We start from the raw sequence: 71,315 nt of genomic DNA on the forward strand, positions 1-71,315 counted from the left end.
AGCTCTGTCTCAGTGGGAGCTCTGGCACACTGGGGCTGTCTGGAGTCAGGAGGGGGAAGTGCAGGTGACTGGGATGGTGGGTGGTAGAAGTCACCTCCCCTCTGCCTATGGGGCAGGGTGAAACCATGCGGATGGCTGTAATGAAGCCTCATTTTTTTCCTCCCCATAGTAACTCAAGGTATGACCCGGCTGCAGTACTGTTGGCGCCTCGTGGCAATGCCTCAGGTTGTCTATGCCAACCTATCTTGACAGTCTTCAGCCAGTGGTGACACTGACTCGTGTCTTCACTGACTCATCTTCACCAGCTTCAAGTGACATCATTTAGTCTTTTCCCAAGGGCTGGTAGCTGAGCAAGGTGACATTGGCATGGGTATTATTTGACATGACCACTGCTTTGCCCTGGAAAAGCAGCGCATGTGCATCAACGCCTCTCCGCAGCCCTTTTCAAAATGTTTGCTCAGGAACAGCCATAAACCTGGCTGTATTGACCCGAAGATGCAATCCAAGTCGTTTGAGTCTAGGCCTTATCTACATCATATTATCAGGACCGACAGAGCACAGATGCACCCCGGGAAGGGAGGGGATTGCACGCGAAAGAGGGAACGGCTCCATACCTTCTCTCCTGGCCTGGGGAGGGGACTGCAGGCAGAGCTGGGTAATGATTTGTCATTGCAAGGGCTGGGGTGTCTCTCTTTGCAGAGGAAACCTTGGCCGTGATTGACAGCAGGGCTGTTTTTTGCTGCTTCCCTTGCTGTTGACAAGTAATAATGAAGCTTTGTCAGTCCATCATGGACATGGATATGCCAGATTATGTCGACTCCTTGGACTCCTCTTATACCATGCTGGAATTTGACAACCTGCGGGTGCTCCCAAATAACACCGGTGAGATTTCTGTTTGCTTCTACTACCTTTGTTACAGACCTTTGTTGTAAAGCTGAACACCTAGGAAAGGCAAGTAGGAGGTGTGGGGCAAAGGGTGAAAGGAATAATATTTAAGCAGGTGACCGGTCCACTTGTGTTGCATCTGCAGTTATGTTTGGGCTGAAATGGGACCCCTTCATGTGCCGGTCCTATTTTGAGTTGTTCTTTTCGTTGGCGGGCTGAGCGTCATGTCCTGAAGAGCCCACAAGGTATTGGAAATGCTGGTAGAGCTCTTCATGGCAAGCCATAGATTTGTCCCCCTGTATGACTTATGAGAGGGGTTAGTACCAATATTTCTTCCTTAAAATATGTGTTTCATTCCCGTATATGACTTAGGTTTATATTTAATCCCTGGAAAAAAATGCCGTCTCAAATGACATTTATCTGTTACTCAGACAATACACCATGTGTCCAATTTAATTTGTTCCTAAGTACTTAGATTGAGAAGCAATATCCAAATCATTACTTGCCTTATTTTTTTTTTTTTTTCTGGCTACCAAGATGGTCTAAAAGCCTTTACAGCACACAAAGAACTTGGCTGCGAGGCGTGAGTATTTATATTCAAAGACTTCCGCTTTGTTCACAGAAATAAAGCGTATTGCATGATATTTAGGTTTTGAGCAGGCAAAAGTACTCTGACCTAAAGCAAACACTATTCTGTGAAATTAACTGTTCACTGTGTGAAAAAATAAAGGACATTTTAGTCATGTAGCATGAAACCAATCATGTAACCGAATGAGATTCCAACATTAGCAATGCCTTTGGAGAGTTTTGGCAGCTTTACTTTTAATTTGTTAAGAAGCTTAGTGAAATTAAGATGGGATTTTCAGGGTCTCACATTTGCTCATTAGCTGTCTTATCAAGAGAAATCAGTTTCAGTAGGGCTATCATCTATGATATAAAATGATTAGACTTATTACTGTGGAATATGGAGGGACGTCAGGGAAGAAGTAAAGTTAAAAGGCCCAAAGAAATTTTACTTTGAAGTTAACTTCAAGAAAACATCTGTCTGCCCCCAAATTAAGGTTTTTCATTTTTAATTTTTTTTTGCCAGCTCCATGTAGACTGGATGTTATTTCTTATTCTTGCAGAAAGGTTTCCGTCTGCCATCCTACTCCAGAAAAGTTATTTAACACAGATATTTCTCTTTGTCACTTGCTGCTGAACAACGAGATGAGATATTTTTTACTTTCTGGAGTAAATTTCCTCAAAATTCAATATAATCTTGCAAATTAACTACCAAAACCTGTTTGGGGCTCTCTGTTGTTTCATGCAGTGGAACTGACAGGTTGAGTTTTTTCTGAAGTTTATCTAGATCAGTATTGTGTTATTTGTCCAATTGTTAATGAGTAACCGGTTCCCTCAGGAACTAGCTGTTTTGAAATTAGCTTGTTTGTCTTGGGTAAGTGTCCTCTTCTACAGTTTGTAAAAATAACTTCAAAAAAAAGACCTGAAAAGTCCAGGCATGGAAATACATTGCTAACCAACTGAGTTCAGTTCCCATAGATAACTCAAAATAACAGTTTACATAGGTACTCTGTAGTTTCAGAAATATTTTTAAAATTGTTAGAATAAAGACATAACCTCATTTTAGTTATTTTTAAAAATATACTAGATTGTTTTAAGCTTTATCTTTCCCATTGTGCAAGATTCAACAGTATTATTTCCCCTACTAAATCTAATGGCAGTTTTGCCCTCTACAAACATGAACAAGCAGAGGTGCAATATTTATTTTAATGGACTCAGGACAGTTTCTTTCATTCTGAGCAACTTTAAAAGTGAAAATTAGAGTATTTTCAAATAAGGTCATGATTTCTTGAAAACAACTGTCTCCTTCTTTGGAATATTTTTTCATCAAACTTTTGGGTTGATTAATGATGTGGAGCACTTCCGGTGCTAAGTTTCTGCTTCAGGAAGCTGCTATCATTTTGAGATTTTCCTAGATATATATATTTTGCATTTTCTACCTTTATGTAGTCCATAATTTGCCAAATAGTTTGAGACTAATTCAAAATAAAGAATAGAATCCATTATGGGAGTGGAGGAGGAGTATAAAAAATTGTCTGTCTTAAATATAAAGAATGGCAAAAAGAACTGTACAGAAATCAATGCTAATCCTGTCTTTTCTTTATAAAATATGTGTTGTAACTGCAGAAATTTCCCATTCGGTACAAACTTGTTTCCTTTACCTTGGCTGGCATTATAAGCCATATTCTCACTTCATTTTTATGTGTTGTTAATTCCCATTTCCTCGCGCTCTTGTCAGAGTTGTCATTTTGCTTAAAATATGAACCACTATTGAAATATTGCACTAATTCTTTAGTCAAGTGTTGGTGCACGCTTTCTCTAACAGTGGTGCTCCTTTTCCTGTCTCAGCACTCAGACACCACGCTGATCCTTGGGACTTTGGCAGAAGGTTGGCGAAACACCTTTCCCAGCTCCGCTGCAGTCTGACCCAATTCAAACCATGAAAAAGCCATCAGAGATATTCTGACAGTGCTTGACCTTCCCTCAAGCTGCACGTGAGCTTGTGAGGAGCTCTGGCCTTTCTGGCTGGCCTCTTTGTCATTGTTACTACAGGATTTGGGAACACTAAATCAAAGCTATGTTTTATATCTCAAAAACTCCCCCTCTATTTGCTAAAAGCTGATGTAGAAAGTTGCTGACCTGCACGTGGCCAGGGCTCTGGTGCTAGCCCCCATCTGGCCCAACATTTGTATGCACAGGTTTCGCAATGCTGGCTTTGGCCACCAACTTTGACTGCATGCACGTGCCCAAAACTTGCATTTATGACCTCTTTACATTCTAGCCCAGCACATGTACATTGGAGATTTGTTAGCTGCAAATTATGTTCATCAAGACTGCCTTGGATTTCTGGTTAAATAAAAGCAAAGGCCATTCTGGAATGTATTGTAAGATAATTCTCCTATACAGTGTGCATCTAGAAGAGATGTAGCCAGTAGCATAACTGAAAGGAAAAGCGACAAAGACCTCTGCAGTGGTTAGGTATCGTGCAGTGCCCCAGCTCTGAATGGAAGCTAGAAGTAATTCCTCATCAGCTTCCTCACTGAGACCATCCTCACTGTCATTTCTTATGACTTTAAAACTTGGCATCTTCATTTCTGCCCTGGTTAGGTAATGACTTGCATACAGAGACAGTAGGTAACAAAAAACTGTATGCATTTCAGTTGCGATCTTGGTTGACCCCAAAGCTGGTGAAGCCACTGGGATACTCTTATCAGCCTTAGGTAGGCTGTAATTCCCAATCTACATGATGTTTCTATATAACTCACAAAAATGGTTTAAACTTCAGATTTTTCTGCCAGTGAATATCTGGGACATAGCTAGTGAGGAGTCTGGCCACAACCATGGGTCTTCAACTCAGCCTGGGACCCACGTGAGGTCAGGATGAGTTATGGTCTCTTCTTGGGGAGTGTCATCACTTGCATCGCTCCTGGACAAATTTCAGAGACACTGTGACACGGCTTAGAAACTGTTCTGTTGTACACCACAGTGATGAGTGTCTATAACCAATACACGTCTCTGAGCATCTCTCTCCAGGGTGGCGAGAAGAGTTGAGAGATTGTCCCAGTTGTTGTGAGCCAGGTGGACTCTGACCAGATCCATCCTAGCAGCCCTCAAGCCCATCTCCGTGCGGTGCTGAGCTCCAGGTAGCAACCCCTCTAGAGAGGCACAAGATGTTAAATGAAGCTCTGAGCAGGTTATTGCCTTGTGTCAGGCAGGGCTGAAGTAAATGGTCTATACAGTTTCTGGCTGATTTCACAGGCAGGCGACTGTGCTGGCAGGGATCCTGGCTTTCCTCTGCCTTTCCTAGCAGTGATCAGTCCAGGAAAAACCCAGACATTCCCCAAATACTGGGTAGGTTTGAAAGCCACATCGAAACAGTCTTCTGATGCACGCGATAGCGGTTGTGCCTTTGCTGTTCTCTGAGCTAGTTCTCATTTGGAACTCATTATTAGTTGGTGACAGGATTTTGTAATTAAAATTTATCATCATAGTTATCATGTGCATACTGGCTTAGGGTTTTCCTTTTCTTTAAATTGTAAAGATTTCTGTTCACGTTCAACCAAGCTGAAAAGGACATGTTACTATCTAACAGAATCTGAATTTTAAGCTATGTATTTGTCCTAACATAGAGCCATCCAACTCAGTTGTATCCCAGGGGCTTGTCTGTGTTTTCATGGGTATAACTGAAGGCAAAATTTCGTTTCCTGACTTCCATGGATCCTCACATGCTCAGTGCTGATGGTTCTTTCTCCAGCAATACTTGGTTTAAGGCCAGATTATTACTTTCTTCCTTATATCAGCAAGCAGCTCCTCACATGTCCTACTCACAGAAGGGAAAAAAGACTTCTCTGGTGAGGAAATGCTTTCCAGCACCAGGAACATTTTGCAATCTGGACCCAGCTGAAGGATGACGGGTCCATTGGAGACCCAAACTGTATGATCTCAGTTTGATTCCTCTGAAGTCAGCAGAGAAAGCACGAGTTGAGCATTGATAAAATTGGCCTTCTTATCGTTATTTTTGTTGTGCAATTTTAAAAATGGAATGCAGCACACTTGGCGCATGTGTTTATGGTCATATGCTTCTTCAAAAAAAATAGTTGGGGCAACAGATGCACAAATGCTTAATAGTACAGCTACCCTTGAAGGCATATTCTAGTACAGCTCATTTATTACTGAGTTATGAAGCAAAATTAAATGAAGAATCAATGTAAAAAACCCTAAAAATCAATGTAAATTATCATTAAGCACCTCTGACACAGGCAATGTTCCCGAAGGACCCAAGTGCCACTTACTGACAAATGTCAGAGCTGGGAGAATCTTACAAGGATTTTGAGAACAGGTAAATCTCAATTCCTGTCTTTATGACCTAAGAATAATTTTGATGGTGTCATTCTTTCTTGTCATGTTGCTCCCATCTTGCTACAACATATTTATTCATCCATACTTCAGAAGGTAAAATACAGATCAAAAGGGTTTTTGAGGGGATGAAGGGAAATCTGACCTTTGCATTTCTGAAGTCTTAGCTAAAAATTCTTAGTCTTAGCTAAAAAACTTTCCAATTTTTGAAAAACTGTTTTGTTGGCTTTTTTTTTTTTTTTTTTCTGGGGGAGGCTTTTGATTTAATTTTATTTTAATTTTCATTGCGTAGCAAATATTTTCACTATAAATTTTTGATGTGTATTCATATACAAAAATAGCTTTCTCTCTCTGTATATATACATGTTGTGTGTGGATTACCCAAAACTATTTTTATGCATTATGCATTAGAAAAATTCTCTACACTGTCCAGATCAGATGCCAATTCCTCCCCTTTCAGTAATTTTCTCTAAGACTTGTCATTGCTCAATACAACGGCGGCTGAGCTTTTCTCATCACTGCCCATCTCTTCTGGGAGGCGGGATGTGTCTTGTCCCAGAGACTTTGCCGAGGTCACTGTAGCACAAGGTCAGCTCCCCTGGAGCAAGGAACAAGCTCCCAGAGGTGCGATAAATTCATAAAACTGTCCTGCAGTGAATGCCCAGGTCAGGACAGACTCTGCAAACATTCCTCCTCTCAGCAAGATGTAAACAGTGTCATCTGCGTATTCTCAAGTGTCTCCTTTTTTTTTCTTTCCTCCTTTTTTTTTTTTTTTTTTTTTTTTTTTTTCTCTTCCCCAAGATGTGCCTCAAATTAGGAGGATTAAGAGGGCAGCGAGTCTGGTGGTTAAGGCCAAGGGAGAAGTTTAAAGGGGAGTTTTCAGCAGTGTATACACAGGCCAGGCAGGGGCAGAGCTATTCCTGCCCCAAATGAGTGGGTGCAAACAGAGGACATGACAGAGGGCATTCATATGACCTAATTTTAGGTCCCTAATTTAGAAGGTCAATCTTCCTGCACCCCTCTGTCTTTCCAGTGGAAAGTAATGAGCTTCTTCAGAGGGAAATTCAGAGCAGGAACCAGACTTAGAAGAACTAAAGTGGCTCCTGTGGGAGCTGCTGTCTCTGCCTTCTGGCTGCAGAGAAGGTCTGAAGAGCAGCCTTTTATCTCCAACACCTCTGTCACGTGCATGCAGTAGTTCATCCTTCTTGACTCCTTTGCCTCTTCACTGCTTTCTACTTATTCAAGTTAACGATGTTTTCCACTGCCTTCTGTGGACACCAGCTTTGAGCCATGTTCTCCAGGTGTCTAGCTGGGGAGGTGGCTCCCCATCCCTCAAAAGCATGTATCTCACATCCAGGTAAGGATCCTCTGCATCTGTCAAGAAAAGTCGTGGTAATTATTTAACCCTCACGAGCATGTTGAGTTATGCAGCTTGAAATCTCTCTGTTCATTGAAGGAAAGGAAAACACCAATACCAGAAGCAAGGTAACTGAATTACTCTCAGTTGAGGTTGATCAGAGTATAAGCATCAATCTGGAGGTTTTACCAGCAACACAAATCACCTGTGCTCCCGTGTGGGGGGGCTGGGTCAGTGCTTGCTTTGCTTAAAAAAAGCAGCTTGCTGTCAGCTGATTCTAGTTTCCATCACAGAAGGTTCTAATGGTCCCTGTTCTCTGCCCACAGAGGCCATCGCAGCCGAATCGGCAAACACCAACCTGCTCGCCAACGGCCTCGGCTCGCTCTGCTCCATCTGCGGGGACCGGGCGACCGGCAAACACTACGGGGCATCCAGCTGCGACGGCTGCAAGGGCTTCTTCAGGAGGAGTGTCCGCAAGAACCATGTCTATTCCTGCAGGTACCTGCCCCTTCTGCAATAAATAAATAGAATTTACTGATGCTGTATATAATTTGGGGTACAGATTAGGTTGTACAACAGGGCCCCTATCCCTAATGCTGAATTACTACATCACAAATGATAACAGTAATAGTGCAGTTTAGCTTCTGTCTGGAAGACAGGGAGCTAAGGAGTAAGCTAAGTCCTATGTCTTCTTGCACCCTGACACCTTTTGTGACACTGAGCAACCCATTTCATGGGTTCACCATCACTGCTTTCCCCACGGTGTAAATCCAGGGAAACTTATAGGTCTGAGGTATGACTGTATAATACATAAATCAGCTTCTGGGTATGGAGTGACACCATAACCTTATCACAGCCCAACAAGGGAAAGCCAAAGTGACAAAGGACCAAAGCTCTAGAGATTTAATCTCAAATGCAGTGTCCCTTGATTTTCCTAGTAAGAAGTAATAAGCGTCCAAGAACCTTCTACCTCCAAAGCCTCCACCTCCCTGCCACTGTTTCCATTTTTGTTTTGAAAGCATTAAACTATGCACGCTGACATATCACTGATGATTTTACAATCATTCTGAGAACCTAGTGTAGACCGGTGATGATTTACATCCACTTTGGCACATAGGTATACATTTGAGATATTTTTTTTTACCAGGAGGAGGCTATAAATTATACAGCAGATATCTTGGTTGACCTTAGAAAAATGTGTTTATTTTAGCACAGGAGGAAAGGGAAAAAAAACTGAATACACTCAAGCCCTTCATCTCTAATTAAAACCTGGAAGTTTTCCTTCTGTTCCAGAGTTGTTTCCCCTTTAAGGGCATTCCAAATTTTTGCAACACAAGTCACCCTGTTTGTTCAAAATGCTCCTGGGGTCCTTATCACTCCAGGACACACAAGTCATAAAAGACACCAGGGTGACAGTAGTGTCCACCCACACCATGCCAATCCCAGGATCTCTGCAGGAGGAGGCAACAGCTACTACTGATTTCTTTGAAATTTCAGCTATCAGTCTCCTGGGAGCAGAGTTGTCACCCCTCCCCAGCAATCCATGAACCTCTGTGATATTTGGCATCTCAGGGAAGAGCCACATCATCGAAGCCAAGCAAATGGTAAATGCTCGCTTGTCTGCAAATCCTTATTTGGTGAGCCATGCTGTATTTAGCCCAGCTCGGAGCTCTGTTTATCGCAGACATGAATTCCTTGGAAAGTCTTCAGGCCTTTGTACCTTTGGCTTTTTACCAGTCTGGGAAAGTGCCTCAGCTTTTACAACATGAGGATGGTTGCAGAGCAACCCACACTGCCTCCTCTCTCCATGGCAGATACCTCTTCCATCGCTTGACCCACCATGGCAAGAGCTGCCAAGTCTGTGTGGGCCACCCCTTGCACAGCACATACGTTCCTAAACCCCCCTATTGATATGAATAGGAATTAGGAGACCGTGTGCCTCAAAACTAGGCTGAAGACACAAAAGAACTTGCGGTCCATAATGTAATTATTCTACATAAAGCAGGACAGTGTTAACAACTGGGATCAAACAAGTCCCAAAGCCAAATACCCAATAACTGTCTGAAAGTGGGAGATGGAGTTCCTACACTGCCAGGCACCGGCACAACTTGAGTCACAGTCGGGCTTTCACAGCCAAAACCATCAGAGTCCTCGCAGGGTGGGTGGTCTGAAATCACTGCGCTCCCAGCTGGCAGGAATGGCGGTGGGGAAGATGAGGAACTGGGCCAACCCAACGTTGATTCAATCCATTTCTTCCAAACTTTTGGCTCCTCTCTGGGATCAGGCAATGTGTAGCTCAGTGAGGTCTGGGACTGAGGTATTTGGGGCTGCTCAGGGTGAGTGGGTTGCAGATGCCAGGCTGGTTGCTCCATGTTTTATTCCCCATCTCCCAGGTTCAGCCGACAGTGTGTGATAGACAAAGACAAGAGGAACCAGTGCAGGTACTGCAGGCTGAAGAAGTGCTTCAGAGCTGGCATGAAGAAAGAAGGTAGGTGCAAAGAGACATTTCAAAACTGTCTGCTGCTGGCTCTACTTTCACTGCAGAACATGATGAAGAGTGGAAGCAGTGCTAGCTCGGGGAGATGATGCTCATGTGTTGCAGTAGAGAATTCATGTTGTCAAAGCTGAAAGCCCCATTTCTTATCCTACCAGATGGGAATTTCGATTATAGCCTTGTGACAGTGTTCACCCATCCTGGGAGGCTGGACTCTTTAGGATATTTTTACTCTGGGAAAGGGATAGCCTTGTTCAGGGTTTATTTAGCCTCTAATTGTTTCACAACAGAAATTTCTTTACTACATATCTGCTAGTGCGACTTCTAATCCCAGCTGTGACAGTCTCAGTGAGGACCTGCCATCCTCCTCCTCATAAATGCCAAGAACTGACTACTGCAGAGCTGCGTTTGGCGGTTGACTTGGCTGGTGCTCACATAGCTTGGTGCAAACCTTAGGGCAAAGTGTATCCTGAGCACGACCTCTCATGGTGCAAGAGAGGCTCCTCCATGGCATGGGGCACACAGGCAGTGCTCCCAGAGGCAAATGGCTCCTGTGTCTCCTGAGCTGGGATCTGTCAGAGCCAAACCCACCAGTAGTGATGTCCTGGTGGGCATAGCACAGCTCTAGAGCTACTGGTGGCACCAGTACTGAATGACCAAACCAATATTGGCTGATGCCTTTTGTTGCACTTCACGTTGGCTGTATTAAGAGGGAGGTGGAGCGTTGTAGAGCATTTAGGTGCCAGTGACCATCAGGAAGTGCCCTTCCAACACACTAAAGGAAATACTAAGTGTTACAGTGCCTAATGCTAAGCAAGAGAAAAACCACCTCTGTTCAGCTATGCCTGAATTCCCTACAGCCAGCTTCCCTGGGGATGTTTGGGACCTATCATAGCATTTCTGGTCTCTGATCATTCAGTGTTCGCATGGTGGGAGAGCATGGATGATACTATTTTACTTAGCCCCAGCTTTCTGGGTAGAAATTGTCTTTGTACACTGAGTACTTAGCGAAGTGGGGGCCCAACCCACAACAGATGGTAGATCCCCTGATGTGCAGGTAGTTGGGTGATGGTTTCAGCAGTCTTCACCCTTCATTTGTTCTGTTTTGCAACCCACCGACAGCTAAAGGGTGAGGGAGCTAAAAAAGAACTTGGCAGTTTTTTTCCATGCCACTGAGTTCAACGCCCCTTACCCAAAGGGTGAAATAATGGTCCCACTGAAACCAAAGGGAAATTTGTCACTGATTTCTGGTAATTCATAAGATTTCACTAGTGATGAAAAAATCTTTCCAACCTTCTGACCATATGTTTTCCTGGAGAACAAGGGTGTCCTGCAATTTGGCATAGGTCATGGATGTAGCAAAAATGTCTGCTGGTTTAATTTAGGAGAAATGGAGCAAATACAGCAGATAGAAAAAAAAAAAAAAAAGTAGTCCTCAAAGTCATAAAGACCAAACTGAAGCATATCTGGTCAGTTCTAGATGGGGATGGAGCCAGTTGCCGATGCAGCAAGCTCCCTAGCTTGGAAAACTGAAATCTGGTTATCAGCTCCATTCTTTGAGCTGAAGCATGAATTTTATTGGTTTTATGGTAAAAGTTGTAAAACCTTGGCTCATGCCTTCAATATTGATTGTAGCCTGGTGGAAGATGACTCATTTCAAGTTCCACATAGCCACATTCTTTGAAACTTTTTTATGAGTGCACAGTCAGGTTGTGTGCTCACAAACTGCTCATGTGTTTGGTAAGGAAAATTTTCAAGCACCTTGAGCAACGGCTTTGCAGAAATCAGCGTAGCTGACCAGAGCTATATCCAAAGCATGTGTGCAGGACTGTGAAAGAAATTTTCTTGCATAACTGTGTGCACAAAAAGAACACAGTTATTTGCTTTAGGGTGGTTCTAGATTAATATTAAACAGTATTGCGAAGCATTAGGGAAAAAGAGGAGCCATGTCTTGGGACAGAGCAGTATGAGGATGATACAAATGTTTGTGTACAATTTTTTGGTGGCATGCACCGATTCATGTTGGGAGACCACAGCTGTGACATCCACACACAATGTGTCCTGTTGTTCCAGCACTGGCACGCAAGGGTTTGACACCCTCTTTCTCTGGCACACTGCTTTTCAGCCAGCCCATATAATAGCAATCAGATTTTCCAGGGTGTGGTAATAGCATTGTTTATTCACAGTAGAGGGGAAGAAGCTGGGAACATCCATTTCCCAGCCTGTCTATGACAATACACCTGGGGTGGGGTTAGCAGGATTGTGTCACCCTTGCACACTCCCCACCGCCGGCACCCCACTGACCCACTGCTTGAAGGGTGTGTGTGCAGTATCAGAAAACCTGCTGTTCCCAACATGTTTTCATCCCAGCAAAACTAACTGATAAACTGGAATTTTGGTTACAGAGTGATATTTTTTCCAATCTTCCTCTGTTGTAAGATGTGACGTGATGCATTTAGATCTTTCTTTCCCTCTTTTTTCCCCTGTTGGAAACAACTCTAGTGAATAAGAGATTGAGAGGGGCTGTATTATCTGGCCTGGTAGAATGGAAATTTCTGCTTAAAGAAAAAGCCATATGATGCAAATAGTCGAGTTAGCTTTAAACTGTCTATAGGGGTAATGTTGGTTCAGGGCTGAGGGTCTCAACGTGACCTGGTCCTGGGAGCAACGCACAGTTGGGTAATAGGTTCGTTAGGGGTTTGGGGCAGTTGTACAGAAGTTGTTGAGAAAAAGATCAGTAGGGTCCTTTAGATTGTCTTGTTTGTACACTTTGAATTTGATCCTCCTTTTGGAAAGGACCAGGACTGTCCCACAGATGAGCCCTACACCTCCAGGCTTGTGCATTGAGATAGAATCCAGGTTCCATCGGTGCCAGCAAGAGCAAGAATGGGCCAAAACTTGAGTCTTGTGGAAAATCCAGTCTCTAGGTTTCCTGGAAATTAGCTCATTCAGAAACACTCCTAGCCCAGTTACATTCTTGGTATCAATAATTCAGTTTGATAACTACAAGTAAACAATCATTAAAGTTGGGATGAGGGGAGAGGAGAAAGTTTGCTTGAACGCAAAAACCTTCTTGTCTCCTGAAGCGCCACTATGCTCAGGATTTAAGATTTTTATAGGAGATTCACTCCTTTATTCTTGTTTTGTGATTAAGGCTGGGACTGTACCACAGGGTGGTCTGGGTGTTTCGGGGATATTCTGGCTATTTTCTCTGATTTTCTCTCTTTTCACAAGCGAAGGTTTGATTTCTATTGTTTCACACAATACTACTGGACAGGTTTTTGATCACTACGGCACCAGTGAATGAGGAGCACACCAGATACTTAAACACCCAAAGAAAACAGCAGAGACTATTTTTAGCATTTCCTGGGATCACGTTTAACCTTGAATAAATCAGCAGGGTATGATTTTTCAAGTGAGCCAGGTCATATACTCACATGGATTTGAGTGTCTGAAAACTTGGAAGCCTTTTGAAATGCCAGCTCTGCACTGTCAGGATTCAGCTTGCTGGTGAAAAAAAGAGGGGTTAATATTTAACCTCTCATCCCCTTTAAAGTAATTTATGAATGTACATGAACTCATTTGGTTTTACACAGGACTAAAAAGAGTTATTTTATCACTTACAGCCACAACTCAGTGGAGGGATTGGAGGTTATTTTTTATTTATTTTTGTTAAATTGGACAGCTTTATAAGACAGTTTTATTAGTGTTTCACAGGACCTCTGTCTTGTTTCATACCTTTTGTTTGCACATCTCTTCTGTCAGCTTATAGAAGGCTGAGACTGCAGTTTATTACAAAGATGGTTGGAAAAGTTAAAGGATATTCCCCACTTTGTGACAGTCACAAATCAGGCCAGAAGCCCATGAAATGATTAAATGTGTGTGTACCATTGGGATTTATTTGCAAACAAAGTATACCACACCTACCAAATAAGGTATCCTGGTGAAAAAAAAATTATTTGTGCATATAATCAGACAGCAGAAGGGATAAATTTATTGGTAGGGAGAGGAGCACTGAGAGCACTGGTGAGTGCCGGCACCGTGCTGGGGCACTTGCACCTCCCTCCTCCTGCTGTCTCTTTATACTGTTTAGTAATACATTTCCAACTCCACTGGCATCAAATGAGGATGTTTTTAGAGGAATTATAATAGAAATGGTAACTCCCATGTAGGCAGGGCTTTAACCTCTGCAGTTACCATGGAAAGTTACTGGTTTGCTGCTGTCCCCTTCCAATCAATGCCTGTGCCTGTATTTATTGGCCTCCCCAGAGGTTCCTCATCACCGGCTCTGTACCTATGTGGCAAGGCAGCAAGGACAAAATGTTTGGGAAACACGGGTTTGTTGCAATCCCACAAACAGACGGCTGTTTGCTCAAGAGCTGCTGTGCATGCTCCGCAGCCTGCCCGGCTGCCGGCATCTGTAATGCGCTCGTGGCAAAAGGGCCCCGGCTTGCTCTGAATAACAAAACCCTCCTGACGGCTCCTCCACGTCACATGGAGAATATGTTTGTTTTCCTGTCCGCTTCCCACAGTCAGGACATGCCGTAGCCGTGGACAATTCCCCAGAGGGACACAGAGGCACCATCTTCCCTCTCTCCCCTTCATCCCCGGGAAAGCCTGGGTCAGGGCCACACTGTCCCCAGCCGGCAGCATCGTGGGGGCCTGTCCCCACTGCTGTCCCCTCGTGCGGGGCTGCCATGGCCCTTCCCAGTGCTTACTGGTCTTGGGAACTGGAGCACTGGGCGGAGGCCAGGAATAGAAGGGAAAAAAATGGGCGAGCAAAGCTTTTGCCAGGCATATACTAGAAATAGCAGTCCCTGGGAGACGGTGGGATCCAGCGCTGGGATTTTAGTCCTTTCTGCAAGTTTGTTGAGTTTTATTGACTGCAAAGCCAAGATCACATCCGAACCCGAGCACCCTCAGCGCCATCACAACCCCTGAGCACTCCCGATGCTTCACCATGAGTGACCCATCCCTTCCCTTTTACAAGCACAATAAATATAGCAATATAATTACCACACAGTAATAGATTAATTTTGTGGCAGGTAAAACATTAACTCCCTTTTGTATCTAATTCCACCACATCTTGGGTACTTTCAGCGATAACACCCACATCACCTTGAGAAAGTTGATCTGTACTGTCCACTTATACTTGAAGATTGAATTTATCAGAGCATGAGGAAAGCACTGAAATACGTGCCATAAAAGGACCCGGGAGAAAAACAGGCTGAGGCTTCTTAAAGGAATCTGTCACTGGGAGCTAGGACCAGGTCTGCCTGGGTTTGTAGGGCTTACTTGAAATAAGATGTGTTTGAAAGGCAAAATTTGTACCTTTTTTTTTTTAAGTGGGCTAAAGGAGCCCCATCACCCCGGAGAGCTATGTGGGGGAGCGTTTGATATGAAACCAGGCATAGAAAGTTGGGTGGGGATTTTCCAAGGATGTCAGCGATGACATGGATTTGGGTGGGCTTGTTTCTACTCAATGATGGATGGTGCTGCTTGTCTTTCTGGTGTACCAAAGAAAGCTGTGAAGGGTTAATCTATTCTGAAGATTAATCATAGATTATGGTTCCTATAACCACCTTCACCTTCGGACTAGTGGGGATCCCTGGCTGAACAGCCTATTCCACCACCTCCCTCGCACATAGGATAACGCACGCTGTTGCTTAAGGTAGATTAGCAGAGACTGCTGAGGGCTGTAGTAGTTTTTTCTCTCTAAATTGTTGTCTAATTGCCTCTATGTAGCATCCATAGCCTGGAAAAGTTCCAGTAATATATAAGTGTGTTGCATCTTTTACAAAGCGATGTACCCATCCAGCCCCTTGCAGCCATTCAGGAAAAGTTGGTTCCAAGCTACCAAATGGCTTTGGTGGCTGGACCCCAGCAGACCCCCCCAGCACACCCAGCTCAGCAGCAAGCAGGTCCCAACTGACAGCAAAACTGAGACCCAAACCCAGGAAAATAAATACTGTGTTCCTGCAGGTAGCTGGAGATATTGATTTCTGTCACTGTTGCTTGTTTTCTGCCCTTTCACTTTGTTGGCCTCTCATCAGAGGCCAGTTAGGAAAACAGATCAGTGGTTGGACCTGAGCTGACAAAACCCCCACTTTCCCACTTTGTGTGCAAAACGGTGCCCATGTCTCCTTCTTTGCATGGGTTCAGAGAAATGTGCCCCGTGCAAAGAGTGATGCTTGCTCTAAAGCAAGGCCCAACAGCAAGGCAAGGTCTGGAAAGAGTGATGGTGAAGTTATTTTGCTAACGCTGCAAAAAAAATCATTGCTGGAAAAAACCTCCTCCAGTGGACACTTTTGAGACAAAACCGCAATATTTCACATCCAAGGGGTTAAAGCACAGAGTGAGTTGTGCTTTGACAGCTATGTCTGAGTCATTCCCCCTAAATAAAACAAAAGGAGCCTGGAATTGCTGTATGAAGGAGGAGGGATGTGTTGCACTATCACCACATGCTAAATCTTCCTGCTCCCTCTGCTTTAAGGACCTGACAATTGTCTTTCTGAGCTGTACATAGCCAAGATGTAGGAGTTGTCAGGAAAATGCTGAGTCTGCATTCAGGCTCCTTCCTCCAGCCCCATGTGAGCTTGTTTGCTGCTGGATGGAGGCAATAGGACTTGTGGGAGAAACTAACACTGAAAACAACATTGGGCTAAGTCTAAATTCTTTCTTTTTTTTTTTTTTTTCTCTGCTGTTGTTTCACTTGATGGCTGCAGTGGAGGCGAGTTAGTTCTTGGAGCCTGTGTTGCAAAAATAAGCTGCCAAAGTGCAATAAATCCTGTATGTTTAACATGCAGGGTTGACAGAACATGGGGCTAGATGCAGCTTATGCTTCAGGGAAGAGGGTGGTTTAAAAGGTGGAATAGACCTCAAAAAAATCTGCATTTTTTTTCAAATCTACCATGTCATGGCCATACCTTTCTGTTTTCAAAAATCCCAGGGCTAATTTTCACTCTGCTGTGGTCCCTACAGCGTGTCCAAGGTGCGTCATATCACTGTTATTAACGGTTCAGGACACTCTGAGCTGATTTGCAGCAGCGGTTTGCACAGGGTGCCAGCAGAGCTGGAGACAAACCCTGGCTTGGTTTGTTCCACCAGCTGTGTGCCGGCATTGCCATCAGGCTGAGGGAACGGTTTTAAGGGGGAATCAATGAATTTAGGCTTTCAGTCTTCGGAGATTTCTTGATGAGGTCAATCTTTCTGCTCCCCACGAGTGGTGGAGATGGCCCCTGGGGGGCCACCACCTGCGATGTCTCAGGAGCAGGGCACACTTCAAGGCTGCCTTGAGGTGGGATCAGGGGATGATTTTTCCAGTTCTGCCGTAAGACAAGACTCAGTCTCAAGAACATCCTGCGGTACTGGGAGCTCAGGAGAGAAATCCTTAGTGCAGACACGGCAAAAAGGGTATCGGAGGCCAGGACTCCAGCAGTCAGGGTGCATTTCCAAGTGAAAAGGGTTGACATCAAATCCCCAAACTCCCCCTGAGATGCATCAAACGCAGTGGGACCAACTAATGTCCCACAGGGGTTGCTCCAACCGCCAAAGGTCCTTATCTCCTTATGTTACTCCTGTGTTTGGCCTTTTCCCTCTCTGGTGGCCTTCTCCCCTCCCCTGGGGTCTGTTTAATCTTATTCCAGCATCCAACAAGAGTAGAAGGTCTTGCAGGCACTAAAGGCCCCTCCACTTCTGTTTGGGGATCACGAGTAAGGCGTCGGTGGTGTGAGAGGCTCCTTGCTAACACAGCCAGTGCTCGCTCTCATTTCAGCCGTGCAGAACGAGCGCGACAGGATCAGCATCCGCAGGAGCAGCTACGAGGACAACGGCTCCCTCTCCATCCACGTGCTCACTCAGGCCGAGGCCATGGCCCAGCAGGTACGAAATGCAGGGACAGCCCTCCAGATGAGTGCAAAGCCTCCAGCTATTCCATATGGGGTTATGAATTCACTAAGCTAACCAGGGCTGGATCTTTTTCTGCCCTTGGATGGCTCTTGCACAAAGCCACAGGGAAGAAAATGTATTAGAGATACCCAAAAGCATTCAGTAAAAACCCTTGGTGCTTTATCAAGACAACATGTCCTGCAAGGAGCAGATGTAGCCTTTGGCATGTGAGATGCAAAGCTGAAATTCCAAGGGCTGAGGGATGTTACAGACCCCAGGTCGCCCCCGCCCCCAGCCTCAATTGTTGCTGCACCCCTAAAAACTCATTTCATTCCATGCAGAAGTTTATCCCTCCTTGCTGCACAATCCGTCCTGCTCAGAACATAATGTTCCAGTCATGGTTGATTACATCTTTTCTTGTAACTTCTTTACCAGGGCACCAATTTTAGGGGAGAAAAATAAAGCTAATAAAATTGCTGGGCTTTAACTAACACTGATTGCTTTCTTATTTCATGTTCCACAATGAATTTCACCCTGCGCGTCCTTTAAACTCTTATGCAAATATCCTTTCTCCACTGAAATATACGGTCCAGATGTTGCATATTACATGCAGCAATGCGTCCACTTCCTTTTCAAAAATTATGTTTTAACCCTCTCCCCCCATGCAGCTCTTTAGAGATTGAAATGGGTGTTTTGTGTCCCAGACAGCAACCTGGGGGAGAAAGGCTGGATGCATTTGTCTGGCTTAAGTGAGCAGCTGAGACCCAGTGCTGCTGGCTACTGCTAGGAACGGGAATATTAATCAGATTTTTGTCCTGAGCCAGCCTGGAGAGTAGGGAAGGAGTTGGAGGAGGGAGGGGTGTCTGTTGGGACCGAGCACCACCTCGTGGAGGCTTCACCATGGCTGTACGTTGGACTGTACACACCGCTGAGCAAATAAATGTGCAACCACAGCAGCAAACGTCTCATCGGTGACCTGGTGAGGGTAATGTCTGCGAAGGCTCCCCAAGTTATCAATGAACTGTTGTTATCAAGGGTGGCAAAACAGCACAGATCTGGTCCCAATGCAGCTGGATTGTTTCTCTTTCAGTATTCATCGCTGAGCCCAGTGCACAGCACGGACATTGCTATGAAGAAGGTTGCAACCATCAACGATGTGTGTGAATCCATGAAACAGCAGCTTCTGGTGCTGGTTGAATGGGCCAAATACATTCCGGCTTTTTGTGAGCTTCCACTTGACGACCAGGTAAAATGCAAATGCCTCTTCCCCGCAAACCCACCGCTTTCGATAGGAATCCCCAGCCATACCTTTCAGCTGGAGAAGCTGACATTAACATATAGATCACCCAATGCAGAGCAATGAACTAGCAGGAGAGAAAGAATAATAAAGGACAAGTGATCACTTAAAAATAAGTTGAGTAACAGAACTCCCTCTGAATATAGTAGAGTTGGTCACTCCAGTCTGCACAGTATCCAAACAAAAAATTCTGGGTTTCCCTTTATTGGTGCCTGATAGTTGAATATAAAATCTGTTTGTTTTTTAAGAACTCGAATTACTCAAGTCACTCTTTGCTCTTTCAGTTAAAAATAATTTTTTTATTTAGTTTGCCATAAATGTAGCACTTCTGAAAAGTGAAATATACCAATAATTTCTAGTTCTTTATAGTACTTTATCTGTAGATCTGACATATCTATGCAAACACCAAATTTAGCTTAATCTAAACAGCAACAGCTCACCTTCCCGTTCTCTATTTTTCAAATGTAGTATTATTTCTTTCTTCTGTGCCATCTCCAGGTTGCCTTGCTCAGGGCCCACGCAGGGGAACACCTGCTCCTCGGGGTAGCCAAGCGGTCCATACCATACACTGATTTTCTGCTATTAGGTAAAGTAGTGAAATACACTCTTGCTTTTATAATTCACATATCCGAGTCACTGCCAAGTATCCTGCCTGCCTGAAATCTTCTCTGCACTCCTGGGCATGGTCTGCACATCTGGCTTGAGACTAAATGCTTGAGAAGGGCTCTGGAGAGCCATAAAAAGGAGCGAGCAAGTTCGCTGGGACTTTTACAATTATTCCCTTACTGCTTTGAAATTGTGGATAAGAAACCCCACAATATTTAAATGGCATCTCAAACTGTGTTGCCTTGTTTTTGTAACTAAAATTTCCAGCAAGCAATTAAATATTTGTATATCGGTGCTTAAAAACTTATCAGAAAGATCTATTAAAATTTATAGTGCACACAGGTATTTCCTTTTAATGTAGCTCTCTGCCACCAAAAACACAGGTAAGATTATTCTTGGAAAAATGTGAATACTGACCTTGAAAGTCACACATTAAGGAAAAGAAGGAGGGAGAACTATTTTTTTTTTTTTTTAAAAAAAACCACACTAAAAATACAGATGCAACACCAATTGCAAAGACATACCAGGTATAACAGAGGGTATACCAGAGCAGAATGTGGAGCAGGCTTTGCGTACAGTGTGGGTGCACCGACATGTGCAAATGAGATAATTAAGGACCGAAGAATGAGATCCATGGTTTGCTTCTCAACCGTGACTCTGAATATGAAGCTGCACACTAGAAATCTGCTGCACGTGGGCGCTGGGACTATCTGACAACATGCCTTGGGGTAACTTCTGGATGCGGCCGTCTCTGCAGAGCTAGAGTGAAAATCTGACAGCAAATTTCTCTTGTCTTCCCAGGGAATGACTTCATCATCCCAATGCACTGCCCAGAACTGGAAATCGCTCGTGTGGCCACCAGAATCTTGGACGAGTTGGTGAAGCCCTTGCGAGACATCCAGATAGATGACAATGAATATGCTTGCCTTAAAGCCATCATCTTCTTTGATCCAGGTAAGCTTCCTTCCTGATTACCAAGCATGGGGCTTGAAAAGATGTTGAGGGCTCTCCAATAACCAGGAAAACCCCTTGGCAGCAGCTCTGCATTTCACTCTGCCTCTGCTGTAATGAGCAATACCTAGTAGTGCAGCAAGGACATGTTAGAAGTGACCTATTTCTGAACATTTCACTAGTTAGAAAGTAGTAACTCCAGCCAGACCGATGCGCAAGACTCTGCAGAACTTAGAGGAGTTTTGCTGCTTCTGTAGCTTGGCTTCAGAAAAGTCCATCAGACTGAAATGAAGGAGATGACTATTACGGACATATATGCCTATATTGAATTATGCATAAGCGAAGTGAGTCAACTGAGCAGCAGTGTGGGGCAGCCATCAGAATTCAGAAAGCAGCATTAAAAGCCACAGAGAGCTGGACTGTTCAGAATACCCAGAAATATCAAGGATGTCTGTTAATGGATCTTGCTGGCAGCCTGGATGACTGAGGGCAGGGCTGTTCTGCACAGGATGGAGAACAGGGAAACACACAGAGGCAAACAAAAGCTTGTTTTGAACCTTTGCTGTATTTTCATTCCACAAACACAGGGGGTTCTGTCTCAGCCCAGGTTTCCCACAAACGCGCCTGTTTCTATATGCCTGCAGCACACACACAACCTCCTCTTGGTACAACACCCGTGTCCCTTTAGTGTGTATTGCCCTGCAGTTTGGAGAAGAGATGGGGGAACCAATCCCAAGTGCAGAACAATGCCCTTTTGTCTTTGGCATCTATTAGCATGCAGAAATTAGAGTATCTTTCATTAGTTCTTTTTTGCTGTGTTCACTGATTTGAAATCAAGATACAGGAGTTTTACAAACGTCATCAACTGTGGCTCGCCAGAGAGCCTGCTGTAAACCTGACTAAGGGTGGTATTATCAAATTGAGTTTGACAAATTATCTTCTCGGCTGATCAGTATCTCAGTGAAGCTTTAGCTCATTGCGACAGTGAGGCGCTGTGATTTCATCTAAAATGAAAAAGTGCAAAGCTCTACAGAAGTGGATGTTCATGCTGACAACTAGGCATGTCCATAGGCATAATTTGTTAACCTCTTTATCTAATCTCTTGGCATGGCGAGCCCTAAAAGGTGGTGCCTGTGGATTCTTTGTAGACAGTGAAGGAAATGGTCCAGCGAGCCAGAAATCTCAGTTTTAGATAGCAGGAGAGGTGGGAATGGCAAGCTGTAAATCCTAGCATCTCACCCTACCCAGAGTGCACATTTACTTGCTTAGGCAAAACTGGACCAGTGGTCCATGAAAAACATATCGACCACAGGTCAAAGACAGGAAATCAAGACAAGCATCTGATGCTGCAGCGAGTGTAATTGCAACTTATAGGAACTAAATCTGCCTTGGATTTAGTGGCAGTAGTTGGGACTCAAAGTTTTCAGGGGAAAATTACAGGCTGTTTCCTTCAAAGGACAAATATGGTTCAACTTCTAAATCCTTCCTCTTCACTAACAGCAGTAACCAGACATATCTATCTGAAGCAAGATCTTATTTTCCTACTGTTTCCTCTCAAATTCCCCTCAAATTACTGTTTCCTTATTCCACGTGAGATGGGAAATAATGGCAGCCCAGTGTTTATCTGCCAGATAAACTTGACAGATAATTGTCAGAGGATCACTGGCACCTCACCCTTTTCCTTCCACAGACCCTGACTGACAGGGTAACACTCTTTGGTTACGCAGGCCAGGAATTAAATTCATTTTTTCCCCTCCCAGACTGCAAAGGCCTGAGTGAGCCTGGGAAGGTGAAGAACATGCGCTTCCAGGTCCAAGTCAACCTAGAAGACTACATCAATGACCGCCAGTACGACTCCCGAGGGCGGTTCAGTGACATCCTCCTCCTGCTGCCCCCACTGCAGAGCATCACCTGGCAGATGATAGAGCAAGTCCAGTTTGTGAAGCTCTTCGGTGTGGCCAGGATCGACAGCTTGCTGCAGGAGATGCTGCTGGGAGGTATGAACCCTGCTGAGAAAGGACAGCAACGTTTTTTTTTTTTTATTTCAGAGCCATTCCAGGGCTTCATGGCTGGGTTTGTGTCCTTCTCTGCAGGATGCATGGTAGGGAGAATTTGATCTTGGGGGAGGGAAGTGAAGACTTGGGTTGAATTGTAGCTTGAACATGGGTCCTCTACACTCCTGTCCAATCCCCAAGCCCTTTCTTTCCAACCTGTCTCTGAAAATCTGACCCAGGATCAGTTTTATAGAAATGGGTATACTCTGTGGTGCTCCACACCAGTGGGGCACGACTTTTAGGCAACCTACCAAAGTGAGGTAGTTTGCAAGAAGACAACACATTTTTTTTTATTATCAATATGCAAAAATTACAGCTATATGGGAAACCCTGATAAGAACAGTAATTGGGACACAGACAGACAGATGAACTGTGCAGTTGGATATTAGCTGAAACCCCAGCCAGCCTGGAAGGTTGTCCCTAGACAGTGAGAAGGCCAAGAGCTAAGAGGACAGCTGGAGCAGAAAGGAAGCAAAGACGAGCCCGGACATTAACCCCCACCCACAGAGGTCTTCCGCATTCTCGGAAAAAAATAAATTTGGCCCAGAGCAACTGGCTTCTCAGGAACTATGCAAAGAATGATGTCTTTTCCCACTTCCACTGCAGGAACCACCATTGATCTCCAGTACCAGTCAGGACCTCCCAACCTCAACCTGGAACCGCTGCCAGGACATGTCCTCCCAGGCAACATGAGCTCTGTGATTCACACTGCTCCAGACCGTACGTGTCCATTTTTACACTATTAGTGTCAGCATAATGAAGGGACTGGATAGGAGAAGTGGTTAGGAAAAAGACCTTTAAATTTATTTATATGTTTCAGCATTGCAATTGACCCAGAGTTCTCAGCCCCGCCTGCTGACTTCCTTTACTATGCAGTCTGGAAGCATGCTTCCAAAGAGAAGCTGGGATTTTTGTGTAATAGCATGATCCAGGGGGATTTTGAGATGTTACTAAACATTACAAAAATTTAAAAAAGGAAATCAAGATTGGTGACAGTGTGTTTCTGTGAACACAGGCAGTGCTGGGACATACCACAAAGCAGTACACACAGTTATTAGTGGCAAGAGTTTCCCTACATAAAGCATCTTGGTTGCTGTCAACCAGAACACGATATGACCTGACTACAAGACCGTCTTCAACCACTCTGGGCACTGCTGCTAGGCAATGGCTAGTTGTTAAGGCATTTATCCACTGTAGCAGCAAATGGACCATGCTATTAAACAGAAAAGCAGAACATGAGTTGCAATTTAACAGCCACTGCCATGTAATCACGATGTCTTGCACACATGGCCTCCTTCTGTCAGTTATGATCGTCTACCTCTTGGAGCATATTTTGCTATTCCTCAGCCATATAACTGTTGGCATCATGTATTTTAGCTTTCTTTTTTAGTTTTTTTTTTAAGCCGCCTTCCAGCAAGGGAGATTAGAGAGATGCTATGTTCTGTAAATGAAGTATTGTAGCCAGCAGGTTGAGCTCTCCTCTGATGATAAGAAGGATTGAAAAGCACTTGAGGGCATTTCCCATATGCAAAATACTGAGAAGAGTTGGTCTGTGCCTACCAGTCCACCCTGTGCCTCCTCACAAGCAGGAAGGAAGAATATGCCTGAACATGACTGAGTTTGGGATGGATCCCCCTGTCCCAACCCCCAAAGCTCCTGCTCCTTGGTTCATAGGATGGCTTACTGATTTTATTTGGGCACTGCTCCCCTGAACAGTGTCCAAGTCCATTTTAATTCTGTTTCTTTTCTCTCCCACAGCATCTCCTGAAACATCCCTTCCATCTCCTTCTACAAGCACAGGCAGTGAAGACTATAAACTAGGCTCTAGTGCAGGACCCACCGCCGTAGCGCAGCTCTTGCCTCAGACAGTGATACCCAAGCAGGAGATTTTATAGGGAGAGGTGGAAGGAGAAGCTGGGAGCAATGTGAAAACCGTGCTGAAAGTGAAACGGGCCCTTTCTCTTTGCAGAGGCAAAGCACAGCAACCCCCTGCCTGTAGCCGGATCCGTCGGTCACACCCTTCCCCGTCCGTGAGTCGAGCGCCAGGTACCAGATTGCAGCAGGAGCCTCCCCGCGGGTCTTCCCACCACCGTCACCCTCATTTCACAAGTGACTGGAGTTAATGCTCTTTTCAGTAGGACCAAGACCAAAAGCTCTTTGGAGCCGGCCTTCTGATTGCATTTGTTATCACCTCGCTTGGTGTGATCACAACCCTTGTAAAGCCTTTGGCGGCTATCTTCATAAAACCGAACGCCTCGTGCAGTTCCTGGTAATCGTTAATGAGTACTGTGTGTCTTGAATTGTCAGTATGAAAAGGTCTATTCCCATTAAAATTTAATTACACTCCCATTTCTCCTGCTACATGTTAAGCTTTTAGGAAGAATATTTTCATAACCCTTAGCAGGCCAAGCTTTCTTATTTCACACAGACATGCCTTGTTCCACAAAGACCAGCTAACATTTAATGCTGGTCAGTTATTATTTGCAACCGGGAATGCCAACATTTTCTCATTTTCCGTAATTTCTGGTATAGCTAGAGATCAGTTGTGAGTCATTTGATGCCTCCTCTACTCTGTGTGCACATCTCATGCAGCTCCAAGACGGCAGCAAGGAGCTTTGCATCAGACCACAGCCGGCGGGTCTGGTAAAACCCACAACTGGCAGGAAGCTCAAGAAGCTGTTGACTTACCAAATCACTGTTTTGTATCTTCTGCAAACTTTTACAGCAAACATATTTAGAAGTAGTAACAGTCATAACAAAAATGCCAAAGAAATAAACCTTTTTGCAGTCCACAGATACGATTTTGCTGTAGTTTTACCTGTCTTTGAAATGTCTGCAACCTAAACTTCAAAGTTCTGAATTAGCCAAAAAAGGAAGAGGCAGGTGTCCTATGAGCCATATACGATAAAAAAATGTTTGTATTCAAAACAAGGTGCTTCTGCACTTAATCAGCAGAAGGTGACCAATTATTAACCGTGTTACAAGTACTTAAAATATGCCCACTAGGTGACTATATAACCTTTAAGATTCCTAAAGCACCGTTATTGTTTCACAGTGTTTCTTTGAAGGGATTGGACTTTATTAGAAAGCAGATTGCCAGACTTCTGCAAAACTTACGCTTACCTGTAAAGAAGTGCAGTGATCTCTGCAGACCGCTCTGGAGGGGTTGGGAGCAGTCGTACTGGGCACGACAGAGAATTCCTAGTTCTGCCAGGCTGCACAGATCCATTAACCCACGTGCATCCCCCTCCACGGCCCAAAGGAGGTGGTGCTGCCCGGCTGGGGCTTGGCGAAGCTTTTCTCCCTGATGCTTGTGAAGCACCTTGAGATCCTCAGAGGGAGGACGCTGTGGCAATGCAATCTAAATGACTGAAAGAGGAGTTGGGGAGAGTATCCGAATTTTCATCAAAAGAGTTATACTTTGTATTTCGTTGCTTAGGGAGATATTTCAGAGTTGCCATTCTACAGCACAAGAGCGATCTGAAAACCATTGAAGACTGGGTTGAATTTCACCTAGGATCACAATGTTTTATTTTTCTACTGTCTATGATGAATTTGATCTGACATTATATGCTGATAACTTTGATTTGAAACAGCTATATCGGGAAACCAGGTTCCACTGCAAGCATTCCTGCTGCATGACATGCAACTGTACTTGGCTAACATTGCTTCCAGTTCCTCCATCATGTAGATTACATTACTTTTCTAGAAATTAAATGTACATTTATATTCATTAATGGTAAGAAAATATATCTATGGGGAAAATAAATTCCATATTCTCATATTTCGTATGGACATTTTGCCTTTTTTCTTTAATTCAAAACCAAGTTTTCAAGTTTCTCTACTGATTTCTCCAATGCAAATACCCTAGAGATTTTCACCTTAGGTATTTATTTTTCATATAAAATAATCACCTATGGCCGCAGAGCCCAGCTTTCACTTGAGACTGATGTAATTAACAATCCAAGATATTATCTGATAGAAGAAAATAAAATTGCCCGGGAACAGAACAGTGTTCAGCCAGTCTGGTGAAGGTTTACGTCAAGAATAATTTACTGTCTTACAAGGAGCCAGAATAGATTCATGGCAAAAATCTCTTTCTGGCTTCTCTATGTCAAACCCCACTCTAAATTAAGCCAATAATCTTATGCAAACATACCATGGAAGTGACTATTTTCTTACATTTCTGCTTTATTGGAATCAGGATTTTGTTAACAACAGCAGTTGACAGACATCATTTAAAAATATTTTAGCTGTCTGGCAAGATGCTAGCTGCTTTGTCAGGACAACACAAATAGTGCATCTCAGGTAATAAAGTCTTAACTATTTCTCTGTAAGTTATCCATTTCCTTACCAATTTTAACATTTAGATTTATTAACACTGAATCTGGGTCTTATATTAACTTTATCCTGTACTACATTATTAAGAGAAATTGCAGAAATATTTTGGGAGGTGCAAAGTTGCACTTGTTATTAAGAAACTAAAACTGTGATTGCTTTGATACATGATGGATATTTTCCAGAGCTCTCTTTAGGTATGAAAAGAGTAATGTGCATCACAATAGCACATATGCTACTGTGACACAGTCACGAAATACTGTAAAAACTGAATAAGAGTGTTTCTCCCTGGAGAAATTCAGAACATAAAAAGCATGAATAAATGACACAAGCAAAAAAAATTAACAATCTCATCAATCAGGAAGCACCAATTCATATTCAACCACAAAGCACATGGCATGAATTGAACCGTTACTCTGTTCAAACACTTAAAAATATACAGAACTGTAATGCTGGTGCATTTCATTTTAGTGTAATTAACAGATTCAACAATCACTGTCCCGTCCAATTTCTGTATTTCAAAACCTCTCATATCACTGTCTTTTTTCAATAGTATGGAATACACTCACATTAATACAGTGCCAATGCAGAGAAGTGAGAACAATCAGAGAAAGACAACACTTACATAGGACAGGCATAAAGGAGGCCAGAAATTAATTCTTGCTTGTCATTGCTGCTAAGACTTCAGAAAAGGTTAATGAAACAACCTCACATTTCTACTAGAAACTAAACAAGAAAACAAAAGATAAAAACTCTTCCCTAAAATATATGTAAACACAGCACAGCCTAACTGTTGTGGCATACAAATATAATCAAATCATTAAAATCCTTAAATATACAAGAAGCAGTGGCACCAAGTTTATATGAATGTATTTGGAGCTATTTTCTCCATAGAAACAGCAGTGTATAGAAGTGTGGTATTCTATCCAGAAAAGGTAACGAAGTATTTTGTAGGAGCTGCTGCAAACACCAGATAAACTGCTTCCAGTCTCTCCATCCTTTACTGCCTTTGTCAGCGCCGTTTCCGCCTCATCCTCACCCTTGCTGGGTCACTTGTTCCGTTGACAACTACCTGAACTGCTGCTTTCTAGGCTGCATATTTGACTCTTTGCATCTGAAGCTACAGAACTAGTGGCAAAAGTCAACATTTGTGCAGAGAAACTAGAGTCCTAACCTGTACTTTACACAAATATCTTGAAAGTGAGAAGCCTGAAATACTTCCTATTTGAAAACTCTTAACTGAGTATTTACTGTGTGTTTTCCCACTCGCCTGAGACAAGCAGGTACTAACAGATAAGCAGTTCTACCCGAGGATGCAGAAAAGGAAATGCCTATGAGCAGCTAAGCAGTTAGCATAGCTTAAACCCCTTAATAAGCAGAGCAGCATCTTTAATTTGGAGCCGTATCATCTGTTACTTGATATACATGTACATATAAATTACAAGCCAAAGGATGCAAGACCATTACCCTGAAGCTGTTGTAATCTAAATATATGCAAATATGCATATAAATGTGCCAAAAAAAAAATGACACGTAGAGCAGAAGTTAATCAACTAATACTTCATTACTTTATTCTTTTTTACATTAAAAAAATTACAACATAACAAGGGTTTGAAAAGCCAAGTAAACCTGATTTCACACACGCACACATTTGCTAAGTCACAGGGTTCAACCGCTTGAAGTGATATTTTCTGATTTTCCTCAGGATATTTTATTAATCAATATACACATTAAGAGCCTCATGACAAAGCCAGACACATTTTTTTCTCAATCTTTAAGATGTGCAACTGAATATGCAAAGATTCTTGTACAACTTCCAACTTTCCCCTCAGTTACATGAGATGTAGTTTTGTTCATTTGACTGCAATGTCATTGGATGTGTCCACCTAGAAATTGTCCAGTGTTACACACCATCTCCCCCAAGCAAAGTGAACATATTATATAATATTGCACAGTTTTGTTCACAGGGCCATGGATAATAAATGGATCCCTTAGTAATTTCACCCACCCAATGGTATAAAACCCAATGAAGCTGGAATCAAGATGCCACAGACAGTTACAAAGAAAAGGAGAAGCAGGTCACTGAAAAAAAGAAAGTATAGCTTCTCTAGTACGTAAACTTTATACTGCAAGATTCTTCAGCACGTTGAACTGCTTGAGGTGGGACAGATCATCAGTGCTACTGGCGAAGCAAAAGCAAGAACAGGACAATTTTAAGGCAAGTCCCAGAACAGGGAGCTATTTACTTTCTAGGCACAATTTCAAGCTATGCATCAAGGCTCCTGCTTTATCCTTTACATTATCAGTAATTTATAGAACAGATTAACAATACTACAAAAAATAGTCTAAATCTAATTTTTAAAGAATCCAACTTTCAGCTGAATTTCATTATTTGCAGCTTGTATTTCATTGTTTGCAGATTTATCAACATTTCTTAGCACTACTGTTGTTTGTCAGGCCCACATAAAGCAGTTCTAGATCTATATTGCTCTCATTTCTTGAAAGTAGTTTTGGTTGGAAAATGGTTAAATTCAAAATAATTCCTTCTATTACAGATCCTTCTACATTTAAGCTGTTGTACTTGAGAAAGAGGCAACCTCCCTCATTTCACTAATGTCTTTGTTCAAGGGATCATTAAGTTAACAGCTTTCCTTCTATGAAAAGTCTGTACAACAACAAAGGGGCAGAGCAAGACTTTACAAAGACAACTGTTTTCAGTTAATTAACTCCAGTCTGAAGTACATTCATTTGAGTCTCACACAGGAAGATACAGTCACTGGTCCCACTCACCCCTGCACAGAGGACTAGATATAATCCTCAACCACCTACACTTAAGTTCCTCTAGAACCAATGCATTAAGAATTGGAGATGCATATCTGAGGGAAGAATTTGGCCCACAGCTGTTACTTAAAAGTGTTGTTTACTGAAGATTTAGAACTTACCTGAATGTCGTATGAAATTAATACTGCCAATCACAAGACATGCTTTTGTGAGCCTGGGAAGACATTTGGCAGGGGTGTAACAGTGCCTCGGGTGTGTTACGCTGTTGTGTGCACCAGTCCTTTGAATCACTTGCATATGAGGAATGTGTGCCTGAAGTGGGACACAAGAGTACAGCTCTGTTTATTAGGACAAGCTGAAATAGAACTTAAAACTGAACAAACCACTATTCCCTGAAAACTGGATTTAGAAGGCTAGGTCTCATTTGAGATCTGTTTCATCATAATGCTCCTCCTTATGATTGACAACTGCACCTAAGTATATACTTTTTATAAAAACACACAGGTAATTCCCCAAACATTTATCAAATAAAAAGGGTTTAACAAAAATGGATAATTAATCTCAAAATAAATTACAGTAGCATGACAACATTTGGCTTCTTTAGTGTGACCACGTGCTTTTCCTTTGTTATCTTGCTGTTAAGACCATTACAGATCCAGTTCGTGTCTCTGACAGTTAATGAGATGTCTGTGACAATAAACGTATAAAATTCTGCTTGCTACAAGCAAATGTCTGATATCAGTTTCACCTGGTCACAGATTATATGTAGACAGCCTCCTCTGGCCCCAAATAAATATTATATAGTATTCTTGTAAGTTCCAGCATAATTAGACTCAAACAGAAAACTCCGGTCCTCCTTTCTTTGCTCTCAGTAGAAGTCGCCTGATTTGAAATCCTGCAAAAGGATTGATCCACAGGAGTGAAGGTTGACCCCCAAAAACCGATTTCATTCCTTCCCAACGTAGTCTCCGCTCCCATGTTGGCTTTTCACTCTTCAGTCTTTCAATCTCCTGTATATTAACAGACATGCAGTGACACACCGTTAAGTCTGAAGTTCAGTAAAGTCTACCAACAGTTACCAAAACCGATGACTATTTTGCATTCTTTTAACATATAGCTACTAAGCTGATTAGTTTCTTACTGTTATTTATTTAGTAATGAAGAAATAAGAATGGCTGATTTAGCCCTGGGGGTAGAGGGCAGTAGATGACTTAGAACACAAACTGTGTATAAGAAAGTTGGTCTACCTCTTCCCCTCTCAAAGACAAAATGACCAACAAAGCTGATGTCACAGGAGAGGATCTGCAGGCAATATACCTACACTAGGAGTTGTTTACACAGTTAGTGAAACCAGACAATAAGGCTTCCAAGAAGGCTTTCACACTGCAATTACTGAAGCTTGGCTTACTCTCCCAAATGCATTGTTCTGATGATCATTTTTTGTACTTCACACTGATGAAGGCTCGATATTTACCAATTGTATAGTACAGAGGCACACTTAATTCCTCATGTTACACTCAAATTCCTTATGTATCCCATCAATTACCTGTCACAAAACATCCTCTCAAGGCTTAACACTGCAGACCTAAGGGCAAAGGTCCAACTATGGCTATACTCCAGTAAAGTGTATCAAAGTAGAGGGAAGTGTGAAGGGTTGATACAAGATAGCTAGGTTAAGTCTAAACCTGAGAAAATCAGACATTTCTCATGACATATATCAGGAATTTGTGACAGTTGAGAAGCGAAAGTCCAAGCTGAAGTCAGAAGCTGTGCAATCTTTGTAATTGAAAACCTTATTAAAAATTTTATGTCAGAAAAGTAAATCATGCAAGAACTTCTGTTAGAAAGCAAACCTCAAGGAAGTGTTTCAATCCTTACAACTGTAGAAAATAAAAATTATGAGCTATTTTAGGTTTGGGGCTTTCTCCAAAATAAGGGCCTTCCCTCATGCAAATAAAACATCTAAACACACCTTCCTAGAATAATTGTTACAGCATACAAAAGTAGAAGTCTTTACCGTTTCATCATTGCATATTGAGTGGATTTGGGTCCCAAACATGACTGCAGTGAAAGTGAGAAACAGAAAACCCTCAAGGCACAAGAAGATCATCAGGATCACAGTTACAGGTGGGGAGAAGTCACTGCATTCTGTGAAAACAATATATGTAGTTATAAAAAAAAAAAAAAAAAAAATCTATAGTACTTGTTCATACTGAGACATCCCCTCTTCGAAGAACAGTAAAAGCTAAATACCTGATACTTGAAACAGTTTTTCACAATAAAAACAAACATCTAGTTTCTAGCCCTGCAGCAGCTTTATTTGCTACCCAAGGAAATAAAGAATTTTAAGGAAGTAACACTTTTAATGACTTCTAAAGCACATGGTACTGCATTACTGCAATCCTGCCTCAATATTTCAAGGATGTAAATAATTTTTTGCACATAAGAATTTAAGTACTCTGAGCTGCACATATATAAAGATGAGAATAGTTTGAAGTTTCGTGCATGACAAACACTGTAGAAACCATCACCGCTGTCAGCTCTGACTTGCTACTTAAGCCAGATGATCCATTTTGCTGTGATTGCTTTATTATTATTTTTTAATTCACCACACAAAGTAATCAGGTTCTGACTTACACTTATGGTAACACCTCTGGAGATCCTCTGATCAACTGATTACCTCAATTAGTTAAACAAAGAAGAAATGGGAAAGTATACAGGAAGCAGAATGTTTCAAGTTTAAAAAAAAAAAAAAAGACTAAAGATTCCATCCATTTAATGAAATATTCAGAAAAAAAGTTGCACGGATTCTCCTGTTGCTTCAGGTACCAGGAGAAACATATGATCTACCATCTTTTGTCAAAAGCACAAGATCAGAATTAGCGCTGGCACCTTGGAACATTAAGCAATGCAAGTCAGAGCACTAAGATAACTGGGACGCTTTAGGAGATTTCTGTTTTATGGGACCCCCACAGTTGCCTCCAGTAACAGAATGAGAGAGAAATTTGTTTAAGTTTCAGCTGCTGTTCACAGAACTATGGTGGGACACACAAAGCCGAGCTTGCAGCTTCAGGTAATATGGTGCTGGGGTGGTTGAGGACCAGCTATCTGTTTCCTTCCTATAAGCAAGGCAGTAAATTTTTACTATGTGGAAAGGGAGTGAGAATGCCCTTGACAGCCACAGCTCTTACAGTGAATGACTTAGAGAAAGAAACAGGGATGAAATATTTTCAGGACCTCACTTTAAAAAGATTGAAGTCCTGTAATATTTCATACATGGGACTGAAATAGGTGGAACGCTATGATTTTCCCTTAATATCTGCTAGATTATGACAGTGAAAGTTAAGTATTTGCTTACCAGTCCACTGCCCTCGGACACAGGAGAAAAACTGAAACCCACACAGTATGAGCGCATGAGCTGAAATTAGGGCTATATACATCTGGAAATAAGAGAGAGTGCTTACTTTTGACTGCTGTCAGGTAGTAAACCAGACATTCCTTTCAGCCAGCTTTCACCACTGCACAGCAAATATACTTTCCTATTTCAATTTTTAATTCAATACAATGATGTAGAAACAAATTCTAATTAAGCTTGAATCTAAAAACGTGGGCAACAACGAAAGTTTAAGGATTAGCTCCCTAAATCACAGTACCATTTCACTAATTGTTACTACATAAAACACAGCAAAATAGCAAAATTAAGGTAGTTTAAAATAACAGCATTTTACAAGATTAAAATGGGTATGAACAGAAATATCTTCCTGTTAGGAGAATATCTTTCATAGAACGAGAGAAAAAACCAAAACAAAACAACACAAAAACCCCTGTGCCTTTAAGCCATTACTCACTACTAAGCACAACCGAAATTGTTATAATCAAGGTAGAGTCATACTGAGATCAAGTTACTGTTGATTTTCACTTACCGTAAACAGAACAAAAAATCTCTGATTTTTCTCCCCCACACAATTATTCACCCACGGGCAGTGGTGATCCATCTTTCGAATACATCGTTTGCAAATACTGAAGGAAAGGAAAAGAGATTTCTGTTGAGAAACAACACTTCACATTTTAATGTAGAAACATGGGTATACAGTGACATGCTGAAATCTTTTTCTTGATAAACCGCAAACAGTGATTTTATCTGCATTTCTTTAAAGAAACTATTTGTTTACTTACAACGCAGCTTTTGGTTGTTACAAAACTGACCGTGTACATAAGATATTCTTCACGTAAGAAAACCAGTACTAATATGGGAATCATTGCATATCCGAACACACGATCAAGTTAATCCAGCAACTTGTTTTAGATACGTGTGGCACTGAGTGAGCAAAGTGTGTGGTTTTGATTTTTAATTTTTATTGGGTTTTACTATTAAAAAAACCCCTTCCATTCTGGACAAGCTTTTTTAGAGAAAGCAATTATTTCAGGTTTACAGACTTTCAAGTTGTAAATTTAGTTTGAGAATCAGGAAAAAAAAAAAAAAAAAAAGAAATTCACATCTTCAAGAGAAAAATTGTCACACTTGAGGTTTCAACTGGCCATACAATTCTGAACACATGCAACCAAAATCTCAATAATGAGATTTTTGTTGTGAGAACAGTTCACAATGTCACACTTCACTGCCTCAATATAAAACAAAAATATTGAAACTCTAAGCAGCACACGTTCTTTGCTTACTTGTTAATGAATACTTAAACACTATTGTTCTTTGATAGTTATGCAACTAACTGCTTAGTTTCTGTCTGGTTTTGAGTCAAGGTTATTTCCAAAAGGAAGTCAAATATTTCAATAACTCCATTTTACATCTGCTAGGCCTTACAGCACCAGAGGGCTCATTTCTCTTACATTCAGGTCCATCTGCAGCCAAACATGAACAGTTATACAAGAGAAACGGAACAGTTGCAACATGTGTTGATGTTCTTCCATAAATCAATAGCTTAAGTAATGCTGCTATTTCATTTTCCTAGCTTTGTACTTAAGATAGCCGCACACTCAAAGTGTTCCAGATTCTCCTGCAGAACATCCAAAATATTAAGCATTTCCATTTCAGCAGTTAGACAGACAAAAAAAAAAAAAATGCAGGCACTGTTACTCAAAATCCTTTGTTTTTAATGCATGCTTATTTATGTATGGTATCTATGAGTGCTGCAGTGACAAGCCATGAAGCAAAGCTCAGATGATTGTCACTAGAGTGAGGAAAAGGGGGTGTGTGCGGGGAAATCATTGCTCTGAGGCACAGAATAGTTTAAGTCATCACATATGCATGATTATAAGCTAATTCAGCAAGAGGCAGAACATACTCCTGTGCACATTATATGAAGGAATCCCAAATCTTTCACTGCTCTTCTGAAGCTCCCTTTGTCCTGAGCTATCATAATCCAGCCCCTGCATTCCCGCTGCCTCTCGTTTAATGGACATTAAAAGACGATTCATCCTTTGATGCAAGTTACTTTTTAAACAGTGCCAGTTACACATGAAAATCCCAGTATCATAACTAAACACTGCAACTGTTCTCTATTGCAGAAGAAAGAGGTATCATTCAAGAGAAGGCATTCGGAAGGCTCTCCAAAAGATTTTCATTTCACAGCCTCCTTCCAGTAAATTCAGCCACTCGATAATTTCCCCAGCTCTGTGGGAAGATGAGCTAACTCTAGTTACCACAACAGTGCAAGCCTCCTAATGTAACACAAAATACATACTGTCACACTAAAAAGAATATTAATGTGAAGTACTGAGTAAAATCATATCCAGACTCAATCAAGCCAAACACTGGAGGATGTGAGGTTGGCAGGACTCACTTTTGCTCATTCAGTATTTCTCACAAGCCCACGCAGAGCTCTCCAAGACATCAGATGTCTGGAACCCTGCCTTCATTTCTAATCTCACACCACGATTCAATGAACACTTGAAGCCAACAAACTCACAGCAATGCTTAAACCAGTGCTTCTGCGTTCTTCCTATCCCCGTCACTTGTATTCTCTTTTTTCCCCTGTCCAAGCACAGATGTTCATGTAGCAAGTTTGGAGAAGTCACTCTATTAGCTGCAACTTGGGTCATGTCACTGTGCAGAACGCTTATGCCTCGCACAAGAGGAAGGAGCAATCTGGTAGTGAGAACAAGCAGCTGTGGACAGAAGCATGTCTCCTCCAGCTTGGCACTGTTGCTGAATGCACTCAGGCAACTGCAGGTGCAATTCCAGTTTTGAAGGCCAACAGTATTCAGACACCACTAATGGCTTAAGAGAAATTGGTCTGGATAAGAGAAATTCACAGGAAAACTGATGCAAACGTCTCAGTAACTTGATTCTGAGTAACTGTTCTCCACACACAAAGGCAGGCACTCAGAATAGGCTAGAAATAATGACAGCTGTGCGCCTTCAGTGAAAATGAAACAGCATTCACTCAGGATAAGCCTCTTATGCTGAAAATGTAACTGCTTAGTAAAAATCTCAGTTTAATGTATTTCACTGAGGCTAGATATTTAGCTGTAAATAAAAGTTTCTTGTTCTTTTTTCTATCACTAATGTGTATTATGAAATGATTTTTCTTCCTTAAAAGAAATTCCGCTGCAGTGTTGCACAACAATTTTCATAACTGCATCATAAGAGTCTCTTCTGTTAATAATTTACTACTCAAAACATGCTCTGTGGCTTTGAGTGTAAGTATTTCCCAACAGGAACCAACTTCAATTTCCATTTTCAAGTCTCTTCTATCAGCAAATTGCCACTTTGACCACTTGGGTCTAGACCATCCTTTTAACGTCCTTGGAATGGGTTTGTAAGCCAATAAAAAGTTGGCAGTATAATCAAACAAATCTTTTTTCTGTTTAGTAAACTTCTGTAGTGCTAAATCTATGGCAAAGAATCAGATTCTGGTAGCTGGTTTCCAACCCATTTACCTCTCTATGCAGTACGTATTCCATATTCAGAACATTACAAAAAAATCCTTTGTTTTTCTTAAGTAAACAGCAACTACTAGTAGCACATATTGTATGAACAATGGAAACAAAGACAATTAAAACAGATATCCAACTTCTGAGAAACTCATGACAGCAGGCTTACAAAAGGATAGTACATGCACTTTCAGGCTCTACCTTTCTCTTTCAAGTGTTCTGTGAGGCCAGTTATGCACTGTGCAAGCACCAAAATGCATTCTTTACCCTTACATGGAACATCTCACAGCATATTTTAACAAGGCATAAAAAGTAAAACAATTCACAAGACATGCAAAGCTAGTTCCCTAAATCTGTGGTTACTGAAAACAAACCCTTTGAAAGCATTACAGATTTCCTTCATTGTAGATACTACCCGTTCTTGCTCTGCTTTAACAATAAATGTCATTCAAGATCTTGCTATAAACAATGTTTTGAAGTCTCTACATAATTTTTAGTCGTCTTCCACAAATAAATAATTTTTCAATCAATACTGCCTTAACTGGGATCACAGGCTACTGGAACATCCAAGATAACACAGTACCAGCTGAGGACGATGGCCCAGATGTACCCGAGGGACTCTGCAGGGCTTGTCTGAAACATATATCTTTGTTAGCTCCAGGTCTTACAGATAAGCACTGCCCACACAGAGCCATGCAGCTGCAAGAGCTCCAGGATCTCCAATACTCCAGCTTTTTTGCTCATATGCAGGGAGCAACATAAGATGTCTTCATTTAGGGCTACTTCCATATTAGTAAATCCTATCATGACTGAGAATGTGGGAAACACTTTACAAAGACACTGGCAAAGTCTGTGTAGGAACCAGCCTAAATCTGAGATGAGAAAATTAGCAAGATCCAACCTGAAGTCAGCAGAGGCTCTTGGGTGTCCCTTCACCGCACCCCATGAACACAATGCTAGGACATCTGACCAGACTACACAAATCTGGTTTGGAGATTAATTCCCAGAGATTAATATTTTATATTCTGCCACAAGAAAGCAGCTGCACTGCTTCCACCCCCTGGCCCGCGGAGCAAGTGGTGCAGCTGTGTTCATGTTACACCCTACAGAGCTAATAAAGCCAGCCAGAACCAAACTCACTGCACAGGAAGGCCGGCCTGGTATCTGCATCCGTGCAAAAGCTAACCTACAACACAGATAAACTAACTGAAGATAATCCTATACTTGACTATTTATACATGAAACTTCTCCCTTCACACTCCAGATTCAAAAACCCACTCACATCTGAGAGAAGAACAAGATTCCAGTGCCAAGGCTGAGTATTTATAATGGAAATAGCTTCTCAGTCATAACTTTCACACAGATAAGTGACATACACGGAGACATTTAATTTAGAAACCACAAATTTACAGAATAATTTCAGAGTCCTGACAAGACTTCACTCTGTTCTTCTGATGGGCACTAACTCAACGACCTAAATTTAATACGCCACACAATTCAATACACATCACTCCTCACACCTTGAGAGAGCTGCCAGAAACATTTACATATTTATGTAAGTCTTAATTATGCAGGCATATCTACTTCCAACTCTCACACAATAAACATTACAAATGCATATCCACAGTGCCCCAAAACTCAAAAGATTGAGAATTAATTAAAAATGGGCAAATTTACTATCTCTTCCATACCATGTTTAGGTCAAATTATCATCACTGCTGTCTTTATTAAAAAGAATCTTCAATCAGCAGAAGTGCATTTAACCAATTATGCATGCAACCTTGGGAAAATAATCTGCCAATAACTTCAAATGATGTACTATGAAGACAAGAAGACACAAATTAAAGTGACAGTTTAAAACTAATCTGTATTTTCTTAATTTAAGATTACAAAAGTAATTTCTTAAATCAGCTGCTATCAGAAATTTCCTTGAGATTCTCACCTTTGTGCTGCATTATTAACAGTATAGCACAATAATTAGAATGATACACAGGAAAAAAAAATATTCACAGACCAAAAATTATTTAAGACACATCAGTATGATTATTTTAAAACTCCCGAGTCTCTTGCTTCTTTCCCCTCGTCCACATTCAGTTTTGGCCATAGTACATTCTATTTATAAAATACTCTGCAATGTATGAATTTGAAAGTTTATTGGATACCAAAAGAAGATTGTGGGAAAAAATTAACACCTAAATATCAGGAATATTATTCCAAGACTCAATGCGCATAACGGCTTTAAAGAAAACTATGGCATACCTGCAATGGTGTGCACGTTCAGGTTTGATACTACAGCACTTTGGACATTTGTAGATCACTTCTCCTGGTTTCAGTTGCAAATTATCCATGTATTCTTTAGTGGCATTTCCTTTGGGTACAGCCCCCTGAAATCATTTCAATTAAAGGAGAGAAAGCTTCTTAAATGGTATGAGAGCATTTAAAAATACATTTTATGGACTTCATACCAGTAATCTCAGGATAATTGCTGAAATAAATTCATTTATTCAAAGCTTGTCTGCCATAAGCCAGATCATTTCCAAATGAATAAATTACCTCTGCTTGACCTCAAATTCAGTTTCATTTCAGCAAGACTCATTTATGGCCAAGTATTAGCATAACTCTGAGAGAATCTACTGTCACCAGCATACATAAAATGAAGAGGAAGTCACAAGCAGGTACAAGCACTACAAGTACAAGATTTGCTGAGAAGTTACTCTGAACGAGCACTACTAAGGGAGATGTGCTTTCTTACAGCACCATATGCTAACTGTTGTTACATCTGATTATTAGGCCAAGCCATCCACAGAAGTTAAATTAGCAACAACTACCTGAAAGATGGTATTTCAACTCTCTGAATCCAAGATTTAGCCACCTGCCCCATGTACACAGGTTTCTGAGAACCAATCACCCTTTTCTCCTTTATACTTAAGCTTTTAGCTTGGACACTGTCAGCATGAACCATCACTGATTTGTTTAGTCTAAATCTAGTACCCCCTGCTGCCTTCTGCTACTGTGAAAGATTTTTGTATCTACATGGTAAACAGCTGAACTAACTGATCCAGAAGAAATATAACCCATCAGGAAAATACATTATTTTGTAGTGATTAGTTCTCCGAGTTGATCTCCACAGAGCTGCATTAGCGGCTCCATCAACACAATGAGGAAGACTATGAACCAACAGAAACGGCAGGTAGGATTGCTTCTTCCAGTTACAATATTAATCTAGAGCCTTGTGAGATCAGAATCTAACTTTGGACTAGTAAGAAGACAATAATGGACAGCACCACTGTCACCTTGCTTACTTATAAAGCTAAAGGCTTATCTGTCACGGGAGGTAATTGTGAAGTAAACCGGCATGTGAAACGAAAGTGCAGTGGCTTTTCTGTACCAACTCCTCCAGGCCAGCATTCACTTCACACAGGAACAGCCTTCTCCAGGTTGGCTTAAATAATCTGCAACAGTCTATAATTATTTCCTCATTCAAAAAAAGCCCACTGGCAACATCATCACTTTACACAGACACCTTAGGGAAGTTTTCAGAACAGAATTAAGCAACCAGAAGGCACTTCAGATTTGATTGCAAAACACCTCTCTACTTGGGCAGAAAGTTTTTGTTGCCTATGGCATGGAAAAACAATCTTACATTTGTATTGCCTGAGACACAGCCCAAGTTCTGCCCCAGATGAACTCTCAGCTAAATGGTGCTTCAAACTTGAGCTAGCTGGCCTTTGCAGGGGTACAAACCAAAAGCGTTTCTTAAACACTCATGTTGTATTGCTGAAGTGTTTTTCGCAATATGAATGTTCTCATTGAAGTTAATAGTTTGGTGTAAACACGGTGAATTATCTGAGAGAATTCCTAAAGCACAAATTCATCTTGTTCCAGGTAAATTTATGTTTATAAAACACATCTCACATTCACTTATTCATCTGCCACTAAGGTTGATAACTTCAGACCATGCTTTTAGCATTTTGATTATAAAAATATGCTCCATTTCAATAACATCTTTCATATTCTCAGAAGGTCACAAATTCCTTTCAATGAAAAAATCTATTTTTATAGTTGTAAGAGTAAATTTAATTCACATAGGTTTTGAGACAGTTCATTCCTTTTTTTCCTTCAATCTTGGTTTCTATCACACAGTTGTGTCTTCCATTCTGGGAGTCAGCAGGAAAGGAGTGGAGAAAAAAAAGGTAGTGATTCATCTCAATTTCTATCATGTTTTATCCATAAAGAACAACATAGGGCTAGAAAAACACACAGTTTTAAGAGAACATATTTTTAAGCAATCTATCCTTAAACCATTAACCTTCTTAGCTGTCACCGGCTGTAGAAGTTGTAACATTTCATCAGTGGGTGTGGGCTCAGAAGTAAATCAAAGTCCTAGAAAACCATTAACTACAACACCCTGCTGTTTTTTCAAACGTTCCCATAACTTCTATGTACACTGTTATCGTCTCAAAAATCTGGAGAAAATAGGTGGTTTTCCCCTCACCCCTCCCTCCCCAGATTTACTCCCTAAAAAAAAATAACATATTTTAGTACAATATAAACAATTTAATCTCTCGAACTCTTGAATTGAAAAATCCTAAGAAATGCGTGCTTTCAAGAACTCTTACACCTACACTGTTCCAATGTGGGTTCAACTTAAATTTCCCCTCCCACTGATTCCAAATACTTAAACACAACAATGCATGAAACATGCAGGACAACAGTTCTTACTTTATGCCAATATGTGACTGAGGTTTTTCAGCATGTCTACCTTTAAAAGTTCTTTCATGTGTCATAAATGGAAGACATATTTCAAATGATACAACAGGATGAAACTACAACTTCTTATGAAGTTTTGAAAATATATTTGATGAAAAAAAAGTAAGAAAAAACTGGGAAAGAAAAGACTAAAGCTTTATTAGCCTCTTCAGAACCTGGGTTAATATTTTACAGATAAACTATTTCTCACAAGCCTACCTCTTCCTTATAAATTAATTTTATACTGCCTGTTCCTCAAGTCAAGTATTATTTATGGTTTCATTAACAGAACAACACAAAAAGTACAGATATCATCCCTGCACCTTGAGGGTTTTGAATCTGGCACTATTTTTCCTAGCAGGAAAAGACTGATACCACTTCTTCAAATTTCTCTGCAGACGATGAACTACACGAGAGAACAATCCGATGTCAAGGAACGATCGCATACTTACTGGATCAGTTAGCATAGTTCTCAGATGCGATGACAAAGCTAGTACTGCCAAGCAGTTAAAGAGTACACCGTTGATCACAGAGTACCAAAAGTCTTTGGAAGGCAGCAACATGACAAAAGTCACTACGAAGTCTGCATAGACAACCAGAAGCCATGTCATTATAGCACAGACCATACCACAGCCATCTCGGATGAACCAAACCCTCTCTGCCATGTCGGCCTCTGAGGAAGAGGAATCATAGCTGTCATTTTCAGCAAGAAGCGGGTGGTGCTCAACATCACGGAATCTGTGCCCTGATGACTGCATGGTTTTCTGGCCTTACCCTGCAGGAAGCAAAGATCCCATTATTATGCATGAAGAAACTGGAAATACAGGTGGCGCTTGTTTTCATATTTCTGTGGGATAAAACGTATTGAAGTTCAAAATAAATTACTGACATTTTTTTTTGATCAAAACCTGAATTCTGTGATTACATAAAGATTAAATATTCCTGTAATCAAAAGATACTAATTTAAAAAGTTTCATCAACAATTTTTTAAGCCATTTACTCAGTTTTATAATTCTGTGACTTTTTTTTTTTTTTTTAAATCACTGTATTGGGTTGCATGGCAAGGTTTTGGTAGCTGGGGGGGCTGCAGGGATGGCTTTGTGAGAAGCTGCCAGAAGCTTTCCCCATGTCTGATGGAGTCAATGCAGCTGGCTCCAGGATGGACCCACCACTGGCCCAAGCCAAGCCCATCAGTGATGGCGATAGCACCTCTGGGATAATATATTTAAGGTGGAAAAAAAAATAAACCCTCTCGAGTGTGAGAAGTCCTCCCCCTGACAAGGGAGGAACAGCAGAGACAACGGGGCAGTGAACTGACCACAGCTCCCATTCCCCATCCCCTCTGCGCCACTGGCAGGGAGGAGCTAGAGAAAATTGGGAGTGAAGTTGAGCCCGCGAAGGAGGGAGGGGTAGGTGGAAGGTGTTTTAAGATTTAGATTTTATTTCTCATTATCCTACTCTGATTTGATTAGTAACAAATTAAACTAGTTTCCCTAAGTTGAGTCTAGTTTGCCCATGACAGTAATTTGTGAATGATTTCTCCCGGCCCTTATCTCAACCCATAAGCCTTTTGTTTTATTTTCTCTCCCCTGTCCAGCTGAGGAGGGGAGTGATAGAGAAGCATTGGTGGGACCTGGTGTCCAGCCAGGGTCAACCCACCACAATCATGCAACTTCAATGCTTGACAAAGGGACTTTAGAATGGTTTCATTTTCATCTTGCTGCACCTGTAAACTGTTCTTCCTCTTTTGTTAAAAATACAACCTCTTATCTCCAACTAAAATGGCGAAGTCCTCATTAAATTACAGCTCATGTGTCACAGAAAACAGCAAATTATGGCACCAGACTGTTGACTTTTCATAGTGCTCTAGCAACCCAGGGAAGAGCAGAAGGGAAAAACAGAATGGAAATAAAGCTGTTCTAGTACATTGTTCACAATAAAAAAACACAGTAAGTTAGAAAGCAGCTAAATTTGTTGACAAAAGTGCTATTGAGTTGAAAAAACCCACAAACCTGTTACAAAGATATATTGGATAACTTACAAGATGGTCTCAGATCAGACCAAACTTAAAGGAAACAAATGGCAGTGGTTAAATTAGCATGGCAATGGATTACATGAATCAGATTTTCAAAGAACACATTAATTTCATGAATACTCTTTTAGGGCTTTGTTGTTGTTCCAACATGGAACAAAACCAAGACTTGAAACCTTAATAGTTTTCATGAAAACAGAATTATTTTCCAGACATCTCTAACAAGCAAAGATACAGAATGGCAGAACTGAACTGCTATCAACAAACAGGAGATAAATTAAAGCTTAAACATTATGCATCAAGAATAGCCTGCTACTTTAAAACTATAAAATGTTCTAAAAATCATATTGATTCGTGTTATTAAAGGCCATGTCTGAGAGAAACTTGAAATCTTTTATATTGATTGGTGACAGCCATGCAGAAGTCTCCATTTTTTCCCCCTTATTAATGGTAGCCTATGACTGGTAGGAATTATGGCACTTTAACTTACATTCCAAGACCTTGAATATTCGCATCACTTTGTTAAGTCTAAAATGGTCAACATGACCATTTGCCTGGTACAGAGATTCACAGGGATAGTTTTCAGATGAAACCATGTATTTCTAAACCTTTAAAAACTCTTAGTCCTACCTATCAGGAATCAGAAAAAACATATCCTGTGCAGTAAATCTTTTTGATCCTTAAGCCTTAATGCTAGAACTAGGTAGGAGTAATCCAAGAGATTAGAATTGAAAACAAGTATATGCAGATTGCAGTGTAGATATCCCAGAGCAACAGTTAAAATAGCCACCTGATACACTCACAGGACACAGGAGCTACGTTCTCTGGTTGTAAAACAACAAACTGAAATAAAGCTCTGGTGCTTGCATCTAGTCACTAACAATGCAATGTTACAGCTTCTACTAGTTACACTGTGATTTCTGTCCACACAGTGGGGTTTTTTGGTTTGGTGTGTTTTGGTTTTGGGTTTTGTTTCCCTTTTTTTTTAAAAAAAAAAAAAAAAATACAAAAGTCCCCTCTCTTACCAGAATGTGTTTACTAAGCCATGGATTAAGGTAGTCACACACTAGAAAAATACCTTAGAAAAGAATAAACTTCACCTCCCTTAAAAGCAATTCAGGTTTACCTTAACCTAGATAAGGCTCTCTTTTCAGCCACTTTAAGTTATCCTAATCTTTCTAAATTTTTACAGTTAAAATTACAATCTATGCCAATTAATTTCAATAGCACTTTGGGACATCACTCACCCCTTGTGGTCAAGACTTGAATTTTCTTTTACAAGTTTCATGAAGCCTATATAATTAGCAGCTGGAACATGAAGATAACTAGGCAAATCAGCTATTTAATCAAAAAAGGGCATATACAACTGATAAGAAATGTTATTGTCTAACTTTTCCTCTCTCAAAAAAAAAGTACCCACAAAAAAGTATGTACAATAAACTTATTACAACTTGAAGTATATGAAGAGATGACAACTGAACAAAGGTATCAGACACAAAATGCCCAACAAATGCTCTAAAGAGCCAAACTTCTAAAGAGGTAACTGGCAGTACTACAGAAACAGTCAAATACAGCCCATTCACATGCTGTTATTTTGTCAAAATATTTTTTCACTGGCAAATTCTGCTTTTGTTAACCCAAACTTCAGACAAATTCAACCAAATTCACAATAGCAGAAATGCTAGCTTTTCCTATTTTTTTAGTATTCATTTTTTTCTCCCATTTTATCTTTTTGTTTAAAAAAGTCAATACATAAGTAATTTGGAAAATTTTTTCAAACAAAATTTCTGTTTTGTTTTTTTTTTTTCCTTCATCAAAGGACTATTTAGAAACCCCACTCCTTCAAGACCTCCTGCTTCACAGATATTTTGAGGCGCCTACAAGGCATCAATGAATCAAAACCAACCTCCCAATTCTGAAGCTCCCTATAGAACACAAACTTAGAATTCCTTCCATCTAAGGTGCAATATCTCAGAAGAAATACACAACTATTTTTCAATCAGGGCAAGTTTTCAGCTGCTCAAATCAACAAGTTGCCTTAAATCAGAACAGACCTCAAGATTCTGAACACAAATAAATCGTTATTTGTGTATGTCATGACAAACCTGAATTTTAGATCAACTCTGCAAACTCCTTTAGCATACAAATGAAATGGCATAAAATTACTGCATTCCTTTTGTTTAACTGTGTTAAAGACAACCAAGAAAATTTTTAGCACAACAAAAAAACCCACATACCTCACAAGTGTTTTGTATGTTATTCTGACATCATGTTTTTCCTTTGGGCTACTCTATGCTATTCACATAGTCATATCTGATGTAATCTGAAAAGACATCAGCAACAAACTGATTAGGAAAGCACTCTTGCTTCATCAAGAAAATAGTGTTAAGCACAAATAAAATATATGGATGGCAGTACTTTGAAATATGCTGCATGTACTTACAGCAAACAAGCTTCTGATTAAGAGGAAAAAAACCTCTAGATTAAGCTATCAAAGAGAGAACTAAAAAACTCTAAAGAGTGTTTCAAGTAACATTATAACTGTCTTGTTCATTGCTTCTAAAATGAGTTGGATAATGTATCCAAAGACCTACTACTTTTTCCTGTCTGTCACTCCTGTATGACTAAGAGCTACAAAGTATACAAAAAATAATCTTATTTGACTGCAGAGTTTACAGCAAGGTTTTTGGTAGCAGGTTATGAATAACAAAAGCATGCATTACTACTGCTATTTTTATAACTGTTAGATAATAGAGGATACAAGATCATATTAACTCTAATTATTAGACCAAACTATGGCCAATTTAAAATAAAGCAGCTACTCATTCCAGAACCTGTATATAAAAGAAAACTGCCCATAATTACGCCAAATGGAATATGCATTTAGAAAGTTCTCCTTGCTAAAATTCCACCATATAGGCAATTACTATGTGACTTATGATATACAAATCAGTATAAGGACTAACATGCTACCATAAGACATTCCAATCATGCTTCAGTTTACAATACAAATGTTCCACAATCTTGAATCACATTCCTTCATTTTCACAAGGACATAATACTGAAATCCAACACAGATTGTGCAAAGTAAGAAAGCATCAGTAGTTATAAAGTGTAGATGATTTCCTTTTTCATAATGAAAGAAGAAGAGGAGGCACTTATTTTATTTAGAAATCCAGGTACTTCAAAGCTTGAAAATTTTAGCAGTTAACTTTTGGAAATCATGACATGGCATTTAGAGCAGGACTGCAGCACAAAAACCTTCAGTTAGATGTCTGTTTGGAGGAGAGAACAGAAGAGGTGTGGGCCTGAATTTCTGACTGGAAACATTAGTGAGCACATGCATGCTGCACAGAGAGCGCTGCTGCACTGGTTTCTGGCAAATTAAGTCTGGACCCCTGTTCTGCTCAACATCGACTGCCATTGCTGTTCTCTCACCCAATCCTACTGCTGCAAACTATAACATCTGTCTGGCAATTAAAGCCCCAATATGTGATCAAGGAAGAGTTTCTTGCTTTGTTTTACACAGTACAGAATAAAATGACTAGCTTGGAGTAGGAATTTCAAATTTGTGTCCATTTAAAGTTGGCTAAAGAAGTACCTAGGCTTATTTCTTCAGTTGGTTTATTTTTCTAGTATTTAAAATAAGCTTTGTGACATGGAAGCTTCACTCTTTTAATTGGTAGGTTAATTTAAATTAATATATTGAGAGTAATGTAAGGATTCTGAAATTTAACAATGAAGTTCTTCAGTATATATTTTCAAATTTTCCTGAATCAAGGGTAATTATACCAATGCAGACTTCCCCTGAAAATGAGAAGCCTCTTGTCTTATTTAAACAAACTCATATACTCTATTGCATGCCTAAAAGGTAACGCAAATGCTTATTATGCACATATAACTGCATGAAGCTACTGATTGCTTTCTGGTTTGCTTTATGAATATGCTTTTATACTTTTGTTAAACAAGTTTCACAATATTGTGAAATCCCCAAGCATTAAGTTGTCATTGACATGGCATTTTGTGGAATCCAAGTAGAAACACTCAAGAAGATGGGTTTAGTGTGTGTCACTTTAATTTGCAGTGTCACCCACCCCTTCTCTGTGTCGAAGATGACAAGCAATAGCAGACGACACACTAAGCCTCTGCAGGTGAAATATTAAAGTCAGAGTAATCATCCAAAATTGTTAACAGAGAATTCATTGACAAGACAAGGATATGATTTGTTCAGCCAGTTCGCTAATCCTAAATGCAATTCTGTGCAAAATTTCAGGGTTTATCGGAGCCTCATCAGTTATTGGTTTAAGTGGAAGTGACACCACAGTTCAGCTTTTGCGAGAATAATAGGTTTAGGCATTCTTACGTGCTTTCTCCTTCCCCTGCTCCTGTGTGCCATTCTCCTCTCCAGCTGCCTACACCATTACCCTCTACCTTGGTCCCCTTCAAGGGGAAGCGGATCAATGTTTGAAGCACTTAGACTTCATGAAGAGCTAAGCATCCCCACTGAGATGGCTACAGCTTTCCTCCAGACTATTAATTTATTTGCTTCAATGCCTGTCCTAACCAAATTTACATTGAGCTTTTGTTGTATACTTAAAGAACAAACCTCCAGGACAAAGCATGATACTTTAAAATCCAATATGCCAAGCAACAGTTTTTAATCACTGTTTAAAAATCTTTAGCATTGGAAGATAAAACTAAATTATTCCATGTTTCATGCAAAATTTCATCTGTTTGCACAGGTGATTGTATTAAACTTAATCTGATGCTTTTCTCTTGGGCATTATTTTAAATTATAAGGTTGAGAATGTCTCATCTGACCTGTGCCTCACTGTTAATGAAATGCTGGCCCAAAATCCAGATATATTGTTGGAATAAAAAAAAAAAAACTTCTGAAGAAGTTCCATCACAAACTCATGATCACTGGAAAGATGGACTTGTAAAATGACTAAGATGTTTTTAGTTTTCTAATGGTGCTAAAGAAGATCCACTGCAACAGCAAATCTCCCTTCTCCAAGTTGACTGGAAGAAGGTTACCAAGGGCATTAGGAGATTGAAAGATGCAACACAACTATTGTACCATAAGGCCCCTGCACTGTGAATTAAAAAAAAAAAAAAAAAAAGGGGGGGGGCACTTCAGGATTAAGCGCAATCCTTTTTCTTGCTATTTTTAGAGGAAGAAAGGAAAAACATTGTTGTGGGGGAAAAAAAAAATCTAACTTTTTTTTTAAACGGATATAAAAATAAGAATTTATATACAGGCTAGATATACATTAGCTGTCAAAGCTTAAATCTTTTTTGGTCATTTTTTTCTTCGGGCTATACAATGGACAATTCCTGAGATTCCTCATCTTTCAGTTACAACACAGTAAAGAGAATGCTTTTATTTCAAAATGTCTGATTGTGTAATGAATAGTTGTAGGGACAGTAACAGATATTGCACACTAGAATAATAATCCTGCAGCTCTTACATGCGACAGATTTAAATCCTACCTAGAAAGCACAGCATTGATGGCAAATCAAAATCACAGAACTGTAGTCTCATTAAAAGGTTACAGTGTAAACATTAACTTCAATGACTGCAAAAATTTTAAGTAAATCAAATGGGCACACCTACTACTGAATCTAATTCCATGGCAATTTGGACCATTCATTGTGACAGATAAATATCCATCAGATAATGTCTAGCCATAATCACGCCTAATTTAGGTGAATAACCTACTTTTTATTACAGATACATGCAATCCAAACTGCAAAGCCATTTAATAAGTAAACTGTGGCTTGTTTCAACTTCTCAGTGACTGGTCTAGCAAACAACCTCAGAGCAAACAAAGCTACTCCAGTAACTACCTCAACCCACAACTGCACTGAAAACCCTCTAGCTCAACCCCAGCAACAGGCCAGCTCTGTACAAGCAGCCCTCTGCTAGGGCTTCAGGGCTCCCCTCTCTCAGCAACGACAGCGTGTAAGAACGGCAAGAGTAGCGAGTATTCAGAAGAACCAGCCCAACAACTACAATCCCAATTTAGCCCTGTCAGACTCAACTTTTGCTATCTGTAATTACAAAGAGATATGCCCAACTTCAAGAATCTGGGACACATGTAACAGTGCACACAAGTCTGGAAAAGAGCAGATGAACTAGCTTGTGATGGCAACCCATGACACAACCCCAAACTTACCCCCAAAACTATCCCATACCCTCAGTGGCAAAGCTCAGCATCTCTCTAAATCCTTGTTGCTTTTGTTCTAACTTAATATATTTTGTGCCATGTTTATCTCACGAATTTCCTGTTTATGCCTTCTAGTCCTTCTTTGTACTGACCTGTATCTGCTCTACTCCAGGCACACAGTGACATTTCACAGTGGAAACACCTAACTAATGTGACGCTGCTTATACGCAAACACCTGGCAACACGTTCAAGAGAATCTTCAAGAAGTACAGATTTAACACAGACAAGTTGCAAGCTATTGTGATGATTCTCTTTACACCAGTCTCTTACGATATAGCAAATGTCAGGTGATAAGAAAACACTGGAATTGTTTCTTTTCAGCTTTCAAAAGAGGATATGCTTATTCTAAATAATCTCAGAAAAGGGGTATACAGAAGAAGTACTTAAGCATAAGTATGGATGTCTTACAGTGAAGCTGGTCATCTAGTTACTTATGTCTTTATGCCCATAGCATCTTTCTAAACATCCTCAAAACCCAGCAATAAAAATTCAGAGTAAAACAAGTTATGCAAAATGTAAGAAAAAAAATTATGCATGTCTTCAGAACACACATTTATAAAAAGTATTAAAGAGCTTTGCTATCAGCAATAAATCCAATAAATTTGTGATACCAAAATACTTTGGTACAAGATACTTTTCCATAAGCATGAAAATAACATCCAAGATGTTCAGCAAGGTATCTTTTTGATAACATTTTTTGTCCCCCACAGATGTGGAAGTCAAAGAAAATAAATTTCATAAGACTTTGGTACCCAGCAAAGATACATACTATCCAATACATGAAGTGTTCACTAAACTACAACTGCAAGGACAGACCCTTCTGGATTAAAGAACAATCTTTACTTGAGAGAAGGACATGAATAAATTGTATGGCTGGGCTTTGTACCTTACTTCTTCTGGAAGAGGGCCACAAACTCAAGCTCAGATTAGGCTCCAGAAAGCTAGCTGCTTAAACCAATATCGGTATCGTTATGTGGAAACTAAAAGTTTTACTCCTTTGCCAACAGTATTTGGATGAACCACATTCTGGTTTCATTTTTTTAATTCTAATTTTTGCATTCATGAATATACTCTATATCCTCACACTCAACTGATGATAGCTTTGGTATCACATTTACTGGTTGCACTGTGGTATCAGGCTGGCAAGCAAATTTTTCTGTCAGTTACCCATATCCACATGTGATTCTTTCTTCCAGGTTCCAAAAAGTAATGTTATAGATCAAAGCTTAACTATTTTCACTAGAAATTTTCAATATCGATTAAAGGAGTGTTAAAGAATGTGCTTCAATGGTTCCTCATATCAGACACATATAGAGACCAACATTTCCTCTATATTCCTCATCTTCAGCCTATCAACTGCTGCTGAATTCTATCAATTTACTTCATTAGAAGTTCTAGGTCTTCATAAAAGGCATAAAAATGAAATCCATCAGACATATATGATATAAAATATACCACATTATAACAAAACCAAGAAAGTTTGAGAGATGAAAAGTATTATCAATTTCTTCTAGCCACAAAGAGCTTTCAGCTATTTAACCCTAATCTAAAACCACTAAAGTTTTACATTGATTTAATCTCCTAATGAATCAGTACAGATCTATTTTATCTGTAAATTTTCAAAGTCAGAGAGCATCCACTTCAAAAGATCTAATTTAAGTCTGTTAATGTGAAGTCACATTGACTTCAACCTAATTACATCTTCAGCAAAGCAAACAGTTACATCACTGTAATTCAGCATCCTGATACCATTATACAACTGTATATATAGTATAGAAAATAGCCACTGATTTCCCAATTCTTTTTTTACAGCACAGATCACATATGTGCTGTGCTGTACAAATCAACCCTCTCATTTTTCGGAGTGTGAACTATTTGCATTCCCACTTCCTGTAAGTGCTGTTCTTCCCTCCTGGAAATAAGGAAAACTAGCACCACATAAATCAGAAAAACTCCCTAGAGCAAGTGCTAGGACATTACTGGAAAGCGCGGTGTGTCAAGTGGCTGCCGTTCCCTTCCCCTTCAGCTTCCCACGGCGGCAGCTGAGGCTCTACAACACACCTGCGCTGGGACTCGGGGACACTTCCGTGCACTTGCTCCCAGGGCTGCTGACAGAACATTTTTATTTATTTATTTTATTTAAAAATAACCCGAAAAGAGGCAGGAGTACAGCCAACACCTAGAAGCACCCCGTTAAGAACTGACACCGAACACCGGCAAGGACGGAGAGTGAGGGGGCGCCCAGCCCGACCTGCCCCACGAGAGGAGGCTGATCCCCGCTCACCTTCCCCCGCTCCTCCTTCGCCGGGGCTTCACCGGGCCGCCGGGCCCCCGCGAAGGCCGGAGGGAGCGCAAGGAAAGCCCGCGGCGGCCGAACCCGGGTAGGGGCGGGGGGGAAGGCGGCGGCGGGCGCCCTGAGGGGAACCGGCGCGGGGAGGGGATTTACCTCAGCGGAGGCGGCCCCGCTGCCCTCCGAGCTGCGGCTGGCGCCGTGCCGGCGGCGCGGTGGGGCGAGCCCCCCGCCGCTGGACCGTCGCCACCGCCGCCGCCGCCACCGTGCCCGTCGCCGGGCGCTCCGCGGAGCCGCGGACGGCCGGAAGCGGGAAGGGCAGAGCCACAGGCGGCGGAAGCCCCCACAGCCCCGCACTGCGCAGGCGCCGCGGGGAGGGGCGGGGGGCGGGGGACTGAGCGCGCTGCGCAGGCGCCTCACGGACGGGGAGGGCAGCGCCCGCCGTGCGCATGCGCAACCCCGGCGGGACGTCCTTGGCGCCGGCTGCTCTGCTGAGGGGCGCGCATGCGCGCGCCGCCTGGGGGAGCGGGTTCTCGGCGGCTGCAGCGAGGTGGCTTTTTTCCTCCCCCCCCAACTCCTCTCGTTTATCAAAGAGTCGCCATTCGGGGTTGGTAATCGGATTGGTAGGTTTCCGAGGTAATAACCTCGCAGAGTGAGGAGCGCGGGGCCTGCTGACAGGCCCCCCAGCCCGCCAAAAGCCGTGGTGTTTCTCCTCCCCCGGCCCTTCGGAGCTTTCGCCGGCAGGCGCGCGTCTGCCGGCACCTGCCAGAACTGAAGGTGGATCCGGTGGGTTCACTGAAACTTCAGTTCTTCCATGAAGGGCTTTTGCTTTATGTCTACACGTGTTTTCAATGGTGCTTTTTCATCACAGGCCCCCATTACCTCACAGAGGCTCAGGAAGGTGATGTGGCACTTGAGAGCCTGTTCTGTGGCTGGTTGCTACATTTGGTCAATCCAGGCTTCGACATCAGTAGTTAAATTAGACGATTTGTTTTATATAGAAATACTACTGTATGGCACTCATTCAGAATTTTCCACAACGTATTAGGAAAAATCCAGTAGCTTGAAAAATTAGATGCAAAATAGTAAACCTTGAGGTGTGTGAGCTCAGGATACATTTAAAACACACAAAGATCAAAGAGCTGAAGCGTGACCAACAGATTACGACAAATTGTGCACGCTGCTGCATCGTGTTTTGGTTTTTTTTTTTTTTTCTTGTAGCATGACCACCATCTAGTGGGACATTGGCAGTAAGTGCATAAAGGTTTGTGTATGCTGAGCAGTACAATAAAATACAGCTGCCCACACGTCTATGTGTGTTTCTACTTTTTTTCCTTCTGTGCTGAAATATGAAGGACTTCAGAAAAGCTGGTGTTTGTGTGTACTCTTCTATTCCCCAACAGCTGGGTTTTACGTACTAAAATTAGTCAGTGCCGATGTCTCCGTTATTCAAATGAAAGTATGTAAACACCCATTAACACCAAACCGTACGAGCTGATCTTTCTCTGAAACTTTCTTCTCCTTCCGTGTTTTCCCTTAATGCAACTAATTTGTCATTTAACCCAGAATAAAAACAAAGAAAAGCATTTTTTCTTGAGTACATACTTATGGGGGCACAGTGACGATTACAATGAGCTTAACCCTTGGGAAAACTGAAACACTTGTGCTTTTATCTCAGGATGGCCGAGGTAGGACAGTTACCCAGAAGTTACCAAAAAGGTACTGTGCTGGGGTTTTTTTGTAGTATCAACTAGACAGGACTCTGCGTGTTGTTGCACCCAGGAGGTTGTACACTTTAACAGTTCCCACACATGCTTCATCAGCGAGAGCTTCGAATGCGGTGGAAGTTTTACAATCAGTTTCGGAGGAACTGATGTTTAATAACTTGCCACCACAGTGTAACTAGTGTGTTTGTCCACTGGATGGTGCATCGTGTATTTCTGCAGCCCCAGGGCAACCTGAATAATGTTAGTCATACTGACCATATGACACTGGCAAACAGTATCTCCAGATGCAAATGTAGGGAGAAAAGGTGAAGAGACAAAGCAGTTACTTGACAATTTTTTCAAAGAAACATCCCATATAATGATATATAACCTAAATATAGACTGAAACCAGGAAATTCTCTCCCAGATCTGAGCTTTCTTGAAGTACAGACACGTCTGGGTCTCATACTACAGATGTGAGTGTAGCCATTATTTCTGGATGTAGTTCTGAAAATCCAGTTTCATTTGCAGCTCTGAGGAAGAGAGGCGATGGTGCATTTTTTTTTTTTTTTTTTCTCTCTTGGCTTTGATTTCTGCTCAAACACTTCTGGAGAGACTGGATAGCTTTGTACAGCAAACACAGTCAGTGCTCACTGCAGTGCAAAGATCTTGAGAACCAGTTTGGATCTCAGAGCTACATTTAATCTGATTTTGCTGGCCCTTTATTTCTGAGGGTGCCAAATTATTTTCCTTTTGTTGGAATATAGTCCTAACATACCAATTTCCTCTGCCAGGCAGCTAGATTTTCAAAAGGCAGTGCTGTTTAAAATGTTCACTGTGCAAGTAGAAGTTTAATGATCAATATTGCAGATGCTTAAGAGCAAGTTAGCAAATTTATTCTAACCAGAAATTCTTAAACTCATCTTGCCTTGTTATCTGCATTTTCAGTGCCCTGCATCAGTTGCAGGTTCCTCATTTTCTCCTGAACATAAAACCAAACAAATCAGTTGAATATTTTCCTCCCCACATTTTTGCTAAGCATGTGGAGCAGATCTTAGGCTTGTTTTAATACACAGTGTTGCTTTTGACACGCTAAAACCATTACCAAACATGCCAGGACTTTGGTTCTTCTGTGAGTCCTGCTGGTTTGGAACCCATTTCCACAGCAGACAATATTGCCAAGATAAATTGTTTGCCAGAGATAACTTCAAGCCCTCAAACAAATTACCTAAGAAATGTTGAAACATAATGGTGCATGAAGCATATTGTTTCCGTGCTTCCTGTCCTCGTAGGAAGGAACGGAGCTTATCCCCATTACAGATTCCACAGAGACAGCCACAACACCTTCACCGATGTGTTGTTCGGGCTACGGGAGTTTTTGAATACTTCACATAGCAGAGAAACATATGAAATATACATGTCCCATTTATCCTCCTCACAGAAAAGCAAATACTGAAATTCAAATGTTTTGTATGACTCCAACAGTCTGGCAAAGGCCAGTAAAGTTGCTCGTGGGTTGCATTAGGAAAAGAAAAGGAAGAGTTTACAAGAATATGTCATCTGCCATAGGCCCTTACATCTCAAGCAGACTATAGCTGCTGAGGGTTTAATTATGTGCATGTTTGTAAAGTCCCAAAGGTTTGTCATTTGTGTGGATCTTTCCCCATTGAATAATGCTTTGTGTCAATACTGTGTTTAAATTTTAACTAAAAAAAAAAGCTGTTTTTCATAATCCATTCCCCTTGCAGTCTTTCTCTGGACAGAACCATATCTGCTGTGCTGCAGGTGCAGGGTGATAACATTGTGACACATCTCCTATTTTTAGACCATTTTCTGTCCCTCCACGACACAATCTGAAGCAAGAAAATAACCTTATTATCTCTCTGGCTCTCTGCCTACTCTGTGTGGTTAACTTTAAGACATACCCCTTGAATATTAACTGAAGCAATAGCAAATTACAGAAATAAATTTCTGAACCTCATTGTCTTAATCTCTGGTGCCTTCTTTTTAGTTCCTGCCCTTCTACTTCTGGTTTGATGTGGTCCATGCATAGCAATAAAGCAATACAGAGCAGTTGTGCCCAGTCTCAGAAAAGGGGAACTGTGTCAAAATAAGGAAGCTTTTTAATAAGGTAGAAGGAACATGTAAGTCACTAAAAGCTTTTGAAGGATATATAGAAACATGATCATGGAGGCATATAAGTGCACATCAGTATCAGAAAAGACTAGATAAAGGGCAAAAAGAAGCAGCAGAGCTAAGGAGGTTATTAAAACCAAGTTGCATTCAGAGAAGAAAATCGAAAGAATGATACACACTGATCCGTTAAACACAAACCACAGCAGAGATGGTTGTAAAACCAAATTGAGGGACAACTGAGACAAGGCATAAAAACGTTCAGTACATTCTTTTTCAGGTAACAGTCCGCTGAGAAGTTTGTAGAGCTAACAGGGAGTAAAAATAGTCTGAACACAGAAGAAAGCACAGCTTCTGAGAGCCCCATCGTTCTCCAAAGTAAGATGAGCTGCACTTCAACCACCCCTGAGAGGTTGGGTTTATTTTAGTGTAAGGAAATGAGACTAAATGCTTGCTACTTGCAAAAGGAATAAAAAGCTCTATTGTGCAGCCAGCCAAAAGCCTTCAAAAGTGCAGCTTCTAGAAGTGGTACCAACAAGAGACGCTGAAGGGATGCCCGCTGTGATTTTTTGGTTTGGTTTTGTTTTGTTTGTGCCTTGGATGAACTGGGCTGCCGAGCCTTTTCCCTGCCCATGGGTTGGAGCTGGCAGCGGCAGCAAGTGACGGACCCACTCACGCCGCCAGCCCACTACACCAGGGGCCGAACTGGGATCTCAGTCACAGAGCTGGGCACATCCACAACCTTCAATCTCGGGGAAGAGCTGCCGGTATTTCCCTTGTACCCCCCCGTCACCCCAGGGGGGACACCCCAAACCCACCGCTCCTGCACCACAACACTTAACCCGGAGGATTTCCTAGAAACTTGGCGGTGCCCATCTGGGGGAACTGCCTCGACTTCCCCTTGAGTTCTTCCATGCAGCTGGGCGAAACGCCCGCGGAGATCACGTTTCTCGGGAGAAAAATTTGTAACTTTTTTTTTTTTTTTAATAAAAAACAATAAAAAGAACAAATGCAACTTCCCAGGGTGACCTCTGTTCGCAGACAGCCGGGACGAGCCCTTCGCGGAAATGACCGCGATCGCCCCCGGGCCACGGCGGGGAGCGGCCCCCAGGCGGGGTTTGGCGGTGGCGGGAGCCAGCGCACCGCTCCGCGCCTCCCTGCGCACCGCTCCGCGCCTCCCTGCGCACCGCTCCGCGCCTCCCTCCGCTCCGCGCCCCGCTCCGTTCCGCGCCTCCCTCCGCGCCCCGCTCCGCTCCGCGCCCCGCTCCGCTCCGCTCCCCGCTCCGCTCCGCCAGCGCGCCCCGCTCCGCGCCCCGCTCCGCTCCCCGCTCCGCTCCGCCAGCGCGCCCCGCTCCGCGCCCCGCTCCGCGCCGCCATGCCGGGGCTGCTGGCGCTGCTGGCGCTGCTGGCGCTGCTCGGGGCGCGGTGGGCGGCCGCCCCCGGCGCCTGGGCCCCGCTGAAGCGCTGGGCCCTGGGCTGCCTCTTGCTCTTCCACGGCGGCTGGAAGCAGCGGGCGGCCGGCGGAAATCCCGCGGAGCCACGGCGGCCGCGCCCGCTCCGCCCCGACCCCCACGTGAGTGTCCCGCCGCCCCCCCTGGCACCCCCAATCCTGGTACCACACCCCCCCCCCCCCCCCCCTTTCCCCCGGGACACCCGTCCGCCACAGCCCTTTCCCTGGCATCCCCCATCTCCCTGTTCCCCTGGGACACCGTCCCCAACATCTCCACGCCCTGGACCCCCCACCCCCGGGGACCCACCTTCCCCCCCCCTGGACCCACACCACCTCCATCTGCGGAACCCACATCCCTCAGGGACCTGCACCCCTCTGCATGCCCTGCGCCCCAGCACCCCGCATCCCCCTGGGATCAGGTACCCCCATCCCCTGAAGCCTCGGGACCCCCATCCCTTCCCTACCTCCTTCAACACATCCCAGGGAGGCCAGGTTGGGGATGTCACCTTGGCTGTCCCCTGCACGGAGAAGTGTTAACCTCTAATCAGACCAGCCAATGTCAATGGGAAAAAGCAGATACCCTATGGGACGGACACAGAAGCCTTTTATTTTAGCACATTTAGTGAATTGAATCAAAGTTTCCAGGTGTACTTGTCCGCTTAATAAATAACAAACCCTCTACCTACAACCTGCACGTTGCCTGTGTTCATCTACCATCCTGTCAAAATGCTCCCTGTGCCTGACAGGGAGATTTGGTTGGGCTTTGCTGTGTTATTTGGTGAGAAGGGGGAAGTGGAAAGGCTGATGAGACAGGATTTCCCTCCATTTTCCTTGCTTCATCAAGATTTGGTGTGCCGATGCCAGCTGAGATTTTGGAACCTAATTATTTTCTGTGAAAAATCAACTTGCTAACATTTCCTTGAGCCTTCTGGGAATCTTTTAAGACATACTATTTAACAAATGCATTGAGTCTTCTGCTTAGCCTTTAAAAGAAAGCAGCTGTTTTCTTCAGTTTTCCCTTTCTACTAATTAAGCTGTTGCTTCGAGCATTTTGAAGTGTTTTGCTGATCTCGACTGGATTTGATAGGGCAGGAGTGACACCATCTTCCAAATCAAACTGACATCCAGTGTGGTTTGAGATATAGCCAAGGGGTCTGTGCTTTCCTCTCTGCTCCTCCAAGCAGCAACACTGGTGCAACACTTAGAGGAGAGGTCTAAAAATGGATCTAGAATATACTTCCAGAAATTATGTCTCTGAATTTTTGCCTTGGCATACTGTAGGCTCACTCTGTGTGTATTTCCAGGCTTTGCCCTCAAAATCCCCCTTTATCAATCTGTATAAGGGCAATACTCATCTAATTTTAGTTTTGTTTTTTTTTTTCATTTTACGATGGGTAGTTTTTCAGAAGCAGAACTTCATCCATGCCCCAAAATGCATTCATAAATCTTAATTTCCATGTCCCAGCTTGTAAAACTTCACTTTGAGGAAGTTCTGCACAAATACCTGAAAGTGTACATCTGAATTTGAACTTGTGGACTTCTGCGCCTAATAGTTTTTGAGATTTGTGGTGTTAACTGGCCCTACACTAGCCCAGCTGCTAATCGTGATAGTAAAGTATTGTGTTTCTTATGATTTACTTTCTGTTTCTTTTTCCTTTTTAGTTTTATATTTCCCTGAAGTATAAGTTGTCCTACATACAATTCAGAGTTGGGGAAACAACATGATTTTGGCTCAATTTCATCTTCACAGACACTCTTTTTGAGGAATTTTGTTTTCTTTTACTGCAAAATAATCATCTTAATTCAGGATAATATTTTACCTTGTCCATGGCTATCATGCAATAATTATGTTCCTTCTCTAAAACTGCTTCCCATCTGCTCCCTGTCTGCTTTCTCTGTCTGCCCTGATGAGGAAATGGGCAAACAAGAAAGGAGAAATGCTTTTGTGCCAAGAAATGATGTGATTATTGTACAGCAGATTGACTAAATGTTGTGGATCTCTATCATTTTCTGAGCACATGGGCTTTCCTGTTTTATGAATAAGACTTCACTGCTGCTAGCCAAACTCTCTGGCTGTCTGCTGGCGTGCCTGCTATTAAATATAAAAAGTGAAAGTAAAACTTGATTCCTGAGAAGAAACCTGTGGATCTCAGGAACCAAAGATTACTCACCTTCTCCTCCTCCTTTCCTGCCTCCAGCTGGAGCTGAAATCCATCTCCCTTTCCGTAGGCACTTGACTCAGTTTACTTCACCGGCTTTGCAGAGACCAACAAGACCTTTGTGATCGCTCGTCTTGCAAAACGTCCAAATGGGATCTGTGAGATGTGGCTCTTCCTGAGGGTGGATGGAATAGGAGAGTTTGAAGTAAGTGGTGGATGTGGGATGACGTGCCAGAGCAGTGCTTAGCTCCTATTTTGAACCCATGGTAGGATCCCAAGCAAAAATTAATGTTCTCTGCATCTTCACTGTGTTAGCATCCTAACAGTAAGGCATCAGTGCTGTGTCTAGAGGCAGTGGTAGAACTGGCCAGATTACTTGTTATGTCTAATTTTTTGAGTAGGTATCTGACACTCATTCCCTTTTTCCCATAATGTGCACAAAGCATAGCATATTTTCTAAAAAATATCTTGGTAGGTCTCTCAGGAAGAGTTTGAGCATTCAGTCTTTCTGATAATGTGCACCACATGGTTAATAAGTTACTTGTATGGTTATGGTTGATTTTTTTTCCCTTTTTTAATGAGTCAATGCCATAAAAAACATTGTGGAATTGCCTCTTTAAAAAAGAAAGGAAAGCTTTCAGGGAGTTATATGTACATCTGCTTCCTTCTTGCTAAAAAGAAAACAGTATTAATCGTATATTTTGCCTGTGGATATTCTTTTTTGTTAATAGCTGACTACACAGTAAAGAAGGAGGGAAGATCTGGCATAATTCCCATTGCACTCAACTGTCTTTATGTTCACAAATTTGTTTTGCTAAGTAACCATGACCAGAAAAATCAGGAGACATCCTATTTGCAGAAAAATAAAAAAAAGAGAAGATTGATGTGCACATTTTTGTTTTCTAGTAATATTTAGTATAATGATATTACTTTGTGGCTTTATCACTTAGAACTGCCAGTCAAAGTTCAGGGCCTTCTTAGATCTTTCCCTACATCATCAGGCATAAGCTCTCTTTTAGAAAGGTGGCAGCTTTAGGAAAAAACAGATTTTTCAAAGAGCAGCTGAAGAGTTTTGCAAGCTTGCATGTACTAGAAATTTAAATCAATTTAGAGTTTCCTCAAATTTAGTCTAAAAATAAATTTACCCCCAGAGCCCTGCATCAGCTTGGCTGTAAGCTTGACAGAGTCACCAGTGTAAGGAGCTGAGCTCTTGCCGTGACCTCCCTTCACACAAGTAATTCAGTTGTATTACCTGAAACAATAATGTGTTATCTTATATCTCATATGTTTTAGATGCAATTTTCCCTCTCTAATAATCTGATTACCAGAAATCAGGTAGAACTGAAAAACCAGTTCAAATATATGTTTCTCCCGCAGAGGACCATCAGGGCAGGAATTCACCCATGTTGCAATCCTCACAACTGAATTAAGCAAACATTTTCACGGAATGTCTTTTTTAGCACCCACAACATCCAAACATGATGGTGAATGATGAATCTGAAGAGATTTGGAGTGGAGGAGGGCTCACTGTTGAATACTTAGAGCCCCAAACGTGCTGGAAAATAAGCTTTGATGGATTACTCAGGTATTGCAGCACTCAATAGTTTCATTTATCTGCACTTTAGACGAAAGCTTTTTGAGCACTATCTGGAAATATGTTTAACCGACTTGAACTGAGAGCTATTTAGTAACAATAGCATGCATTGATTTTTATGGAACGAAAATACAGCTAGAAATACATAGCATTACTATTCTGCCTTAGCACACAATAGCGTCATTCTTCTGCAGCGTCTCCTGTTGCGCCCATTTTCAAACATGTAATAAACATTTTGCTGTTTGTTTAGGAGTGATACAAAATACAGTGCTTTGCCTTACAGAAAAGGACCCTACCGACAGCAGTGGAGCGAAGAGGAAGGCCAACTTGTACCAGTTAAATTCTCTTTCCAGTAAGGGTGTTTCACATTTGCTTTGGGATGTATAGTGAGTTCATGGTTAGAGATTTGGTTACTGTTTTCAAAGGGTCATGTGCACAAAGTAACACCTGAAGCCCTTGCCCTCGCTTCCTCTTTCTGTTTATGGACTCTGCTTGTCTGATAAAAAATTATTTGCTGTCAAATTAGCCCAGCATTTCTGGGGTTAACGCTGCATTTGTACCTCTGACCAGACTGCTCTGACCAGACTACTATGCTTTTGCTTGCGGCTCTGTCCTGCCAGATTCCTTTCCTTGGTAATCCGTTGACTCTTGCAGGCCATTGTTGCTCATCTCAGTTTCCTTTTGTTTGCTTCCTTGAAAAGTAGTAACATATTTAAAATGACAAAAATCAGAATTTTCCAATAGTGATAAAAAACAAAGGCTGCCATTGTCAGAGTAGCAAGTGCACAACTTGGCCTAGTATGACCTGAAAGCTAATAATGTCTTTTATTTTTTCCCTCTTTTTTCCTAGTTGGGAGAACTTCACAGAAGTCTTTAACTTTAGTGTTGACAGTCACCCCAGCACATTTGCACGTGCTTTTGCCCAGGAGCCATGGACCATTGAGTTCTTCCAAAGGGTCAAAAAGTGAGAGGCGAGATTCATTTCTTCTTGGGTTAATAATAATTTTTCTATAGATCTCTTCGGGGTGTGTCATGTGTTGTTATAGGTGATTTTAGAAGGTGGGTTTAATTTGAAGTGAGCTAATAAAGGACATGGCTCCTGTCGGGTATCTCCCTGTTTCATTACCACACCAAACCTGTCAGCCTCTGAGGAGGATTCTGCACACAAACAGGGTCTTCCTGATGTGTGGGTGGAGGGACCTGCCCACAGTTTTGGTCTGCAAAACCTTAAGCATTAGCAATATTTCTTATTTTGTCTTTTTTCATTCTTAGCAACGTGATTTAGGCTGCTTCCAAAGTCAGTGATGCAGGAATATCTAAGTAAGGGATCACATGTAATCATGTGAAAGGAGGGCTAGAGTCGGTGTTTGAATTACTATGCAGCCTTCGGAGAGCTGAAAATAGAGGAAGAAAATATGAGTACCAACAGTGTATTGTCTCAATACAAGCAGAAAATATGTATACCAATAATGTGTTGTCTTTGGTGATACCTGCTGACTTCTAAGCAGCAACTGTTTGGTAGTACAGTGTTTTTTCAAAGGGCATTTCTGTAGTCTGTCAGGGAGGGAATTTGTTGCTGTTTCATTCTCAGGTGTTTCACAGACATTATGCAGCAATAACTGGGAAATGTAAAAGTGGTTGCTAATGTGTAAAATCTGGCATAGCCATGATCCAGGCTCTGAAATCTCTCCTTCATTGGAATATAAGTATCAGATTCGCATTGGGGCCACCTTGATTTTGCCTTGTTGCTTTTGCGTGTCAATTCACTCTTTTCTTTTTCCCAGACAAAGAGAACAACATTTCCGACATGAGCAGTGGGGCCAATCTGTTGGAGAAATTGAAATAAAAAATCATGAGAAAATTGAACTTGCCCTCAAAGGCGTTCGGAGCCACTCTTATGGTAACAGCACCAGAAACAACTCACTCCCTTGGCTACCTCCACTGTAACTGGTACTGGCAGGATGGTGGGACTAAAGATTATCTTTAAAAATAACCAATTTTGTGACTGGGTATGAAATTAAGTCATTTCAGAGGAAATACTATTACTGTTTTGGGGACATGCATATGCTTACCATGTTATCAGTTACTGGACACTTCTTTATCCAAAGTTAATGTTAAGTCAGGTACTATTGGTTCACATTTGCCAGAAATGGTGAACTTTAGGTTGGGTGATTTTCTTCCTTTTTGCAGGTATTCGGGACTGGTCTGAGATTTACCGTTATGTCATGATTTTGGCACACTTTGAGGTAAGTATTAACATGCCAATATGCTACTTAGCAAAGAAAATGGAGGTGTTCCTGAGCTCATAGGTCATATTTAAATAACCAGAAATAAGGCACTGGGAGCACCCACAGCGTGCAATCAGAAGTGCAAACTGGTACCATGATTAGCACTTACAAGTGTTGGGAGCAGCTCTCAAAAGCAGAGCCGTGTGTGTAAAAACTGAGATTTTGCTACACTGGTTGAACCAAAAGTTGTTTTGGTAACTTGAAACTGTTTGTTTTGGCTTTTTCAAGAAAAATTAGATAGGCAGCTTTACAGGACATATTCTCAGCTGCTGCAAATACCCAGCACTCAGTGGAGTTGATGCAGTGCTGATTCACGCTAATTGAGAGCCTGAGGTGTTTGAAGGCATCCTAAGCTTTTATGACAGCAGTCGGCAAATATTTCTGCCTGTGCTGAGCTCTAATTCTCTGCTTTGCCGTTGTGGCTGTGCTGGAGGAGAGTCAGCGGCCGTGGCTGCTGGGAGCACACAGCCGGGGGAAATGCGAATACCGGCCTTCCAAGCTGGCATGCAACCTGAACAGATGCTCCTGGAAAGGCATTTCCTTTGCCAACACAGGCAAGGAAATCTAAACTCTGTTACAGGCAGCATTACAGGAGTTAAGACTGAATTCAAAATAAAAGTTCTTTTCCCGGATATATGCTGGCCAGCACAAAAATACACATTGGAAAATCCCACATATGTGCAGATCCATTAGCTGCTGTGATTTAACATATGGCTGCATACCTTTTAATGAGGCTGTGCTTTTGTCTTGTGATGTGTATAATCAGGTAGTAACCTCTCCCTTTTCTTCATAGTTATTCAGGACTCAAAATAAGTGCATCTCTTCCTCTCTTAATTAAAAGCCATCTGACTGTTAAGAAGGAATGAAAGTGTATCACTGATTGAAGTTTGGAGTCCTCACAGCCAGAGTGTCTGTACATATATAACATCACAGCGTAGGCTTATATTTGCCTCAGAGCAGCCCAAGTGGAGCATGAAGGGATTCTGACTTATGGATGGAAGAGAAATGAATAAAAACATGAGATCCCAGTTCCTTCTTATTTAACATTTTTCCTATATGCAGCTCTTGGGCATAGAATAATGTAGGTTAGAAGAGATGTCTGATCAAAGCAGGACCAACTTTGACAGGTTTCCCATCATTTTTGAACATGGCCAACTGACACCTCTGCATGTACTGTTTCCCTCCTCCTCTTGTCTGCTCACTGTGGGCTTTCTGTTGTCCTTAATTTGTTCTTAATATGTTTGGTTTATATACTTGGACTCTCATTTGCAGCCAGATTCTCATGGAAGATGTATTGAGAAGATTTAAAAGTATAAAGTCATAGCACAGTGCGTAACCTGAGTTATATCCTGTGTCTTCTTGGCCAAGCCAGTGTATGACCCACAGAAATGAGTCTGCACAAATTACACTGCTTTTTCTTTATCACTCTCTTACAGGATGGGACTGCGATACATTTAACAGTTATTAATATGCCGGCTACCACAACTAAGTAAGTAACCAAGGGAGTTTATGCTGCTAAAAATGTACATCTTAAAGGGGGCAGAAGTTGCTCTGCAGGATGCCTATATGCACATTCTTGCTTAGAACCTGTGCAGCCCGATTTCCATCCACACCTTCTTGCTCCCCACTCCCTCAGCCCATTTGCAATTAGTCACAAAGACAGCCTTTACCTTCAATTACTTCCTTTTACTGTTTGGTTGATGCAGCTGCCTGTCTTACTGTCTAGATGATTTAGAGGTACAAATTGAGCCCTCCCAGCTTTTTAAGGAGGTGTGTCTGCCTGTAGTGGGGCACTACACAGGGAGCCCTGACTTGCTGACTGGCGCGCTCTGCATCCAGAAGCTTAAAGACCAGCGTTCATGGCTGTGAGACCAAGTGACCTGCCTGTCCCACCTGCCCACCACAACCCATCCTGCAAGCCTCATCTTTCCTGCATGTGTGGCTTCCCCCCCCTCACCATCTGCAATATCCCACATTATAACCTTTTTTAGTTATTCCCGCTGCTTTCCAGGGATGAAGGCCATGCTCAGTGTTGAGCTCCCCTGGAAGGCCAATGTGCTGATCCATCTGAGTTTTGGTTGAACTGTAAATCTGCTTCATTTCTTTCCCCTTCAGCCTCACTGTAGGTTATGTCTTTTTCCCTGATGGGAGGAAGGCTGGCATTGAGAGGTCCAATGCCTCACTGGCTGAGATGGCTGATGATGGTGTTATCAAGGATGAATATGGAGTCAGTTTTACTGCCGGTAAGCTAAATGTAGCCCAACTATATCTGCCTTCAGGTTTTTGGCATACAGTTAATTTAGTGGGGGAAACACTATTCAGTGAAATTCCTTGTGATACTTGGAGAAAATCTGAAAGGTAAATGCATCATCTTACACCCTGAGAAAGTGACTTCTGTGTTTAAGTCATCCGTGTCACTGGTGGAACAGTGTGTGTCCACTGCAGCTGTATTAGAGGGAGAGTTAGTTATTATTTATGGTGACTGTTGCTTGTGCTAATGCAGATAATGATGCTCTGGAAATATGGCTTGATCAAAGATTTTACTTCATTTATAAAGCAGACAGGAAAACTATTGCTCTTTAGAAGAGCATAAGAAGAAACCATATGTAAAAATAAGAGAACTTGGGATTTTTTGAGATAAAATACTACTGAAAGCTGGAGACATTCTTCCCTTGTTACTTTTATCAAAGGTGGCAAGTGCTTTGATGTTGCTGCGACGCTGGATAAGCAGGCTTGCCCCATGGTGTATAACGGCCTGACTGGAAGTGGCGTTTTCCACGAGTGCATTGCAGATTTCCAACTGAACGGGCTAACGCAAGGCTGGGGCTTGGTTGAATTTTATTACAGGTAAAATTATGACAGGCAAGAAGGGGGAAAGAATTCCCATCTTCCTATATTGACCTATGTGGCTACAGCTCCATAGGTATTTGAAGCATAAATGCACAGTTTTTATCTGATGTAAAGAAATGTTGTTCATTTGGTGCTTAATGTATTTGTTAAACCGACAGCTATTTATTATATAAATTTATATATTACTTGAAAAAGAATGATTATGCAAGCACTTTATAGATGCAGAGAAACCATGGGCACTTATTCAGTAGTTTGTTATATAGATTTATGTAGGATTTTATATGGGTCTCCATATAGGTTTATGAGTTGGTGGATGGTCCATTCTGGAGACTGTCTTACTTAGGCAATCTGTCACATTATAAAAATAATGAGTCCTCTACCCCAAACAGCAGGTGAACCATTTACAGGGTGAAATTTGCTCACACAAGTATTTGTCAGACTAGAGCACAGAACAGATAGATGTTCAGAAAATCAATACAGGAATGCCTCTTCTAGGGGAAAGGATTGTATCGACAGAGTATGTGCTTCTCAGTGAAGTGCTATTTCTCCTACCATATGGTTGTGACAGCCTTTTCCCTACTGAGTCTTCTCTCTCATGATAAAAAGGCAAGTTCAGTTGTTTACATTTAGTTTGCTTTTTAAAATAAACGCGAATTCTTGGCTGTCAGAGGAAATGCCACAGATGACTTTCAGGAAATTGAGAGCTCGGCTTCTTCTGAAAACCAGACACATTTGAAGCACATAAAATAGGCCACTAAACTGCCAAATGTCCGCTGGTTGAACTTGAAAACCGTGGCCTGTAGCTGCTGCCAGGTACCTGCTCCACTCCCTACACTGGCTGTCAAAACCTGCACGGTGGAGGAAATGACCCAACATGGAAAGTCTCAGCTAAAACCCAAACACGGCACCTTCTGCAAGTCCAGATAGTCCTGGATGTTTCTAAATCCACCCCAGGAAGACTCAGTTTGTCAATGCTGACAAAATTCCTGTAGGCTCCCATCTCGTACTTGCTTCCAAATCAAAACCATGTTAGAAATTGAAGGGTGGGTGCTTGGTTCTTCCCCCTCACCCCAGGACAACAACTCAGCATCATTGCTCTTCTTACAGGGATGAAGCTGCCCAGCTGGTCCCGAATTTGCAGCTCGGATCAAAAGCCAAAGGCCCCAGTCTTTCCTCCTGATGCCCTGCAACCGATGGCTCTCCCCTCTGATCATTGGCGAGCTTGTCTCAGCAATGTTAGTAAGCAGCAGCTTTCCGAAAAAAAAAAAAAAAAAGTTATTCCCTGCAAAATTCACAGTCTTGAGTGTGGAACTCGTTGTCACAGGATGCTGTGCAGGTCAAGGGTATAAAAGGATTTGGAGAGAAATGAGATATATTTTTAGTTGCGTGGCTCTTAGTGGTTTCTTACCATGGTGGTCTGGAGGCAATTTAATGGAAACCTCTGAACAGCTGATTGCAGGAGGAGTGCACTAGGAGGGATCGTGCTACGCTTTGTCTTTTGGTATTTTTCCTAAACTGCCAGCTGCTCCCCACCATGAAGACCAGGACACTGGGCTGTGTTGATCTCTGGCCCAGTTTAGCAGTTCCTCTGTTCTTTCAGATTTGTTTTTGAAATAAAAGCTCTATCTTTCTGAACTATGTGGTGGTTAGAGTCATTAAAACATGGGAGAAAGCTATTACAGGAAACGACACTGATCTGGTAGTCTTGTCTATGACTGTGTGAGAGCTGAACTGGAAGGAGTGTGAGAAAGCACATCTAAATGAGGTGTTCTCTAGGACTAGCATTAATGGCCAATGAAATAAGTGGTACAAACACATTTTTCCCTTTTCTGAAGGAAATCCGGGGTCTCATAGTCTGATTTAGAAGATGATCTGAATTTCTCATCATTCACTTGAACTTAGATGCCATAGTAATCACAACATCCATGTGAGTCACTGATAGCTGCTGGCCCAGGGTAGCCTACAGTGTATTCTCAACCTAGATGACTCTTGCCATTAAATACTGAGAATTAAACTTAGGATACATAAATAAAAAATAGTTCTGTGAAAGATCTGGACACAAGGAATTAAGGAAAGATGCCTCACTCTCTATACCAAGCAGCAACTCTATACAACTGCTGGGAGGATCATAAGGATATGTTACAATAGTAGCTCCACCCCATTTAAGAAAGTAGTCAAATCTGGGTGCATAATCTCTGCTTAGGTTGACACTGGAGCAGACTTTAATAGACTTTAAAGAAGACTATCTCCCCTCTGAGATAGTTCTTACACTTATTACTATAACAACATTATATGTAGAATAGGTCCATGAATGTATAATTATTCAGCCTACATATATGTAGCAGCAATGACTGCATGCTCAAATTTGGGATGCATTTCTGAACAAGGCTGGGATGATGCAAGCAACAGCCTGATATGATGTAACAGGCTGATTTTACCAGCAGTCCCTTCTGCAGCTGTGCAGTAGGATAGAGAGATTCCCACTCCTTATTTTATAACATTGTCCCCGTTCAGCATTTATACCTGTGATCTGCACCCCACTGAGTGCACGGATTTGTGGTGCAAGTGCCGTGCCCCTCCTCGAGCCCCAAACCATCAGCTGTATGTGCGAAGCAGACATACGACTGCATTTCTTTTGGGATAGTCATTGATTCAGAGCTTTGGATTTTAGCTGGACTTCTGTAAATACTTCTCTAGTTACCATGATATTGAGAAATGCATTCTTGGAGTCTTGCACAAACTTAAAGATATCTTAAATCTGCCTGTGTGCTGGTAGTCTCAATGCACTGAATCAGGGAGCTCCTAAATTGCTTGAGACAATGGTACTTTGACAGAAGGGAAGGCCTCTTTTTACACATAACAAATCAGTCAAATAGGTAATTTTAGAAAGGTTAGAAAAATAACTATATTATACATTGCAGTTTGTTCCTACTAAGTATGTGGCTTGTTTTGCTATGATCTCAGGAACATCTGTTCCTTTTTTCTGTGGAGTTTTTGTCATCTTTTTCCTTTTTTTTTTTTTTTTAATTGAAGACTGAAACATTAACATTTAGAAGAAGGAATACAGACATATAATCATGCAAAGTCTTTGGAGGTGTCAGAGAATGTAGATAATGAGAAAAAAATGTTAACTATTACCCTAAAATGATACTTCAAGAAATTCCTGTAAAAAAATTATCTGTCCGGACCAAAAATTAAAAAAACAACCCATCAAGGAAGGTATTGGTCTGGCTGTTTCTGACTTGCAGAAACTGGACTACAACTAGAGATACTGTGGGGAAAATGGCAGGTATCTCCCCCAAATCATAGTCTCTGAAGTTCATGTTTCTGCAGCGGAGGAGGCAGAAGAGGGTGACGTAGTCTTCATTGCTCTCTTTTGTCCTCTTTATTTGTTTCTTTTGGTACCAGTGAATGGAGAATTAGAGCACTCCTGAGTTCAGTTTGGAAAAGTTCAAGTAGGGTACAGAAAATGATTAATAAAGTTTTGAGCTGGCAGGTTTATTTGCCAGGTGATGAACTACTGGTACAGTATTTCAGCTTGAAGGACTGAAAAATTGACTGTTGGGGGTTTTCTCCCTGGATTTCAAATTAGTTTATAGTGAGCTTGTGTCCAGGACACATGGAATAACTTATTTAATTTAAAATAAATCTACCAAGCCCCACGCTTTGACCATATGAAGTGGTCCTTCTCTTGCGGCTCCTTTCTCGGTGGAAAAATCCATCTTGGGAAATGCTTCTGCAGCCCAAAAACATTAATTTTGAGCAAAAAAGCAGTAAATGGAGGTAAGTCCTGGCCAGAAGTGAAATGTAGCATATGATCTGCTCTCATCCGGCATGAAGGGAGGCAGCTGGAGCCTTGTCGGGATGAGCTGCTTTCCAGCATCTGCGTTTTGCACGTCTGGGAGGAACTGAACACCTGTAATTCCCGCTGCTGTCAATGGGCCAGCGCCTGACACGGCAAAATACTTGCACAAAATACTTGCACGTCCCACTGGAGCTCACATGCATGTTGAATTTCAAGACTCAGGCACTTGCAAAGAGGTCATTTAAAGGCTGTCAGCCCCAAACTAAGCATTTCTCATCAATCTGTCCTTGGCTACTGATGTCTAGAATGGTAAATATTTTACTAGGCTTATTTATTCTCCTTCCTTTTTGCAATCGTTCATGTATTCATAGTATAGATGTAAAGGCCATTTTCAGTGACATTGTATTTCACTGGCAGAAAGAAAGGAAGGAAAAAAAAATCTTTTTTCTGTTTGAATTTATGGCCTAGCTTTACAGTTGGTGAAGCAAAGTGTAGCCCAGGGAGTTCTGTAATTTATCAAAAAAAATGCACTAATATGGCTGAATTATCTCTTCAGAGCAGCCACTTATTTCAAAAGTAGACTTTTCCCTCCATAAGAACAAGCTCAGCAGCCAAATGACTCAAAGACATTCCAGACAAAATGACTGATAACCACCCACTCCCTTCTCCTATTTACTGGAACCCCAACTGCCTCATGCTCCCTCCTGTTTACCATAAAAAGCCACATCAGTTTTTCTCCATCCAAAATTGCTCTTCCCTAAACTGTGGGTTTTTTATTGGGGCTGGTCTTCTAACATACATAGACTCAGGTGCCTGAAGCAGGGCCACCAAAGGGGTCTGTTTGAGGGGGCTTTTTGGGTCCTCACCCGCCCCATTTTGAGGTATTTTCCTTTCCTGGTTGCGGCTGCAATTAGTTACAGCATTGATTTTTGCTTTTTTTCAGCATAAAAAACTTTACTAAAAACACAGTGCAAGTGAAGTTCATTCTAATCTGGCCATAAAATTTTACGAGGGATGTAAATCAAAGGAAGGAGTGGCAGCTAATGCTCTGGAACAGTTGAGCCCTGTTCAGGCTTTCTCAATAGAGTTAAATCCCTCCAGGAGCAATTAGCTTAACAAGCTGTTTGGTCCACTTATAAATAACGTCACCAATGGAGACGTCTGGAGGTGTCTGCTCTGTGCACAAGAGACTTTCCAAATATGCTTTCCAAATATAAGTGGTGAATGATTTTTTTTTTTTCTTAATCCACAGAAGGGGGGTGGAGATGCATATCTGACATGTCCCAGCAGCTTCACTCACGTATTTATTGTGTTTTCCAGGAAAGATACAGAGGGGAAAGTAGGCATGCCATGCTTTTCTGGAGTGTCCTCCTACTTTGCTTGGTAGCTCTGCATGGGACAGCATGTCTTAAGTGCTGACCTCAGATGCTTTGGCCAAAACCTAGAAATGGTCCTGTGCACAATAAACCTGTGAATAGTTCACAGCTGACGTCCTTGTCATATCCCCTGAGATATCTGGGACTGGTGAGTGACTTCTGGTTGCTATAGGTGTTAGAAATGTGATTTGC

The 71,315-nt window shown here is 41.7% G+C and overlaps 3 protein-coding genes across 5 annotated transcripts; 2 read left to right on the forward strand and 1 right to left on the reverse strand.

Moving 5' to 3' along the window:
* Positions 1–744: 744 nt before the first annotated feature.
* On the forward strand, positions 745–26,120 carry LOC104368726 (hepatocyte nuclear factor 4-beta). 2 transcript variants are annotated; one of them, XM_009976108.3, is made up of 10 exons: positions 745–882; positions 7,489–7,660; positions 9,556–9,650; positions 17,431–17,537; positions 18,634–18,789; positions 19,339–19,426; positions 20,248–20,400; positions 22,158–22,394; positions 23,058–23,171; positions 24,210–26,120. In XM_009976108.3, exons 1-10 carry the CDS (start codon positions 768–770, stop codon positions 24,344–24,346), a joined length of 1,374 nt encoding a protein of 457 aa, XP_009974410.1. In that variant the 5' UTR covers positions 745–767; the 3' UTR covers positions 24,347–26,120. The 2 variants fall into 2 exon arrangements, with proteins under 2 accessions (XP_009974410.1, XP_032846557.1); XM_032990666.2 differs by having other exon boundaries at positions 24,421–26,120.
* A 2,214-nt stretch (positions 26,121–28,334) lies between these two features.
* Positions 28,335–52,088, reverse strand: ZDHHC7 (zinc finger DHHC-type palmitoyltransferase 7). 2 transcript variants are annotated; one of them, XM_042797711.1, is made up of 8 exons: positions 51,919–52,087; positions 45,480–45,565; positions 41,663–41,985; positions 38,721–38,845; positions 33,494–33,590; positions 32,929–33,010; positions 31,588–31,718; positions 28,335–30,580 (listed from the first exon to the last, which is right to left on the reverse strand). In XM_042797711.1, the coding sequence occupies exons 3-8, from the start codon at positions 41,966–41,968 to the stop codon at positions 30,404–30,406; spliced, it is 918 nt and encodes a 305-aa protein (XP_042653645.1). In that variant the 5' UTR covers positions 41,969–41,985; positions 45,480–45,565; positions 51,919–52,087; the 3' UTR covers positions 28,335–30,403. The 2 variants fall into 2 exon arrangements, with proteins under 2 accessions (XP_042653645.1, XP_042653646.1); XM_042797712.1 differs by lacking the exon at positions 45,480–45,565 and having other exon boundaries at positions 51,919–52,088.
* Positions 52,089–56,925: 4,837 nt separating this feature from the next.
* LOC104367473 lies at positions 56,926–67,577 on the forward strand. Its single transcript, XM_042797567.1, has 11 exons — positions 56,926–57,174; positions 59,281–59,415; positions 60,671–60,795; positions 61,088–61,156; positions 61,655–61,768; positions 62,589–62,704; positions 62,995–63,050; positions 64,529–64,581; positions 65,208–65,335; positions 65,783–65,939; positions 67,050–67,577. Exons 1-11 carry the CDS (start codon positions 56,977–56,979, stop codon positions 67,120–67,122), a joined length of 1,224 nt encoding a protein of 407 aa, XP_042653501.1. The 5' UTR covers positions 56,926–56,976; the 3' UTR covers positions 67,123–67,577.
* Positions 67,578–71,315: the final 3,738 nt, after the last annotated feature.

Source organism: Tyto alba, unplaced genomic scaffold (assembly GCF_018691265.1).
Source record: "Tyto alba isolate M040663 unplaced genomic scaffold, T.alba_DEE_v4.0 Super-Scaffold_26, whole genome shotgun sequence".
NCBI lineage: Eukaryota > Metazoa > Chordata > Aves > Strigiformes > Tytonidae > Tyto > Tyto alba.

Excerpts from the sequence above, each read along its gene's own strand:
- LOC104368726 (XM_009976108.3), top strand. The coding sequence starts at position 768 with ATGAAGCTTTGTCAGTCCATCATGGACATGGATATGCCAGATTATGTC. Across the intron at positions 18,790-19,338 it reads AGCTTCCACTTGACGACCAG|GTTGCCTTGCTCAGGGCCCA; the intron begins GTAAAATGCAAA and ends TGCCATCTCCAG. Across the intron at positions 23,172-24,209 it reads GATTCACACTGCTCCAGACC|CATCTCCTGAAACATCCCTT; the intron begins GTACGTGTCCAT and ends TCTCTCCCACAG.
- ZDHHC7 (XM_042797712.1), bottom strand. The coding sequence starts at position 41,968 with ATGCAGTCATCAGGGCACAGATTCCGTGATGTTGAGCACCACCCGCTT. Across the intron at positions 33,591-38,720 it reads GAACGTGCACACCATTGCAG|TATTTGCAAACGATGTATTC; the intron begins GTATGCCATAGT and ends CCTTTCCTTCAG. Across the intron at positions 33,011-33,493 it reads GATTTTTTGTTCTGTTTACG|ATGTATATAGCCCTAATTTC; the intron begins GTAAGTGAAAAT and ends TCTTATTTCCAG.
- LOC104367473 (XM_042797567.1), top strand. The coding sequence starts at position 56,977 with ATGCCGGGGCTGCTGGCGCTGCTGGCGCTGCTGGCGCTGCTCGGGGCG. Across the intron at positions 60,796-61,087 it reads AGCTTTGATGGATTACTCAG|AAAAGGACCCTACCGACAGC; the intron begins GTATTGCAGCAC and ends TTTGCCTTACAG. Across the intron at positions 65,336-65,782 it reads TGGAGTCAGTTTTACTGCCG|GTGGCAAGTGCTTTGATGTT; the intron begins GTAAGCTAAATG and ends CTTTTATCAAAG.